The sequence below is a fragment of the Zalophus californianus genome, chromosome 9 (genome assembly GCF_009762305.2).
Source record: "Zalophus californianus isolate mZalCal1 chromosome 9, mZalCal1.pri.v2, whole genome shotgun sequence".
Lineage (NCBI taxonomy): Eukaryota > Metazoa > Chordata > Mammalia > Carnivora > Otariidae > Zalophus > Zalophus californianus.
The window spans coordinates 137,301,118-137,362,065 of NC_045603.1; the positions used below are offsets into that span (position 1 = coordinate 137,301,118).

The 60,948-nt window shown below is 45.4% G+C and overlaps 1 protein-coding gene across 2 annotated transcripts; it reads left to right on the forward strand.

Moving 5' to 3' along the window:
* Positions 1-18,794: 18,794 nt before the first annotated feature.
* Positions 18,795-60,633, forward strand: PITRM1 (pitrilysin metallopeptidase 1). Of its 2 annotated transcripts, none has more exons than XM_027595413.2 (27): positions 18,795-18,910; positions 21,213-21,312; positions 23,216-23,322; positions 23,631-23,782; positions 24,348-24,462; positions 24,537-24,633; positions 25,771-25,931; positions 32,879-33,005; positions 33,402-33,490; positions 34,292-34,420; positions 35,026-35,139; positions 35,875-35,971; positions 36,582-36,716; positions 46,112-46,250; positions 50,972-51,088; positions 52,166-52,298; positions 53,531-53,651; positions 53,754-53,830; positions 54,066-54,231; positions 54,476-54,576; positions 55,956-56,076; positions 56,786-56,857; positions 57,391-57,503; positions 58,645-58,770; positions 59,528-59,673; positions 60,018-60,120; positions 60,218-60,633. In XM_027595413.2, exons 1-27 carry the CDS (start codon positions 18,858-18,860, stop codon positions 60,309-60,311), a joined length of 3,105 nt encoding a protein of 1,034 aa, XP_027451214.2. In that variant the 5' UTR covers positions 18,795-18,857; the 3' UTR covers positions 60,312-60,633. The 2 variants fall into 2 exon arrangements, with proteins under 2 accessions (XP_027451214.2, XP_035577777.1); XM_035721884.1 differs by having other exon boundaries at positions 34,349-34,420.
* The last annotated feature ends 315 nt before the right edge of the window (positions 60,634-60,948 follow it).

Sequence of the window (60,948 nt, forward strand, 5' to 3'; positions counted from 1 at the left end):
AGGGATGGCATCGCAAGTGAGTCAAGTCCTGTAAGTGGGGCAGGGAGCATGTTTGTCTGGGACAAGGTCATCCCGGGTAAAGAGAACAGCAAGCATACGGCCCTGAGTGTGGCCTGCACTTGGCATAAGACAACGACCTACCTGTAAAGTTCTCTGGGGGACCCCAGGCTGTTACTAAGAAGTCAGAACACAGACGGGGGCTTTCAGTTTGTCAACCAGCCGACAAAAACCATGAGCTCGTTCAATAAAGAGATGGGACCCCAGAAAACAAGCTCCCCACATGGAAAAGACACACCTTCAGCTTCTCCTCCCATTTCCCGGATTTCCCTGCACTTCCAGGGTGTCAGGCTGTTAGGCTGATGTGCATGGGTAAACCTGAGTCACATCTCACCTTGGGTTGGAAAGATGGACATGCTCATTACTGTGAGGCTGATGGAGCCACGGCAATGAAGTCGGCTACGAAATTCTCAAGCCAACAAGTGGGTGTCCCGATCAATTACCCATGGCACACACGGGGGACCGCAGAGATGCAACGCAAGCCAGGGCAGAGAAGGGGAAGTGTTTCCAGGAATAAGGCCGTTTGTCCAAAATTACAGCAAGAAAGCAGCCAGGTCAGAAAATCGACAAATAGACTTCGACTTTGTATCTCCGGGAGTTTGGGTTGTCAGACTCAACGCTGCAAAGACCCCAGAGTAGAGGGAGCCTCAGCCAGACTAATCGCGGGGTGCAGAGAATGCAGGAGTTCTGCTCTGTCCCCTCCCTGCGTCATCTGGGGGGCCGAAGCCAAGGATGGAGTATCTTTCCCTAGAGTCTCCAAAAAAAGTTCTAGAAAAAGGAGTTTCTAGGGACGTGGCTCGAGTGGCTCGTTTATTGCTTCTCCTCATTCCTGTGGCTGCAGGGATAAAATGCTGGGGTGCAGGCCTGGAGCGAGGCGACATTGAACTCCACGGACACCAGGACCGGGGGCCACACGGGCGGGGGCTCACAACCAGAGCGTGGGGAAGAGGGGAAGTTAACAAGCTCAAGGAGCAGGACAGCCCACGCGCACTTGGGGCGCCAAGTGCAGGGCCTCTCCATCAGGACACCCGGGCTCTGGGCATGTATCTGTAGATTGTCCAGCATCAGAGCTCCTAGTCTTTGGGAAACTCCCGTTTGCAGCTCATTTTTTTACAGCAACAATTGCTTGCCTCACGTGTCCTTTTGACAATGCCACCGAGGCAGCATGAAGTGGCTGTGTGCTGGAATTACTGTCATGAAAGCAATTTCTGTAAAAATAAATAAACCCTGTAAAGGACGCGCGTACTCAAAAGCAGACCCCTTGCCAAGGAGAGGGTGGAAGTTAAAGGCAAGAGCCCCATCTAGTGGCTGCAGAACTCACATGGTCGCTGGACGTCTGACCCCAGGATTTGGGGATGCAGCCCTATTTGGGGGAACACTACTTTATCACCAGAGGAAATAGGGTGACCGAAGAGCGGACGTTATTCGGTACCTTCAAATATCAGCAGAGACCGAACCGCAAACAATGAGAGAATTCATCGAAGGGATAGATGTACAGAAATGACTTTTCACTGTGTCTGTGATAGATGGAACCCTGCTCCTGGCTTGCTGTGGGAAGCTAAAATCTCCCGCACATGCCTGCTGACGTCTGCACTGCCATGTTCCGGCGATTCCAGCAGGGGCTTTGCATTCACGGTCACAGGCCCCAACACCTGCCCCCCCCACACCGGTTTGGCTCTAACAGCCAACCACGGAAGTCTTGGTAACACAAGAGTAAGTAGAAAGGGCAAGTCCCCCAAATTTGTCATTTTATGGTTTGATATATGACATAACCTCGTTTTAGAAGGTTAAAATCCACTACCCTGGGGCGCCTGGGTGGCTCAGTCGGTTAAGCGTCTGCCTTCGGCTCAGGTCACGATCCCCGGGTCCCGGGATCGAGTCCCATGTCGGCTCCCTGCTCGGCGGGGAGTCTGCTTCTCCCTCTGACCCTCCCCCCAACTCGTGCTCTTTCTCTCTCTCTCTCTCTGTGTCAAATAAATAAATAAAATATTTTTAAAAAATCTACCACCCTGAGAAAGACGTGTATTTTAGGACGACGTAGCGCTGTAATCAAAATGGGTGGGAAGGAAAGCAAGGGAATCGTTTTCTGGGGCTGGAGGGGAAAGGATACTCTCTAGGTACAAAATTGTTCTGGTCACACTTTAAAATACTACAAAACACACGAGTATACGTTATGATGGGTATTTGTACAATAGAGGTCTGTCCATTCCTTAGCAGAATTTTTGTTGTGTCTGATGTGAAACCAGGTCTGAGCTCCTTCAGGAGACAAGCGGACGTAGGCCTGTTTTCTCTGATGTGGTACTTGTTTAAAAGTTGGAGTTCTCCCTAGTGTCATCATTGCTGCCCAGTGAATTCCTCGAATAACAGAAGGTTAGAACAGAAAGAGGCCTTGGAGGTCGGCTGGAACCCCTTTATGTTGTAGAAAATGAATCTGAAGCTCAGAGAGGTTATGTGCATTTCCCAAAGCCACACAGCTAAGCAGGACGCAGGCCTCAACTCCCAGCCCGGTGCCTGTTGAGGCACACTTAGCTGCCACCTTCCAAATACGATTCAAGATCAGAATCATGTCCATGGCCTTGTTCTGCGTGACCTTGTCGGCCTCCAATTGACACTTGCAAAATGCCTTTCCAAAAGCCTGGGAAAGAGCAGTTTACCTGTGAAATCAGAGACAGGACAGATGCTATTCGTGGAACAACTTTATTTTGTCCAGGAACCGAACAGAGTTGATGGTACACAGAAAAGACTTCTTCTCCTTGTGAAATGTTTCATTAAATTATTTCCACCCCACAGATTCATTGAAGTCAGATCACGTATATTAGAGTTTTATGTAAACTGTTGTCTATCAACAATCACAAGATAAATTTCAATATTCATTATTGAACCGTGATGAAAATACGACTTCGGGAAAGAGGAAATACAGGCTGTCGTAATTAATATTCATGGAAAGTAAAATAAAATGATACTGAATGTGAAGAACCAGGTAATAGGTGGTACATCTAGACCTGCCATCTACATTTTTAAAAACGTTAGGCAAAATATTTTGTTATTAAAGGCACACAAAGGTTTCCTCAAGGAGAAAGCATTAGTGATTCGCCTCGCCTGTATTTTGAAAAACCTTCAACTTTAATTCAAAGTGAGGATGATCTAAGCTCCTTGTGCCCTTGACTGACTCAGCATTGACCTTTGATAATTGCTTCAACTTGCCTCTGTCGATCGTAAGCAATAGATGCACTCAGGCTTGATTATGAGTATGCGAGAGAGGCAATGAAGAGATTGAATCTCAGAGGAATTTTTTTTAATTTAAAGATTTTATTTATTTATCTGACAGAGAGAGAGAGAGAGAGAGAGAGCACACAAGCAAGGGGAGAAGCAGACTCCCCTGCTGAGCAGGGAGCCTGACGTGGGACTCGATCCCGGGACTCTGAGATCATGACCTGAGCCGAAGGCAGATGCTTAACAAACTGAGCCACCCAGGCGCCCCTCTCAGAGGAATTTTTAAAAACCCTAAGAGGGCCAGTTCGCGTGGGAGTCAACGGCATTATCATCCAAGGCCGCTCCAAGATCCCACAAGGAGGGACCTTGGGAACCCACTCCCCATCAACATAATTCAACTACTCTGTGTTCTACACGCTCCCCTCACTTCCTACTGGACTGGCCGTTCCTTGATTTCCAATACAATCATTAGGAGAGGGCTTCCGGTAGGCTCAGCTGACAATGTCAGTTAATCACATCTAAGTGGAGACTGGCACTGAATCATGCCACAGCCCCGAGGCCAGCCTGTGAGCGGACCGTCATTGGCTGAGGGGCCCATTTCTAAATCAGGCTGGGCCGAAGGATCTGGTCTTGGGACTCATACTGTCACTGACAAACACTGGCTTTTTGGGGAATGGTGGCCGTTTTCTTGAGGGGCTGTGGACACTGTGACTGATTTGTCTCACATGTATGCTAATTTAAGGAAATACGTTGCTCATTCTTTCTGCAAATGCAAAAATAAGCCTCGTCGAACAGCATTTTGTAAAGGGTATGGCTTACCTGGTCTGTTCGCTGAGCATCCAGTTGGGGACCTGTGTTGCTCAACCAGTATCTCTTAAATTCAAAAGTATTTTTGTAGTAATACGTTAAAGTATGTGTAGTCAAGAACTAACCATACCCAGAGAGCAATGGCCTTTCCCTCTGCCTCCTGGAAGGTCATGTCGAGGCCCCTGGAAGGTGCTGCCTGATGGGAGTGTCTCTGTTTACCTGGAGCCTGGGGCTACACTGATCGTCTACAGTGTAATTTCTGGTGGGGGCTGTGGGATACATGGTATCAGCTCAAGCTCAAGAAGGTCTGGAGACTAAAGGTCAGACCCGTGGGCAGTCAATTATGACAGAATCCTAATAAAAACTCTGAACACCAAGGCTCTGGAATCTTCCCTGGTTGGCAAAACTCCATGCGTATTGCCACACATCATTGCCAGGAGAAGCCAGCGCTGCCCACCGTTGCACTGGACAGGACAACTGGAGGCTCTGTGCCTGGCGTGTCCTGGTCACTGCCCCCCGGCCCTCTTTCCCTGGCCGACTTTCATCTCTATCCCTCTGCTGTGACAAACCACAACTGTGAGTAAAACAGCTTTCCGTGATTCCTTGAGTCCTAGTGCATTATCAAATCTGAGAGTGTCTTGGGAACTCCCAAACTCTGCAAAGTATAATTATCATTTTTGAGCTATTATTTAAATGACTAAATAAAAGAATTTCAAGTACAATGTGTGTGCAATTTAGAAAAAGGAGACATACACACCTGTGCCAAATAAGCCATGACAGGTGCATCTCTGGAGTTCATGTTCAATCTTGCTGGGGGAAACGCCTTCATCAGATGTTGGCCAAGGGCTAACAGAAACATCCTTGGCCTCACCAGCTTTTCTCAGTGTCCTTGTTCTGGTTCACTGGGAGTCATTTTCTCTGATCCATGTTGTTCTGTGGGGACATTGTTCCTTCCTTTTATGCATCTGTCTGCAGTTGCCGGGATATTTAGCGTGGCTTTTGGGGATGTGCTGGAGCAGGCTTAGGCTGGTGGCAAAATGCAGTCTACCCCCAGACCCCCACATTGGTCCCTTGGAGTCACCCATGATGGGTGTATTTACAACCAGGGAATCTGTAGAAGCTACAGATCTGGTTTTCCTTCCCCTGCCCCCCAAAGCCATGGTTCAACATTGATCTGCAAAACACGAGGCTTTAACAACGCATTTCCACATCAATTTGCTGCATTTAACTACCAACTCTAAACCACCAGCTACGTCTCCCACCTAGCCTAGAATCCCAACCTCTGCCCAGCATAGCCCCTACCTGGGTGTTTGTACCTTTCTGCTCCAAGCTGCATCTCATAGATCACACCATAAGGAAGGCGGTCTGTAGGTCTTCCAGGTGGCTGAGAGACCCCAGGCTAAGCGTCTCATTGCAGTGAAAGTGCTCCTCCTCGTGAGTACTTCCCAAACTACCCTTGCTGCAGGACCGGTTCTGTGTTTCTTTAATTTCCAAATCTGATGGAATGGTTCTTCTTTAAAATACCAAATCCTTAGAAAGATTTAAAAAAACAATAGGAACCCTACATTTTTCATATGAGATTTAAAGAAGTAACATTTCTGTTAGAACTATAAAAGTATCTGAACTTTCTAAACTCAGTTTCTACACTCAAGTTTTTCAGTTTCTAACCTCCTAATTTCAGTACTTTACCCTCTAAATGCTCTGGTTTGGGACTTAACTTACTGTAGGCCAGAGACAGACTATTCATGGACCATACTGAGCAGCAGAGAATACCCCTCTTCACGACAGTCTGATTGTTGCCAGAGCAGGTGAGCATTCATCTGTTAAGCTCTATGTTCCCATTCGTGAAGGTTATGCGTTCATATAACCGTGTAAGGTTAGAGACCTGACCTAGTGAGTGAAAATAAATCACGATTTTGAAACTCAGTTTCATTTCACATAATAATTGATCGTGGTCAAGCAATTGAATCCTAACGAGGTTGTTCCAATTAAGAAAATTTTTCTATAAACCCAGTGCATCCTGATCTGGAGGCTGTGTCTTTATGATGCAATGAATTAACTCTATTGGAATTCATTGAGGTAATCATAGGGCAATTGATCAAATCACAAATTAGTTGGTCCAAATCATTTATAATGACAACCAAGACAGCTCGACAGGCCCACTGATTACATACCTATTTTCTCTGAAATTTAGCTTTATGTTCCTCTTACAATATTCTAAGCATATGAATGTGCAGAAGGTCTCCTAAAAGCCAGAATCTGTTTGAAATGGTTCGTACATAACTTACGTTGAAAAGAGAAAGCCCTACATGAGACATGTCAATTTGATGGTTAGATTACCTAATACAAATGCAGTGAATAAATGCACCACAGGGAGCGTTAGGATCCATTTAATGGAAATCAGTGGAGGGCGTGGCAGTGGACTCCATCTTTATTACTACTGGGGAAAAAATCATTAAATCAGGATGATTTCTCTCACTACACCCTTCCATAGTAGACAGTGCACGTTACCATCATAGCTAAAGTGTCAGGAAATAATTCAGAAGCCTTGAAGTGCGTCTGCTAAGTGGCCGCCCTCCAGAGCCACTGAAGCTCTGGGAGACAGGTGAGGACTCAAGACTCCAGACAGTGTTCCTCCTCTTGTTAGAGAGCAAATACAGTATTACTACAAGAGCGATTTGTGGGACAATGTGACTAGTACTTCAGATCCATTACTGCCTTAAATTTCAGCAAAATCCTATGAATTCTATTATGACTAGACCCATTTTATTTTACAGAGGAGGGTAGTTTTACACAATGAATCACATGTCTGGAAAAGTCTACCGTGCTCTGTTCCTTTGGGTTAATTGCAACTATCTCTCTCTAAAATACCAATTTCAAATTTAAATATTTTCAAGAGAGGAAAAATTTTTAGCATTTATCAAATTGTGAAGGAACAAAAAGTCATAAGCAGTTGTGTTCTATGTATACATATTTTAAAGTGACGTTTCTTAACTAAGGAGTGGATCCTGTAAGAAATCTGTTTGGGATAATTTAGATTACTAGATGGCCAGTTATCATTTTAGCAGTAGTAATTGGTGATAGCAGCTCTAAAGCTTTTATTTTATTTTTTGAAAGATTTTATTTATTTATTTTTCAGAGAGAAGGAGAGCGAGCACAAGCAGGGGGAGCGGCAGGCAGAGGGAGAAACAGGCTCCCCGCTGAGCAGGGAGCCTGATGTGGGACTCGATCCCAGGACCCTGGGATCATGACCTGAGCCGAAGGCAGACGCTTCACTGACTGAGCCACCCAGGCATCCCACTCTAAAGCTTTTAAAGTACTGTCTGTCCTTCTATGTAAAAGAAACTATGCCAAATACTTTATATTTTCTATGAGATAGGTACCAATGTCTCTATTGTCCAGGAAACTGAAATTTTAAGAACTTAGGTGATGTGGTGAAGGTCAAATCGTTCATAAGTGGTGGAACTTTTCCAACTGCAAACCTGTATTCCATATAACAGTTTCCTCTCAATGTAAAGGATAATCCTAGGAAATTGGATGGGAATTATATTTTATGCATTCTGATCAAAAATAGTAGAGCCAAATGAAGAAATGTTATAGGAATAAAGGCAGTGAAGCAATTGGGCATGAAGACACCAGGTATCCAAAAGCCTCTTCCCTTTCTCAAAGGAAACAAGAGAGGCTGTCTTGTTTCAAGACAAGAAGAGAAAGGAGAGAGACGGAAAAGTCATCATCTTTTCTTTTTTTTTAAGATTTTATTTATTTATTTGAGAAAAAGAATGAGAGAGAGAGAGCATGAGAAGGGGGAGGGTCAGAGGGAGAAGCCGACTCTCCGCTGAGCAGGGAGCCTGATGCGGGACTCGATCCCGGGACTCCAGGATCATGACCTGAGCTGAAGGCAGTCGGTTAACCATCTGAGCCACCCAGGCGCCCCAAGTCATCATCTCTTCGAAAAGCAAAGGGTACGGAGACGGGGAATTGCTCTCAGCTTACGTTGGTATTTTCAGAGATGAGCAAAACTAGTCAACAACAACAGAAACCCCTGAGTGCTCTTTCCATACTAGAAATGGCTCTGGGAACTGGGGGCACAAATAAAAATTATGCCCAGTCCTGCCTTCAAGGGGCCCCCGGAAGAGCGGAGGAATATACTTGTTTCCCAGGAAAATTCATGCAGAAAAGCAAAAGCTGTGAGCAGCACACTTTACATTCATACAGGAAACGAGCAGCATAGAATCCGAGGCTTTTCTACGTAATGGTTTCTGTGTATCTGTTGGAGAGGGTATCTATAGACATGGTACACATTCCTCTTCGATGTAACTATTGAAGTCATAGATGCACATGAAAAAAGTTTCAGAAAGGTGTAAAGGGAAAGATAAATGTCCTCTATCCCTCACGTCCATTTCTACCCTCTACAACCATTCTTAACAGATTAGTATGTTTCTGGGTATTTTTTAATTGCTATAACATCTATGTCTCTGCCTACATTTCTATTTTAAAAAGTTTTATTTTAAAAAAGAATCATACTGGTGGTTCCTCGAAAAATTAAAAATAGAATGACTGCATGACCTCGCAATTCCACGTCTCGGTCTACACCCAAAGGAATTGAAAGCAGGGTCTCAAAGAGATATTTGCACGCCCGTGTTCACAGCAGCATTATTCACAACAACCGAAAAGTAGAAGCAACCCAAGTGTCCATTGACAGATAAATGGACAACTAAATGCCGTAAATACAGACAATGAGACACTTTCCAGGCTGTGAAAAGAAGGGTGTTCTGACACGGGCTACAGCATGGAGGAACCTTGAGGACAGTATGCCGAGTGCAATCAGCTGGATGCAAAAAAAGAAACAGCCATTGTATGATTGCGTTCACGTGAGGAGCTGAGGGCCGTCAAATCCATAGAGACAGAACAGAAGGAGGCTGCCAGGGGCCGGGAAGGTGAGACAATTACTCCTGAGTGCGTGCACGGTTTCAGTTTGGGAAGATGAGTGTTCTGTAGATGGATGGTGGCAGCGGTTACACAGCAATGAGCGTGCTTACTGCCACAGAGCTGTCGACGTGAAAATGGGTAAAATGGTAAATTTTCCATTACAGACATTTTACTAAAATTACTTTTTTTAAAGAAAGATTATACTTTTCTCAATTTGCTCTTTTTAGGCAACACTGTTGATGGGCCATCTCGTCGTAGGGGCACACGTAGCCCAGCTCCTTGTTAATATAGGAGAATATTGAATGGGTTGTCCCTCTTTTTTAAGAATCTATTAAAAGGGGGTGCCTGGGTGGCTCAGTTGGTTAAGCGACTGCCTTCGGCTCAGGTCATGATCCTGGAGTCCCGGGATCGAGTCCCACATCGGGCTCCCTGCTCAGCAGGGAGTCTGCTTCTCCCTCTGACCCTCCTCCCTCTCATGCTCTCTATCTCTCATTCTCTCTCTCTCAAATAAATAAATAAAATCTTAAAAAAAAAAAAAAGAATCTGTTAAAAGCAGGGGCAGGACCAGGGCCCAGCACACCAGAGTGCGCGTCCCACAACAGGGAGTTGAGGAGCCCTATGTTGGTAGAGATTGCTGGCGGCCACAGGCTCCTGACCCTGGGAGCTGGGCGAAGGCAGCCCAGCAGATAGGGGCATGTGCAGGGGAAGGCCAGGGATTTGGGTCATAACCTGGAGCAATGGGATGAACATGCAGGAGGCTGGGAGGACGGCCTCTCTGTGAGATGGGGTCAGCGAGCAGGGAGAAAGATAGAGAAATAACACCTCTTGCCTGGGCTCCAGCTGCATCATCAACAGGGCATGCTCTTAAGGATGGCAGGCACTTCCAGCACATTCCATGAAATGAATGTATAATAGTCTGTTAGATGACACGTTGGTGAGTCTGCATGTACCATGACCCTGTACACACAGTTCTGCTGTCTTTCGTGTGTCTCTGACTCTGGTGAGCTCTGAAATGTGACTCTGCCTCTCTTGGGGAGCGTGCGCTATTTTACCTTTTATGCACACTGCCAGGTGGCATTCTAAAGTATCTGCAGCAATCAATGCTCCCACCGTGTGTGCAAGAGGGGGCTACTCTAGATACCGACAATTGTCAAACATTTAAACCTTTGCCAACGGGACTGGTTAAAAATGGTTTCACATTTTTATTTTAATTTTTATTTCCTTAGTTGTGAGATGGAGGGTCTTTTCTTTTTTTTAATTGGTCATTTGTAATTCTAGTTTGGAAACAACTTAACCTTTTTTTATGATCTGTATTTTTCTTAGAGATTTGTAAAAATTGCTTGTATGCTAAGACCTTTTCCTGCCATGTGATTTGGAATTCTTGGCGGGGGGGGGGGGGGGGTTGTTGATCTTTTGACTTTTTAACAATACTTTTGTTGTGCACATATTTTTAAATTTTATACTGACAAATGAACCAGGTTTTTTTTTAAGTTATTTATTTATTTATGTATTTATTTGAGAGAGAGTGCACGCCTCGCTGTGCACATGGGGCGGGGGGTGGGCAGAGGGAGAGGGACAAGCAGACTCCACAATGAGCGCAAAGCCCGACAGGCCTCCATCCCATGACCCTGAGCTAAATCAAGAGTCGGACACCCAACTGACCGAGCCACCCAGGTGCCCCAAATCAGTGTTGTTGTGTTTTTTTAATGGATTCTGGATTTTTATATCATACATAAAAATAATTCCTAAATTGTGTTTTAAATTTATCCATCTTGGGGCGCCTGGGTGGCTCAGTCATTAAGCGTCTGCCTTCGGCTCAGGTCATGATCCCAGGGTCCTGGGATCGAGCCCCGCATCGGGCTCCCTGCTCCGTGGGAACTGTTTCTCCTTCTCCCACTCCTGCTTGTGTTCCTGTTCTCGCTCGCTCTCTGTCAAATAAATAAACAAAATCTTTAAAAAAATAAATAAATTTATCCATCTTTCTTTTATGTTTTTATGAACTCATTTTATATTAAACTCATTGACCTATCTGGAATCTCTTTTAGTGTAAAAAATGGGTCCGTATGGAACTGATTTGTCGCAACATCATTTCTTAAATAATCATCATTTACTCGGTGATTTAAAATGCCTCCTTTATCATGGGTGAAAATTCCATATGTTCTGTTGTCTGTCTCTGGACACAGTATCTGGTGTCCCTGAGATCAGTCTGTCTGCTCCCTCTTAATAGTCAACTGTGCTGGTTTCCTGGGGCCACCAAAACAAGCACCGCAGACCTGGGCTCAAACAACAGACCTTTGTTGTCTCCAGTTCTGGAGGCCGGGAGTCTGAGGTCCAGGCGTGGGCAGGGCTGGTGTCTCCCGAGGCCTCTCTCCTGGGCGTGCGGACACCATCTTGTTATCCCGACCCTCCGTGTCCTCACATACTCTTCCCTCTCCGCAAGTCTGTGTCCACATCTCCTCCCCTTGTAGGGAAACCAGTCAGATTGGATCAGGAGCGGTCCCAGCGACCTCATTGTACCTTAATCACCTCCATAAAAAACCCATCCCTAATCTGAAGACCTTGAGGATTACTGGGAGTTAGGGCTTCAGCACAGGAGCTTGGTTGAGAAACAATTCAGCTCGTAACACCATCTTATAACCTGAGACAAAAGATGGTTTCAGGTGAAAGATAAAATCAGTAAGAAAATAAATGCCTATCTGTTTGAACCATGATGACTCAGGTTATCCACCGTCTGCCTTCAAAGGTTTGCTAATGATCATGAATGGACATCCCAACGTTTAATTTATCTGGAAATATATCAGACAGGTACACAAGTTTAGGAAGGAGTCTGTGAGTCAGGAGGTGCAGAATGCAGACATCTGCTTCCGGCTTGTCCATTAGGCCCAGAGCTCTACCTACACACCGCACGTGTGTGGGGGTGCCGAGGGTGGGGGCAGGATAGAAATGAGTACTAACCGCGCACCAACATGTGATGTGCCGGGTCCCTCAGGAGCCCATGCCTTTCTCTCCTCCAATTCCTGATTCTTAGTTCTCTCTCCCCCTGGATTCAGATTTAATAATCGAGTTGAGACCTTCCCAACTTTGTGTTTTCAAACTCAGTTCCCCTAAAGACACTTTCGTTAGAAATGGGACCAGTCCTGCGCTTCCCACTGCACACTAGCCATGGGGATGACAGGGCCAGTTCTCACCCATCATGTCCACTCTGGCACAAATTTATTTGGCTCCTGACCCAAAAAGATCCTCATTGTTTTCCCAAGAAGTATATTTCAACAAGGAGATGATGCCTTTATTATAAATGTTATCAATAAAAGAGTAATTTTCAAGATCGATATGTCAAAAGGTGTGTTGAAATGAACCTATTTAAAGATATGGTCTCTGAATTTATAAAAGAACCAGTTCAGAAGTAACAAAAACAGCTTTTCTCCCGTTGAGCTTTATGCTGTATAAATATGCTCTTGCTCTCGCCTCTGGCTTGTTTCCACTAAAAGACATTTCATTAATGAATATCTATTTCGCTGCCACAGATAATAATGCATAAGAATACTAAATAAATGTCCTCATGGGCATTCTTTCCCCTCTTCCCACCTCTGATATATACCCATTTGTTCTTTCTCTAACTAACAGGTATTTGTTTCAAAGCTCCAAAAAGTGATGTCTGGAAATCCAATTATAGTATTCATTTTCTTCTCTTTCTGGCACATCAAAATTCCTTTTTCAAACAAATAAGCTAGAATATGGTAGCGTGTTTTGCTGAAAAGACCAACAATTTGCCATAAAACTTCACATTTGAATCAAGAACTAATGATGTAACGTATGGTGATTAACATAACAATAAAAAATTTAAAACAAAAACTTCACATTTGTTCTGTGAAATAGTGGTTTTGATCAGTAAGTGGAACTCAAGGAAGAAGCTCAGGGGGAAAGCCCAAGGGGTGTAGGTGGGGAAGACAATGGATATCCATAGACTTCCTCTTTTTAGGATATAAACCTGACAATTGTATTCTAAAGTATCAACAGCAGATTAGTAAGATGCTAATTTTAACAGTATAGCACAAACATAAATATTTTATTTTGAAAGCTCCTTCTAGCATTCATAATACAGGAAGTTGACTTATTTTAACATGGCGGTGGGGCAACATAATGGCCCCCAAGTATGTCCACATCCTAAACCCTGGAACCTGTGAATATGTTAGGGTACATGGCAAAGAGGATGTAAGGTAGCAGATGGAAATAAGGTTGCCAATCAGATGATCTTAAAATAAAGAAATTACCTTGGATGATCTGGATGGGACCAGCATAATTACAAGGGTCCCTAACTAGGGCAGTGGAAGGCAGAAGCATCAGATATAGAGAAATGGCATCGGGAGAAAGACTGGACCAGCCATTGCTGGCTCCGAAGTTGGAAGAAGGGGCCATGAGCCAAGGAATGTGGGCAGCCTCCCGAAGCTGGAAAAGGCAAGAAAACATATTCTTCCCGGAGTCTCCAGGGGAAGGGCAGCCCTTTGCTCTTCTTTTAGCCCAGGGAGACCTGTACTTCTGACCTCCGGAACTGTGAGATAATTAACTCATGTGGTTTTAAGTCAGAAAATGTGTGGTAATTTGTTGTAGCATCAATGGGAAATAAATACAAACATGTCACATTATTTATTAATTCCGCGTTTGGGGAAAGTCCGATGTGTCCCCTTCTCCAGTAAGGCTTCTCTGAGCCATCATTAGCCGGTAAAATCGTTGCCTGTGCCTTCCCAGAGGGCACTGCTTGCAACAACACGGTTATTTCCTACTTATTTTTCTGCAACCTATGCTAGACCAAAAGTTCCATAAAAGTGGGGACTATGTCTTTAATCTCGGCCTGAAAAGCTAGTTTCTAAACTTTTACCCAAATTTTGGCCACAGCTAGGTAGCTTATCCTAAGAGTCCAATAAATATTTATTCAACCAGAGTGATTATGGACCCCCTTGTACTTCTACCTGGAAACCAGTTACAAACGTATTATAAAGTGTTTTCAGTTTTATAACGTAACCCATGACCACAGAGCAGATAAAGGGTCACACAGAGCCTGGACCTGAATATTGTAACCAGACAACTGAGCTGCGGGTTAGTTACACCAGGAACCAAGTCATTCACAAGGAAACAGTAGCATTTGGGTTGCAGATAAAACATCGGAAACAGACAAAACAATTAGAATGCGAGCAATGGCTAGCCTTGGAGAAGAAACATTTGAAGAAAATGAACTTTGGCTTTGGAAGTCCCCAGAGTTTTGTTTTCCCTCTTCATTTTATCTTTCCCACCTGGTGATGACACCCTGTCCTCATAGCCTTCCACGCACTACTCAATAAAGGTCATTCCGTCTCTGTGTGAATTTAGGTGAATGAGTATTTGCATTTTTAAGCATTTTGCTCAATTTGGAACACAAGTCTGTCTCCTGCTAAAGTATTTCAGGCAGCAGTAATAGGTGCTAAGGACAAGATGCAGGTGGAGTCCTTTCTTGGCCTGGACACCCAACTCTAAATTTGCACCTTGAGGGGGGTCCAGTCTAACGGTTTTTTCTGCTGTCATTTTAATCTTGAGGATTTCTCTGCTACAGGAAGCAGACACAAAATTCAAATCATGTGTATTAAAAGCAGAAGTGAGAAAGCCCTTTGAAGAAATATAATATCACTATGGCCTTGGGGTAGGTGCAGACTGATTTGAGCCAGCAATTCAATTTTTCCCATATAAATTACAAGATTCATTGAGTCTGTTCTCCAGACCTACTTCTAGGTGCTTATTCCTGGCTTTCTTTATATTCCTTTAGACTCTTTGACTCTCTCAGTGCTAATATTAACACACTGTCTTATTTCTTATAGCTTTTTATAGACTTATAAAAGTCCTTAATAATAGGACTTGTCTTAATATCTGCTAAAATAAGTTTCCCACATTGTCCTTCTTCAAAATTTCTTTGCCTGTTCTTGAATCTTTTATCCTTCATCTGTATTTTAAGATCATTTTGTGCTCCTAACCTGTTGGGATTATTATTGGAATTGCATTGCATTTTTTTTTTTGCAAAGAAATGACATCTTCATCATACTGTTTCCTATCTATGAATATAGACTGTCTTGCCATCTATTTGGACTTCATAAATTCCTTTCATTAAAATGTTATGTTAGGTCCATAATTAAAATCTCCTTTTGACTTGTTCCACTCAAATGGGAGTATATTTTTCCCACTCAATTAGAGTTTCAGCCCACATCTAGCTTTTTTCTTCTCACTGATTTGTGCTATATATGTATGAAAAATAATGCATACCACTATTTTTACTATCTGTGTAGTATTTATTTATATGAATGTGTTATATTTTATTTAATAAAACTCTTCTTGGTAGACTTTAATGTTTTTCAATATTTGCTACAGTCAAAAATGCTGCAAAGAACATTGTTACTTATACATCATTGTGCCCTGTGAGAATAGAGCTGTAGGGTAATTCTCACAAAGTGAAATTTCTGCTAAAGAGTACACTCACTTAAAATTTGTATAAATAGTGCCAAAGTGCTTTCCAAAAGGTAAATATAGAGAGTAGCTCATAGTCCTCAGAGCATAAAAGTACCTGATCTCCGTAACTTCACTGGCCTCACTGGTCTTAGATTTTATCAAACCATTATATCTGATAGATAATGTAATATCCCATTGTTATTTTAATGTATTTTTTCTTCAGTTATGGTTAATGCTGGATTTTTTTCACATATGTATATACAAATTTGTAAGGTCTTTAAAAATTATTATTATCAGTATTATTAAAGGCTCATTAACAAGAGGAATCTCAACATGTTACATTTTCCGAAACAACTGTTCAAAACATCTGAAGTCAAAGTACATTCAAGTGAAGAGCTTCTCTCCATCAAAGGTGGATATCAGACAACATACCTAGAAGCAGAAATGAAACCAAAATCTGTCAAATTAATGTGAATTTTTTAATGGGTCATTTTAGGCAGACAGATAAAAGAAAGCTGAAGGCTGGAGTTGATGCTGTACCAATGTCACAATTAAGACCCGAGATAACACAACTACAGAATCTTAGGGTTGAAAGACGACTTGCAGAAAATCACGGGCCTGTTTTTCTGAGTTCAACAGAAGATGAAAGGCTCTTATTCAAACTCCAGGTGGCAGAGTTCAGGTTGGCACGTAGGTGACCCACAATATATTTTTGTTGAATGAAAAACAATGAAGGAGCACTAGCACTAGAGTCTAGGCTTTAGGATGGGGATTTCTCCTTATTCCATGTTATTTGCAGTGTTTGTTGATCTTTTATACATTTCTATAATTTTATAACTTCAACTTTGGAGGCACTGAGCTAATCCGTCACCTTGCATTTCCAACAGTCATCACTTGTGGTTTATGATAGACTCGGGAATAAAGGATTTCCAAAAAGTATGCGTCATGTCAATGACGTGCAATCCTGGGAAACAACGCACTTTGTATTTTTCTTTGAGAGGTAAAAGAACCTTGACTTTTCTGTATTCATTGTCTGGGTGGCCATCAAGAAGTACCACAACAGAATCTGTGGGGAATTTGTGGTTTAGAACAACAGAAATTCATTGTCTCGTAGTTCTGGAAGCCAGAAGTCCAAGATCGAGGTGTGGGCAGATGGTTCGTTCTGAGGCTGTGACAGGGAATCTGCTCCATGCTTCTGGTGTACCAGCGATCCTCAGTGCTCTTTGATGTATAGAAGTACCACCCTGATCTTTGCCTTCATCGTCACATGGCCTCCTGTATGTGCCAGAGGGCCCAAATATCCCCTTTCGATAAGGACACTGCTCATATCCTAATGACTTCATTCTAATTTCATTTCCTTTATAAAGACCCTACTTTCAAATGAGGTCACAACATATCTTTCTGGGGAGATGTAATCCAATCCGTAACCCTCAAATATTCAGTCGGTTGCTTTTCTACATCCCAGACAGCACCTATTCTGATCGATGCTCATCTTACTAAAACAGTGTTTCCATTATGACATTGGATGTGTTTTTGAAACTTGGGATATTTCATAGACAATTTTTAATTTTTAACTTCTACATTGCAATGATTTTTTAATACACTTTGAGATTACATACAAGTGTTAAATTTATATTGGGTGCTGTTCAAAATAGTTATTTATAAATTTTTAGTGTGTGTGTTTGTGTTTGTGTGTGTGTGTAGGTAGCCATCAGTGAGGTTGTATGCTGTGGGAACACATGAGTAAGTGACAATTACTGGATTTATATATAGCATCTATCCTTTATAGAGATCAAAATACTCTAACTTCCGGTGCTCGTTTCCCTAAATACTCTCAGTAGGGTTAATAATACCCAACTGTCTCTTCACGATCACAGAGATGCTGTGGTGACTCAGTAGCATTTATCACAGATTCCCCAAGGAAGAAAGGTTTATACAGGGAGCGTGTTTGTGTTAGTGGCTTCTTATCATCACCTCTGTCCTGGTTCAGCTGGTTTCTCCTCTGGATAAAGAGGTACTCGATTACCTGCAGAATCTATGGCACCGTGGAGAGTTTTTTGGAGACTTTTCAATGTAATATTACCTTCTCCATCGCTGCCACAGCATTTATATTTTCAGACAGATGGCACCCGTCTACTTAGAAGCCTTTCTTAGAGTCCAGAAGCAGGGGCAGGGAGATTTGAGTCCATCTGCACAAGAGTTCCAGGGGGAAGGAATGACGGAGAAAAAGAGAGGAGGCCATGGCTCTGAGGATCTGCAGACAGACATAGGGCCGGACTTCCCGCCCCACCCCCACCGCTGCAGTGCCCAGGTGTGGTTAATCCCAGATGCCCTTCCACCCCACAGGCGCAGTGCGACCCACCCGCATGATTTGCCCTCCTGGAGCCTCTCTGTGCGTTTCAAGAAGGGCACGTGGGTACTTTGGACAACTTAGAAGTGCGGAGTCTTCCCAGACATGAGATGCAGGTAGGGAAAGCGGTGAGTCAAAACACCCTTGCAGGCGCTTTGAGCTGTCCTGAGGTTCCCTGGGGACATTCTGAGCGGGACTATTCATAAGGAGGGTGACATCATGGCATCCTGACCCTGGAAACCATCTGGTGCAGTCCTCGGACCATTTCCCAAAGCCCCGTAGCCAGGGGCTGAGGCACCTAGCGGGCCCCCGGCTGGACGTCCTTTACTCTCGCTTAACTACCGGAGATCTGCAGACAGAGCTGTGAGTACGCACAGGTACAGGCTCACGGCTTCCTTCAGGAGACCAATGACCCCACAAAGCCCTGAGAAACAGGTAGGTCACCTGGCCAGCCTGAGTCCGCCCCACACCTGTGCAACCCACCTCACCTGCACAGGCCCGCCCCTTGTCTTCATACTCCCGCCCTCCCCTCGCAGTCCCCGCCCCTCGCCTGAGCAGGGCCGCCCCTCGCTCCAACAGTCCCCGCCCCTTGCCTTCACAGTCTCGGTCCCTCGCCTTCACAGTCCCCGCCCCTCGCCCGCACAGTCCCCGCCCCTCTCTTGCGCAGGCCCGCCCCCTATCGCTCACGCCCCTCCCCATGCACGCCCCGGACTCGGCCCTCCCCGGCGCCCCCGCCGGGCTCCGCCCCTCTCCGTTCCTGCCTCGGGCTCCGCACGCAAGCCCCGCCCCCGCCATGCTCCTAGGCTCCGAGGCCCGCGACACCCCTCGGCCTATCGCCCCGCCCACCCCGCGCCCCGCGGCCTTCGAGTCCCGCCCCGCCGCCTCAGGAGCCCACCCTTTTCCTCGCCAGCCTATTGGAGAGAGCGTCACCGTGCACTCTGACCAATGAGAGTCGCGGCCGGTGCGTCACGCCCCCGCGCCGTGCGTCTGGGCAAGTAAAGCTGCGACAGGGGCCCGGTGCGGGTCACTGGCCATGTGGCGCTGCGGCGGAAGGGTACCTCGCTTCCTGAGGCGGCTGAGCGGCGGGTGAGACGCGGGCAGGAGCGAGGGGAGGCGGAGAGGAAGCAGGCGAGAGCGAAAGGCGGCGGGGGCGGTCCCGGCGTGGGGGAGAGCCCGGGGGCCCCCAGGGTCTTGTCCCGGCCCGGCGGCGCCGCACCACGGCTCCCTGCTCTGGGGTCCCGGACCCCGACGCCCCTCGCCCGGGGAGCCTTGCAGAGCCTGGGTGAGCGCCGGTGCGGTGGGCCCCCGCGCATCGCCAGAGGAGAGGCGTTCCGGGCCGGTTGTCAGGGTTGCGAGCCGCGCCGGGAAAGCGTGCGGGTAAAGCGCGTCGAGGCCCGAGGAGCCCCCGTGGCCCTGGGGCCTCGCGCCGTCCCGGAGTGGGTGGCCTTGTGTGCGGATCGTCGGGGCTCCTGAAGTGAAAACGGTCACTGGTGTGGATTTTAATCCGTGTAGTTAAGCTAGTCGCCAGCTTGCGGTTCTCGTTGACGTGATTGCTCCCGTGCCTTCTCCTTGTGAGCAGGGAGCCCTCAAGACACCTGAGGCTTCCCCTCGAAGTGCTTTTAAACTGCGGTGTTCTTAATGAAATTGGAGCTTCAGGAAATGGAAGTGTTCTTAAATGACCAGATTTATGGAAAAAAGATACAGTCGCGCCTTGAATGATCGCGCTCTCTGAGTTGGTAGATAAGTCTGGGGTCATGCTAATCCTCGGAACCGTGTTTAGTTTCTGGGGCAGTGTAGCTGTTCGCCCCCATGAAGAAGCCCGGGTGTTCGTTTTTGGGTTCGCTGGTGGGGTGTCTGGATTCGGCAGCGGGGGCATTATTCGTGTGTGCGGTTGGCTACCGGGAAGTGTACGGGGGAAAGCCCATGTCGCCTCAGACTTTTTCTGCATTTTCAGCGTGAGCGTTTGTTTTTGGGGATTGTGCTCTAGACGGTAAAAAAACATCTTAAAATCCTCTATTCCATAATTATAGAAGTAGCAAAGTCAGTAAGGAAAGTGTTGGCTGATGGCACATCATCATGTTGTTACCCGAGAACGACTGAATCAGTGTTTTTTTTTCTGTATCTTCAAAAGAAATATTTTTTGTGAGATATAATAATGTAGAAAATTCTTTAAAGCATATAATACAGTCGAGAGGGAAAATATTTAAAAATAGTGTCACCGTTACCCAGATTAAGGTCACCCCTAGATGCCCGACCCTCCCTCCCTCTTAGATGTGATCTCTCTCCTGGTTTATTTCCTTGCTTTGTAGATCTCTGTACATATGTAAGAGTAAGCTCCAGAGATAACAGCAGCCGCAGGAGTCAGTGGATCAGGTTTCTTTCCCCCCATCTTCCCACCCACCTCCTCTCTGGTAACATCAGTTTGCTCTCCCTAGCTAAGAGTCTGTTTCTTGATTCGCCTCTCTTTTTTTCCCCTTTGCTCGTTTGTTTCTTATTACACATATGAGTGACATCATATGGTCTTTTTCTTTTCTGACTCATTTCACTTAGCGTAATACTGTCTAGCTCCATCCGTATTGCTGGTTTTTCTTTATATTTTTACCGTCTATATGTATTCCTACAACACAGTAGGATGATACTGTGTCTTGCCTTTGTTGTGTGTTTGTTTTTTTGGTTTAGCATTATGTGACCCACATTTTTGTTAGTGTGGTTGTAGTCCATCCATATTCATGGCTAAGCTTATTTCATGTATGGAAATAGTCCCCAATGTATCCATTCTGATGATGGATGTCCTGGTTGGTAGAGTTTGGAACTCTTAGGAATGGTGCCAACATAAAGGGTGTGTGCCGGTACATGATGAGTACATGTTCTCCCGGACACACAGATGAATAGTTGCTAATTTAAATGATGCCGAATGTTTTTCGAGAATTGTTACTATTTGCACACCTAGTTGCAGTTTAGGCAGTCCTGACAATGATAGATTTCTTACTTTTTACCAGTTTGGTAGATGCGTAATGGGAGTTATTGCCATACTGTGTACTGAGATGGAAAAAGTCACTTTAACATGAGAGTTGTTGTTTATACGGGTAAGGAAAATCGGTTACATAATTATAGTTATTCATGAGCATTTACATATAAAAGGCTTGGAACATGTAATTATTAGTTGATATGAAGCTTTAGCCAAGTAGAGATAAAGCTAATAAAATTGAAAGAACTAAAGATTCCAGAAATCAATTTTCCGGAATCTGTTTGTGAGATGTAAGGTTTAATGTTTATTTGAAATGTCTTGATGACGAGAAAATGTTTTCGTGATGTTGCTGAATTACGGTAGCTGCACAGTTGTCCTGCAGGAGCAGCTAACCTTGGTTCCTTTCCTCCCGTGGATCAGTGGCGGCCCCCGAGCATGGAGGAGGACAGGCACCAGCGCTTGTGAGAGAGCTCGGCAGCACGAGGTGGGAGAGCGGATCCACGGGTTCACCGTAAGCCAGGTGTGCATGGCCCAGCTTGTTGCACAGCCCAGACCCCAGGGGAGCTGGCGTCTCTGTCCCTGCCCCTGGTTCGTCCGTGTTTCACAGTGGGCTCTACTGAGCGGAGTTTGCAGGTGAAAGGATTTCCTGATTCTTAAATAAGGGATCCCCAGTCCCTTTCCTGAACCCAGCCCCTTGAAGCCTAATGTCTCTAGATTTTAAGTCACACACACACTGGTGTTTGTGCATCCACACGCGCGACTGTTCGCTTTGCTCAGACTGCCCCACGTCTGTGCGGGTCACATTTTCCTAGCACGTGAGTTTGCTCCCCACACAAAATGGTTTTTGAGCCATCTGAGTAAAGAGATTGTGGGCCTGTACATTCAGTGTTTTTTTCTTTTAATGCAGTAACTGAAAAATACACATTTCACATCACTGACTGGCTGCTGGCTTCATGCTGTGGGTAACACTTGTTCCAGACTCAAAAGGCAGGCAGCTCACAGTCCAGAAGGATACAAGTGTGGCTGCAGTATGAGGGGGAACGTGATGAGACCAAGAGGAAGACGGGAGGCGAGGGTGCTCTGCTGGGGGGGGCATGGGGACAGCTTCACGGAGAACGGGGGGGAATATAAGTGGAAGACGGAGGGCTGGATGTGCCCGTGGTGGTAGTTCCAGGCAGGGCTCCAGGGGGCCGGTTAGCTTGAGGGAGGGGCTCATGGCCCTGGGTGAGAGCATGTGTGAGGTCCCTAAAGGCCATGCAGAGGAGCTTGGATGTAGAATAGTGACTGTTAAGGAGGACCTCAGAGTTTTGTTTCTGTATTTTTTAAGTGTTACAGAAACTTCTGATAAAACATGATCCTTGTTTGAGGAGTATTTCCCGTGAAAGAGGTTCGGAGGCAGACAGTTCACTGTTTGAACTAATTTTAAATACGTTGATCATCTGTTACAAAGTAAATTTTTAGATATAGATAATTTAATACTTGTAAACTAAGCTGGCATCACAGCCCTCTTTAAGTAATGTCGTTTGCGTGGAAGGCCCCCACAGCACATTCAGGGCACCTGAGTTCTAATCTCTGCCCTGCTGGTAGCTTGCTGTGTAAGCACAGACAGTTTCCCTTCACAGCCTCTGAAAAGTGGGGGTGATAAATGGTGTGGCTGTCATAGTGATGTGCTGTTGTGATTGAAGTGGAGAGGCCCCTGGCATGGTTGGACAATATAGCACTTTTTAAGGTGCCAACAACTTTTGGGAGGCTTACATGGCTACATGTACTCTCCTACATGGCTAGGAGACTACTGTCCTCGGGGTCAGGATGTGTTTGTTTTTATCAGAGGTGATCTGGACCCTCCCACTAGGAGCAGGTAACTGGTAGATACCCCAGCACACCCCTGGGAATTCCTCAGAACCGCATAAACCAGATGAGGCACAGTTTAGTCCCAGGCTATGGCCCATTCCAGCATTTACCTCCCAGCGGGGCCATTCTGAGCCTTCCTGCCATGATGTGTATAAAAAGAAGCCAGCTGCAGGCATCGCAGGCGAGAGCAGGACTCCTTCAGTGTAGCCTGGTGTGAGAGATGGGGTCTGCGTCCCTGTCTGACCATTCCTCTGAGCCTCAGCGTTTTCCATCCGCAGGTGGGGGTGAGGATCCCTTCCTCACAGGGCTCCCTGGGAACTATTCAGAAAAGTCTAGCAGATGGTAAGCATGCAAAAAGAAAAGGCACCTAGGATGGTCAAGTACATAGGTCTTACCTCGCTCGTTTGTGAGATTCAGGGTTTGAACAAGGTGGTTTCTGATGAGCCTCCAGTCCCAACGTGCCCGCTTCCAACTGTTGCCCAATGACACAGGCCAGGTCTGCGGTGTAACCATACCTGTGCCGAACGCCTTCCCATCTGAGTTTACCTGTTCAATATTTCTTGTTCATTCAGGTAACAGCCATCCCTGAACTGTCCCTGACCGCAGTGAAGCTCAGCCATGATGGCACAGGAGCACAATACTTGCACTTGGCCAGAGAAGACACCAACAACTTGTTCAGGTGCGTGGGGGCATACTGAGAGCACGTTCCACCGAGAACGTCTGCCATACGTTACATAGTTTAAAATCCTCGTTCACTCACGTTTTATTTTTATTGACCGTATCCTGAAAACCGAAGGAGAAGGTGAAATGAGTTTATGTCGTCAGCTGCCTAGAGTAAAAGCTCAGAGTCTGAATTAGTGATTTTCTAGGTTGTTGTCGGAGACGGTGTTGGCGCGCAGTTGGGTGGTCGTGCGGTCGTATGTGCGGTCATGGCCGTAGCTGCGCCCTCTGCCTGAGCCTTGGGCTTGCTTCTCTTGTCTCGCGCAGCGTGCAGTTCCGCACCACGCCCATGGACAGCACCGGTGTCCCGCACGTGCTGGAGCACACCGTCCTGTGCGGCTCTCACAAATACCCGTGCAGAGATCCCTTCTTCAAGATGCTCAACCGCTCGCTGTCCACGTTCATGAACGCTTTCACAGGTGAGCAGGTGTCCACGGCAGAACCGTGCGGGGTCCCCTCCTTGGGGCAGGGCGGGGGAGGCTGGCAGCCTGTAGACAAGAGCACACACACCGTCCTCTGGTCTGCAAAGCTGCTGGAAGCGGAATCCTTTAGGAAAGCCACATTGTGGTCGCATTATAAAAACTGTAGTTTTAGGGAAAAGGCATATCTGACATTTTTCTGGAAAAGGTCAAAATACTATTCTTTTGGAGATGTTGCTATAAAATTTGAGCTCGGTGGCATATGTGAATATGGCAGTGGTGGTGTTTGAGCTGATTTCTAGGAACTCAAGCAGCACGTGGGCTTCTGCTGGGCGCAGAGAAGTGCCCAGGCCTTGAGGTAACGGGTGCGCTGTGTCCTCATCCTGCGGGTCAGGCCTCTGTGCAGACGTGTGAGGTCATGGCTGGCTGTGCCCCTTCTGCCCGCCCCCAGCCAGGCCTGCCCGGGACAGTAAGGGCTCAGTGTAGGGGGCTGGAGGTGGGGCTGGAAGTGGCTCATTCCTGTGGGAATTTGTTGAATTTTTAAAATCTTTTCATTTATACCTAGCTAGCGACTATACTCTGTACCCATTTTCCACACAAAATCCCAAGGACTTCCAGAATCTCCTATCTGTGTATTTGGACGCCGCCTTTTTCCCATGCTTGCGGGAACTAGATTTCTGGTACGTAATGAGTAATTGATTTAGACTTTAGTATTAGAGTCATTATCATTGTGTAATTACTTACCGTTATTTAGGCAGGAAGGATGGCGACTAGAACATGAGAATCCGAAGGACCCCCAGACACCCTTGACCTTTAAAGGAGTCGTCTTTAATGAAATGAAGGGAGTATTTGTGAGTTTTTATTTTTCCTTTTTAAAACTTTTCCAGTGATCTTTCTGTGTAAAATATCGGGATGTAAATGGGTCTGGAGGACCGTGGACATTCTCTTATATCATTTGATGCACTTCTCATGTGGGACTTGTTGAACTAGCCGGGGGACAGTAGAGGGCCACGCTCCCGATTTTCTAGGGCCCTTGGGGCAGCGAGCAGCTCTCGAGCTGTGGGGTGGGGCCCCTGGTTTGTGGTCTGCAGGAGGTCTGTCAGATGAAAACTGCATGACAGTGTTAAGAACTTGTCTTTTTTTCTCATTCTGGAGTTTCCCCAAGCCTGCATTACATGTTTTGTAATAGTTTATAGGATACAGAAGCAGATAGGAGAGTCTAGATGTCTCTCATTAAGCCAGACATTAAGGACATTTGCAAAATGTGCAAAACAGTGCTATTCTTCTCAGTAATATTTCTGTTTTCTGACAAAGTTTCCAAAAAAATATTTGATAACATGTACTGATGGGTTAAGATAATGAGTGAATAAATAACCTTTTAAAATGTCTCAGCTTTAATTTCTAACACAGAAAAATTATGTGTACACGTACACTCTTGTGTAATCAAGAAACCCACATCATCAAAAGGTCTTTGGGGGCCTCATTGATTCTTAGGAGTATGAAGGATCTTGAGACTGGGCAGTTTGAGAACCTCTCCGCTGGGCCCATCCTCCCAGCCCCTCTGACATTGGAGTCCTGCTCTGACAAATGGGGCTACTCAATTCGGGCCTCGTTTCTTTCCAGTACCTTCTGGAAATTCAAGTCACAGCTCTTCAGAAGCCAATGGGACCCCTTCCTGCAGCTCATGGGCAGGGACCCTTGTGCATCTTTCCTTGGTTCGCATGTCCCTCCCTTGGCCTTCAGCTGTGCCTTTGCTGGTGGCCCATGCACACTGCAAAGTGTTTTTCCTTTTCTTGCAAGACCCCTGATCTTTGGGTCCTGTGTGGAGATTGTGAATGAGTTGCTTGCTTTGTTAGGATCTGCCTGGACCTCCTTGTTTACCACTGCGACAGTTTGAATTGCTCCCAGAATGTGATTAATTTGCTGCATTGTAACATAACACTGGGTGTTATTTTTCACACACATATATATACTTTTTAAATTTGAAGACAGACAATGAGAGGATATTCTCGCAGCACCTTCAGAACCGACTCCTGCCTGACCACACGTACTCGGTGATCTCCGGGGGCCATCCATTGTGCATCCCAGACCTCACGTGGGAGCAGCTGAAACAGTTCCATGCTACTCATTACCACCCCAGTAATGCTAGGTAATTTCATTTTTATAGTTTAATTAATGGTGGGTTGATTAAGAGTGGACTCATTTACATACACTAAATGACATGGCTTCTCTCACATTTGGCAAAGAATTGTTTGCGAAGAACTGTATAAATTTAGAGGATTCTTTGCTTAATGGGTTGCCTCTCTCTTATGTGGATGCTCATTCTGAACGTCTGCAGCAAGAATTTACATGCCCGGCATGATGGTGACAGCACCTCATGAAGGAGGAGCCGTATGCTTTCACTCTCCCTCTGTGCGCCTCAGCTTTCTGATGTTTAACACGGGAGTGCGGGCTACTGTCCCCTCCTGAGGCTGACCCAGGACCCAGAGAGCTTGCAGCCCCTGCCAGGAAAGTGCTCCCAGAATGGTGGTTGCCCTTCACTAAACCTGGGATACTTGCTTTGTGACCAATTGCTTGTTTCAGATGCTAATAGTAATGAAACACCAGTATGTGTATTTATAAATCAAACACTGATGGAAAATCAAATTTTCAAGATTACTTTAAATGTAAAAGAATTTAAATTTTGGTTATGAAAACTTTCAAGCATACAGAAAAATATAGAGCCGAGAATAATGAACTTTATACACATACTACATAATATTCTTTGTCAACATATTTTAAAGGAGATTACAGTCATCATGATGGTTTACCTCTAATATTTAAATTTATGACCCTGAAACATAAAGATATTTTGGGACATAATACTATGTTCACATTTAACAAACACTTGCGTGAAAGCACCTACTACTTATTCCAAATCCAGATTTTCCACTGGTACCCAAAATATATTTTTGAGCCAAATGAGGCCCATATAGTCTGTAAAGCTCTGTTTTTCTCCCTGTAGACACAGGCCATCTGCTGGGTTGGTTTGCTAGCAACTTGATTTATTTACTTATTTTTTTATGCTCAAATTGTTTCAGCGGTATCCCAAGGGAATTCCTTTAAGCTCCTCTTATGTCTTCTTTGCTTTCAGTAACTAGTTTCTGTGCCCCCCAAATCCAGGCTCCTCCTCCAGAGGAGATGTCATTTACAAATATCTTCTCCCATTCTTTTTCCCCATTGAGTATGATGTTAGCTCCGGGTTTTTCATATATGGCTTTTATTAGGTTGAGGTGTCTTAGTTTTTGTTTTTTGTTTTTTAATTTTTTTTCGATTTTATTTATTTGAGAGAGAGAGACAGAGATAGAGAGCGCAAGTGGGGAGGAGAGGGAGAAGCAGGCTCCCCACAGAGCAGGGAGCCCGATGCGGGACTCGATCCCAGGACCCTGGGATCATGACCTGAGCCGCCCAGGCGCCCGAGGTGTCTTAGTTTTGTTGACTGTTTTACTTTACTGTGCAGAAGTTTTTTATTTTGGTGTAGTCCCAGGAGTTTAATTTTCCTTTTATTTCTGTTGCCTCAGGTGACCTATCTAGAAAGAAGTTGTTACAGCCAATGTCAGATGGATTTCTGCCTGTGCTCTCTTCTAGGATTTTTATATTTCAGGCCTGACATTTCAATCCTAAGTCCAATTTATTTTTGTGTATGGTTTTTTTTTTAAAGATTTTATTTATTTATTTGAGAGAGAGAGAATGAGAGATAGAGAGCATGAGAGGGAAGAGGGTCAGAGGGAGAAGCAGACTCCCTGATCAGCAGGGAGCCCGATGTGGGACTCGATCCCGCGACTCCAGGATCATGACCTGAGCCGAAGGCAGTGGCTTAACCAACTGAGCCACCCAGGCGCCCTATTTTTGTGTATGGTTTAGGAAAGTGGTCCACTGTCATTCTTTTGCATGTTGCTGTTCACTTTTCCCAACACTATTTATTGAAGATACTGTCTTTTTCCCGTTGCATATTCTTTCCTGCTGTGTTGAAGATTAATTGACCATATGATCATGGGTTCATTTCTGGGTTTTCTATTTTGTTCCATTGATTTATATGTCTTTTTGTACCAGTACCATACTATTTTGATTACTAAAGCTTTGTAGTATATCTTGAAATAGTAGTTTTAACAATATTGGTTCTTCCAACCTATGAGCATAGAATATCTTTCCATTTGTGTCATCTTCGATTTCTTTCATCAGTGTTTTATAGTTTTCAGAGTACAGGTCTTTCATCTCTTTGATTAAGTATATTCCAAGGTATTTTTTTTTTTTATTTTTGGTGCATTTGTGAATGGGATTGTTTTCTTAATTTCTCTTTCAGCTACTTCATTATTAGTGTATAGAAATGCAACGGATTTCTGTATGTTTATTTGTATCCTGCAATCTTAACTGAATTAATTCAGTTCTAGTAATTTTTTGGTGGAGTCTTTAGGGTTTTCTATTATATAATGTCATCTACAGATAGTGAAAGTTTTAGTTCTTCCTTACCAACTTGGATGCCCTTTATTCCTTTTTCTTGTCTGAGTGCTGTGGCCAGGACTTCCAGTACTGTGTTGAATAAAAGTGGTAAGAGTGGACATTCCTGTTGTGTTCCTGACCAATGGGAAAAGCTCTCAGTTTTTCCCCTTTGAGTATGATGTTAGCTGTGGGTTTTTCATATATGGCTTTTATTATGTTGAGGTGTTTCCTTTAAACCTACTTTGTTGAGGGTTTTTATCATGAATGGATGTTACACTTTGTGAGATGCTTTTTATGCATCTTTTGAAATGATCATAAGGTTTTTATCCTTTCTCTTATTGATGCAGTGTAGCATGTTGATTCACTTGTGCATATTGAACCATCTTTGCATCCTGGGAATAAATCCCACTTGATGGCGGTGAATGATTTTTTAAGTATATTGTTAGATTCAGATTGTTAATATTTTGTTGAGGATTTTTGTATCTATGTTCATCAGAGATGATGGCTGTAGTTCTCTTTGTGTGGGGGGGGGGTCTTTATCTGGCTATGGTATCAGGGTAATGCTGGCCTCATAGAATGAATTTGGAAGTTTCCCTTTCTCTTCTATTTTTTGGAAAAGTTTGAGAAGAATAGGTATTAACTCTGCTTTAAATGTTTCATAGAATTCACCTGGGAGGCCGATTGGACTTTTGTTTATTGGGAGTTTTTTGATTACTGATTGAATTTTGTTCCTGCTTATGGGTCTATTCAAATGTTCTTTCTTCCTGATTCAGTTTTGGTGGTTTATATGATTCTAGGAATGTATCCATTTCTTCTAGGTTGTCCAGTTTGTTGGCATATAGTTTTTCATGATATCCTTTTATAAATGTTTGTATTTCTGTGGTGTTGGTGGTTATTTCTCCTCTTTCATTAGTGTTTTTGTTTATTTGGGTCCTCTCCCCCCCTCCTTTTTTCCCCATGAGGCTAGAGGTTTATCAATTTTGTTGATCTTTTCAAAGAACCAGCTCCTGGTTTCATCTGTTCTATTTTTTTTTTTTTATTTGTATATCACTTGTGCTCTCATCTTAATTATTTCCTTCCTTCTGCGGGTTTGGGGTTTTCCTTACTATTTTTCTAGCTTCTTTTAGGTGTAAGGTTAGGTTGCTTAAGGTTTATCTTCTTGAGGTAGGCCTGTATTGCCAAGTAAACTTCCCTCAAAAACATTTGCTGAATCCCAAAGATACTGGACTGTTGTGTTTTTATTTTCATTTGTTTCCATGTATTTTTTAATTTCCTCTTTGATTTCTTGGTTGACCCATTCATTGTGTAGTAGCGTGTTATTTGATCTCCAGGTATTTGTGGTCTTTACAGATTTTTTCTTATAATTGATTTCTAGTTTCCTAGGGTTGTGGTCAGAAAAGATGCATGGTATGACTTTGATCTTTTTGTATTTGTGGAGACTTGTTTTGTGGCCTAACATGTAATCTATTCTGGAGAATGTTCTACATGCACTTGAAAAGAATGTGTATTCTGTTTTAGGGTGGAATGTTCTGAATGTATCTGTTAAGTCCATCTGGTCCATGTGTCATTCAAAGCCATTGTTTCTTTGTTGATTTCCTGTTTAGATGATCTGTCCAATGATGTAAATGGGGTGTTAAAATCCCCTATTATTATTGTATTATTGATTAGTTCCTTTATATTTGTTATTAACTGTTTTATATATTTGGGTGCTTCTATGTTGAGTTCATAAGTATTTGTAATTGTTGTATCTTCCTGTTGGATTGTTCCCTTTATGATTATATAGTGTCCTTTGTCTCTTGTTGCAGTCTTTGTTTTAAAGTTTATTTCATCCAATGTAAATATTGCTAAGCCAGCTTTCTTTTCACTTCTGTTTGCATGAGAAATGTTTTCCATCCCTTCCTTTTCAATCTGCAGGTGTCTTTAGGTCTGAGGCGAGTCTCTTGTAGGCAGCGTATGGATAGGTTTTGTGTTTTGTTTGTTTTTTTTTATCAGTCACCCTGTGTGTTTTGATTGGAGTCCATTTACATTCAAAGTAGTTATTGATACGTATGTGCTTACTGCCATTTTGTTATTTGTTTTAGGGTTATTTTTCTGGTTTTTCTCTCTTCCTTGCTCTCTTCTTTTGCCATATATTTTTTTAGTGCCATACTTAAATTCTTTTCTCTGTTTTTTTTTTTTTTTCTTCATATCTGTTACTGGGTTTTGATACGTGGTTACCATTAGGTCTTCTGCACATAGTGGTCTCTATTTAGTCGATCGTTGCTTAAATTTGACCCCATTCTTTACTCCCTCCTGCGCATGTTTTAGGTTATAGTGTCGTACTTTACATCCTTTTATGTTGGGAGACCCTTGATTGATTTTTACAGCTACACTTATTTTTATTGCTTTTGTGTGTCCTCCTTTTTTTACTCTTTACTATTGGTCTCCCCTTTCCACTTAGAGTCCCCATTAACATTTCTTGTAGGGCTTTTTTACTGGTCATGAACTTCTTTAACTTTTGTTTGTCTGAGAGGCTCTTCATCTCGCCTTCTCTTCTGAATGACAGCCTTCTGGATACAGTGTTCTTGGCTGCAGATGTTTCCCATTCAGCACTTTGATCGGTCATTCCACACCTTCAGGCCTGCAGTGTTTCTGTTAAAAAAACCCACTAATAGCCTCCTTGGGTTTCCCTTTTACATAACTTTCTTCTTTTTCTGCTTTTATAATTCTCTTTATCACTGCTTTTTGCCATTTTAATTACTATGTGTCTTGACGTAGACCTCACTGGGCTGATTTTTTTGTGGGGCATTGGACTCTCTTTGCCTCCTGAATCTGGATGTCTGTTAAGTTGCCCGGATTAGGGAAGTTTTCAGCTGTTATTTCTTCACATAAATTTTCTACCATCTTTTCTCTGGAATCCATAGAATGCTAATGTTATTATGCAAGTCTTGTTATTTTGCATAATTTTTTTTCTGTCACCTGCTCAGCTTGATTAATTTCCATTGTTCTGTCGTCCAGGTCGCTGATTCGTTCTGCTTCCTGCAGTCTGCAATTTGTTCTGTCTGGTGTATCTTTAATTTCAGTTTCTGTGTTCTTCATCTCTCATTGGTTCTGTTTTATCTCTTTATGGGTCCTCTGCTCTTTTCTCGAGTCCAGTGAGTATCTTTATGACCATCACTTTAAATTCTCTATCAGTCGTAGGACTCATCTCTGTTGTGCTTAGGTCTCTTGCTGTGGTTTTGTCCTGTTTCCATTCGGACCTTATTCCCTGTCCCCTCATTCGTCTGGCTCCCAGCATCTCTTTCTGTGCGTCAGGAGTCAGCCATTTCCCCTGCTCTTGAGCGTAGTGGGCAGTGTGCAGTTTTTACAGGGTGGCGCTGGTCCTCTGCCAGAGGAGAAACACTGCCACCGGGGAGACTGGAGTCCGGTGGGCGATGGGCAAAGTGCTTGTGCTCATGGCATGCCGTTTTAACAAGAGGTGTGTGTGTGTGTGTGTGTGTGTGCGTGCGTGCGTGCGTGCGTGCGTGTGTGTGTGTGTGTGTGTGTGTGTGTGTGTGTCCGTCCTCAGCTGGAGGTGACCGGCTGCCCCCACCACCGGGACCAAGGCCCTGCAGAATGTGTGTTTCGGGAGAGACACGGTTTTGGCCAGGGGTGCGCTGGTCCTCTGTGGGAGGGGACCCGCAGCCCTGGGACTGAGGCAGGCCTGGCTGCAGTGGGGAGGCACGGAAGCAGGTGAGGTCGTGAATGCTGGTTGGTTCCCGCAGGGGGCTGCCTTTCTGCTGAGGGGCAGGGTTGGGAAGTGGTGCCTGCCAGCTCCTCTGTTCCTGGAGGAGTCTCCCATGACTTTGTCCCTCTGGGACACACTCTGAGATAGTAAACCACTCTCCTTCCTTTATGCCCCTGCCTTTTTCACACTGCTGCTTCTGTGGTGTATCTCCACTGGCTGTTCGCTGTGCTCTTTCAGGGCAGGGGCTCAGTTTCTCATCACCCTCCAGGTTCTCCAAGAACGGAGTCTGCTGAATTTTTTTTTTTTTAAGATTTTATTTATTTATTCATGAGAGACAGAGGGAGTCCAAGGCAGAGGGAGAAGCAGGCTCCCCACAGAGCAGGGAGCCCGATGTGGGGCTCGATCCCAGGGATCATGACCTGAGCCGAAGGCAGTCTCTTAACCAACTGAGCCACCCAGGTGCCTGAGCCTGCTGATTTTTAAAGTTGCAGGTTTAAATCCCACTGGTTGTAAGAACTCAAGAAATTCATCCCCTCTGGTCTTCAAAGCCAAATGTTAAGGGGATTCATGTTCCTGTGTGGGCTCCCGGTGTGACCCTCTGCTTCCCGCCCATGGGTCCCTTCCTCCAGCAGACAGTCCCATGGTCTCTTTAGCCCCTTCAGCAACTCTGCCCTTCCCGCCCTCTCCAGTGTGGTCTCTTCTCTACATTTAGTTGTGGAGTTTGTTCTGCTGGTGTTTGGGTTGTTTTCCGGATTATTTACCCTGATGGAACTTTTACCTAGTTGTATCTGTGGGACGAGGTAAGTTTAGTTTCCTACTCTGTGTACCTTCCATTTTCTACAAAAAGCCATCTCTGTTGATTTCTCATCTTTTAAACTAAGATGGACTAATATATTCTCTGAACGTTTCAGGTTCTTCACTTATGGCAATTTTCCATTAGAACAGCATCTGAAACAAATTCACGAAGAAGCCCTGAGTAAATTTGAGAAAATTGAGCCAAACACTGCAGTGCCACCTCAGAAGCCTTGGGATAAGCCAGTAAGTGCCCCATCCGGAGAGTAGGCAGTGTTTTTACCTACTAAATACACTGACGTGAAGAGTGTAAGATAAGAGTGTAAAATAAAATTTTTGAATGTTGTGGCCCCTGACTTGAATGTAAGAGCTTCTTTTCTTTTTTTTAAATTTTATTTATTTATTTATTTGAGAGAGCGAGAATGAGAGAGAGAGCACATGAGAGGGGGGAGGGTCAGAGGGAAAAGCAGACTCCCCGCTGAGCAGGGAGCTTCTTAACCCTAAGGCATGGTTACTTGTTTGAAAAGAAAATTTAGTGACGAGCATCTCTTGGACCCTTTTGTACCTATATGGGTAACTTACTCTATTTAAACCCAGTCGTTCGTACTCTGCACCTACTTAAAGCATCACATCGTTTTACAGAGAGAATTCCATATAACATGTGGCCCAGACTCACTGGCTGCAGGTTCCTCTAAACAAACAACCGTCGGGGTCAGCTTCCTCTTACCAGAGTAAGTGTCCATTGTGAAGTGGGGCAAGCGCAGCTTAGCCAGGTGGAGGCGAACTCTCCACATTTAATGGTTCGATGGTGAGGATTTAGGAGTTGAGCAGCTGTTGGATGGCAGGGAAGGTGCTAACAACATCTGGGGTGGTTTGGGGGTAATTGCCTTTAGTAGCTACCCAGAAAAAAAAGTAACTTCTTACCTCATTTTAAAGCTTATTTCTGGGGAGAAAACAGGTTCGGACATCAGTTATTAACATTTCTGGGGGTGGGATGCCATTGAGCGTGAGGAGAGCACAGTGAACACTGGCTTCAAAACAATGTACGACCCATGGAGCTCTGTCATAGTAGAGATGTGGTTGGCTGCGGGCACATGGGCGGGCAGGTGTCCTCAGCTGTGCAGCGGCAGGCTTGGCTGCCCTTGGTGGCCGTGCTGCTCGACCAACTGCCCCATCTCCTCACTGCTCTTGTCTGTGTGTGGACATGCACTTGTAATTGAGATGACACAGGTCAGAGCCCTTGGTGCGCTGTGATGGGATGACATTTGATATGCAGCCAAGTCAACTTGATGGTTCGGGACTCCAAAATGGTCTAGTTTATGAGAGCTTTACAAACTAAAAAAACAGTTCACTCTCTTTTTTCCATATAACTTAAAAGTTAAAATGCAAGCATTTGTAGAACATCTGCTTCTTTGGAAATAAAAGTGTTGATTTAGTAGTGATTTTAATGATTTTGAAAACATTTACGAGGGCCAACGGTTTCCCTTTTTCTCTCCCCCTCTACCCCCCACCCTCCCCGTTTTTAAATGAAGCATCACTGATACGTTTGAAGCATTCACGTTAAACCTTCTGTCTTCACTCTTGATCAGTGGACCCAACTCCCCTTTCTACAAAGCATTAATTGAATCTGGACTTGGCACAGACTTCTCTCCTGATGTTGGGTAAGTTTCATTATCTGAGCAGATCAGTGGTGTTTGCATTTGGGGGCCAGTTTTGACATTTGACAGTATCTGGACACATTTTTGGTGCTCACAACCCTGGGGGGGTGGGGGAGGTTATTGGTATCTGCTGGGAGGAGCGAGGGATGGAGAATGTTGATATCCCCCCGTCATAGGATGGTTCCGCTGCTGCCCCAGCACAGAACTGTGCATGAGAACACTAGTCCAGTACAGCTGTTTTCTATGCCCTGGAGGGCACATTTGGGAAGAGAAAAAAGAAAGATAGCTTGACCAAGATCTCAGAATGGTGTCTGCTGCCCGCTTTCAATGCCAGGTTGAAATATTTTTTCAAATCTTAAGATTTTATAAAGCTCAGCCGTTTCACTCCTAGATTTAATTTTGCCGTAACTCTAAAGTTTAATTGCATTGATTTTTAGAAATGTGAAAAGGGCATGAATGTAATTGTGACCGGTTCTGTCTGAGGGCTGCTTCAGTGGGCTTATTCTTGGAAGACTTGGGAGGTTGGAGGGTCCGCAGTTCTGTTCTCCAGAGTACTGGATCTCTTACGTTGTCGGAATTCTGCCATGTGACCCACTTGTGTATTGTAGATACAGCGGCTACACGCGGGAGGCCTACTTCAGCGTGGGCCTGCAGGGCATCGCCACGCAGGACACCCACGCCGTTCGGGACATAATTGACAGGACAATCGAGGAAGTCATCGAGTGCGTTTGGCTTGCAGTCTGCAGTCCCGACACTGTCCTCACACCGTCCTCACACTGTCTTCACTCCTCACAATCCCCTCACTCTCCTCACAGTGTCCTCACACCGTCCTCACACCGTCCTCACACCGTCCTCACAGTGTCCTTCCACCATCCTTCCACCATCCTCACACCTTCCTCACACCTTCCTCACACCTTCCTCATACCTTTCTCACACCATCCTCAGTGTCCTCACACCGTCCTCACACTGTCTTCACACTCCTTACAATCCCCTCACACTCCTCACAGTGTCCTCACACCGTCCTCACACTCTCCTCACTGTCCTGTGTCCACACACCATCCTCACAGTGTCCTCACACCATCTACACACTCCTCACACTCTCCTCACAGTGTCCTCACACCGTCCTCACACCATCTTCACACCTTCCTCATATCTTCCTCACACTGTCCTCACACCATCCTCACACCTTCCTCACAGTGTCCACACACCATCCTCACACCGTCCTCACACTGTCTTCACACTCCTCACACTTCTCAGAGTGTCCTCACACCATCCTCACACCATCCTCACACTCTTCTCACACTGTCCAGTGAGGGAGCCTGCCTCCCCCTGTGTTTGGCTTTTCTTTACCTCATAAAATACACATTGGTTCACTTAGAATAGTTTAAAGACTCTCTGCTGCCTTGTTGCACGGGTATTGATTGTCTTTTTAACATCTCTCTTCTGTATTTCTTTAGAAAAGGATTTGAAGAGGACCGAATTGAGGCTCTCCTTCATAAAATTGAAATACAAATGAAGCATCAGTCTGTCAGCTTTGGACTCACCCTGACGTCTGTATGTAATTTCTCCTCTAACCTTCTTCTGTTTGTACTTTGTTTTTACTGTTGTGATCAGTGGGTACTTGACAGCGCTGGGAACAGGTGAATATTCATTGCACCGTTCTTTTGAACCGTGAAAGTTGTGCTGTTTTGGATATGATACAAATTTAATTTAGTTTTATAATACACTATGTCTTTTTACAAGCATAATTGACTTTCTGATATCTTTTTTTTTTTTTTAAGTCATTTGTTTTAGAGAGCGAGAAAGAGCATACGTGGGAAGGATGGACAGTTAGAGGGAGAGAGAGAATTCTAAGCAGGCTCCACACCCAGGGCGGAATGCGATGTAGGGCTCGATCTCACGACCCTGAGATCATGACCTGAGTCAAAACCGAGAGTCGGACGCTCAACTGACTGAGCCACCTAGGCGCCCCTCCTGAAAATTTTAGAACTTGTCCTTCACTTTATTAGAGAAAAAACAGATTTAAAATTTTCCTAACCAAAAAATGACTTAATTTTTCTTACAATCGTGGTATTTTTAAATACAGAACCTGAGATCTTAATAAAATGTTTAATGTAGCGTTTGTAGTGTAATGTGCATCTGGATGTTACGTTCTTGATTGTAGTACATTGCCTCCTGCTGGAATCATGACGGGGACCCTGTGGAGCTCCTGAAGCTGGGGAGTCAGGTGGCTCGATTCAGGCAGTGCCTCAAGGAAAATCCACAGTTTTTGCAAGAAAAAGTAAAACAGTATTTTAAAGTAAGGAAATTGGAGAATTTATGTTATGAATAAGTAACAATTTCTTAATTATTAATTAGTGCTCATATTAAGAAATTTAGTCCATTCTGATGCGATTTGGCTTTTTATATGAATACGTGAGTTTGTCTTTCATATATGAGGATATTATGCACGTGTATTAATTAACAAAAACATCTGTAGGCATTTTTGTTCTGTTTTGTTGAAAGATTATACTATCCACTCCTTAATTTTTTGGAAGGTTTTGATAAGAATTGTTCACTTGTCATTAAAAGATTAGTGGAAAAATACATTCCTGGGATTTCTTCATTGGGAGTGTTTTGCTTTTTTTTTTCTCTTTTTGTCTTAATTACTGATTCAGTGTGTTCATGAGTTCCTGATCTCTTCAGAGTTTTCTGTTTCTTCACCCTTCAGTCTTGGAAGGTGCTGTGGTTTGAGGAGTTTGTTCATTTAGGTTGTGCAGGTTGCCGGATGGTTCTTCTGAATATTCCTTTGTGCTGATTTCTGTACTGTCCATGCTATTGTGCCTTTTTCCACGTCTGAGTTTAGTCGAGTCTCCCTGTTTTCTTAGTGTATCTGAAGGTTTGGTGCTTTTGTTGATCTGTTTGAAAAAGTCTGATCTGTGATCTAATTTTTATGGTTTTCTTTGTTCTGCTAGCTTTGGCTTGATCTCACTTTTCTCTTTAGTGAGGGTGTGAAGATAGGTTACTCCTGGGTCTTTGTTTTTAATGTCTGAAACTGTACGTGTCACTCTTCACGCTGGTTTTGTGGGGTCCTGCAGTTTTCAGTGTGTTCCGTTTATAGCTTCATTGGTCTCATGGTATTTTCTAAGATCCCCTATTACTTACTCTTTAACCTACTGGTTTTTTAAGAATGTGTTGTGTCACTTGCATGTATTTGTTGGTTTTCCAGCTTTCCTTCTAAGGGCATTCCTTGGAGACAGCACATGTGTGGTTCCTGAGCACGGCCATAAAGCGAATATTGCAATAAAGCGAGTCAAATGAATGTTTTGGTTTCCCTTTGTAGAGGAAAGTTGTGTTTACACTACATTGTAGTCTGTGAATTGTGCAATAGCATTATGTCTAAAAAAAGTAACATATACATCTTAGTTAAAAAATACTGCTAAAAAATGCTAATCATCTGAGCTTTCAGTGAGTCATAATCTTTGCTGGTGGGGGGGTCTTGCCTTAATGTTGATGGCTGCTGACTGATGGGGGTGGTGGCTGCTGAAGCTGGGGGTGGCTGTGGCAATTCCATAAAATAAAACACCGATGAAGTTTGCCCCAGGGACTGACTCTTCTTTCATGAACAATTTCTCTAGCAGGCGGTGCTGTTTGATAGCATTTTACCCACAGTAGAGCTTCGTTCAAAATTTGAGTCAGTCCTCTCAAACCCTGCCACTGCTTTATCAACTGAGTTCATGTAATATTTTAAAGAATTTTTATTTATTTTAGAGAGAGCAGGAGGGAGAGGCAGGAGGAGAGTGAGAGAGAATCCCAAGCAGACTCACTGCTGAGCATGGAGCCCAACGTGGGGTTCGATCCCACAACCCTGAGACCACAGCCCAATTACTGGATCGTAAATAAGGTGGTTCCATTTTTTTTTTTAAAGATTTTATTTAATAGAGCACAAGCAGGGGGAAGGGCAGGAGAGGGAGAAGCAGACTCCCCGCTGAGTGGGAGCCCGATATGGGGCTTGATATCCCAGGACCCCGAGATCATGACCTGAGTTCAGGGCAGACACTTCACTGACTGAGCCACCCAGGCACCCCTATTTTAATTTTTGAGGAACCTCCATACTGTTTTTCAGAGTGGCTGCACCAGTTTGCATTCCCACCAACAGCGTAAGACAGTTTCCCTTTCTCCACATCCTTGTCAACACTTGTTACTTGTGTTGTAAATTTTAGCCATTCTGACAGGTGTGAGGTGGTATCTCTTGGTTTTGATTTGTTTTTCCCTGATGATGGGTGATGTTGAGCATCTTTTCATGTGTCTGTTGGCCATGTGTATGTCTTTGGAGAAATGTCTGTTCATGGTTATTATGCCAGTACCATACTGTTTTAATTATTACACCTTTGTAATATAGCTTGAAGTCTGGAGTTGTGATGCCTCCTGTTTTGTTTTTCAAGATTGCTTTGGCTACTCAGTCTTTTCTGGCTCTATACAAATTTTTGTATTGTTTGTTCTACTTCTCTGAAAAATGCTTTTGGTATTTTGACAGGGATTGTATTAAATAAACAGATTACTTTCGTTAGTATTGACATTTTAACAATATTAATTCTTCCAATCCATGACCATGGAATGTCTTCCCATTTCTTGCATCATCTTGAATTTTTTTTTTTTTTTATCCATGTTTATAGTTTTCAGACTATAGGTCTTTCACCTCTTAAGTTTATTTCTGGATATTTTACTGTTTTGGGTGCATTTGTAGAGGGGACAGTTTTCTTAATTTCTGTTTCTGTGGCTTCATTATAAGTGTAAAGGAATGCAGTAGATTTCTGTACATTGATTTTGTATCCTGCAACTTTGCTGAATTCATTTATCAGTTCTAGGGTTTTTTTTGGGTAGTCTTTAGGCTTCTCTGTACATGGTATCATGTTATCTGCAAATAGAATTTCACTTCCTCCTTACCAATTTGGATACCTTTTATTTCTTTTTGTTGTCTAATTGCCATGGCTAGGAGTTCCAGTACTATGTTGAATAAAAGTAGTGAGAGCAGACCTCTTTGACCTTAGGGGAAAAGCTCTCAATTTTTCACCATTGAGTATGATGTTGGCTGTAGGTTTTTCATATAAAGCCTTTATTATGTTGAGATATGTTCCTTCCAAGTCTACTCTGCAGAGAGTTTTATCATGAATGGATGTTGTGCTTTGTCAAGCGCTTTTTTTTTTTTTTACATCTACTGAAATGATCGTGAGGTTTTTATCTTTTTTTTTTTTTTTACTGATGTGACATATCATGTTGATAGTTTTGCAAATGTTGAACCACCCTTGCATCTCGGGAATAAATTCCACTTGCTTGTGTTGTATGATGTTTTTAATGTGTTGTTGGACTTGGTTTGCTAATAATTTGTTGAGAATTTGTGCATCTAAATTCATCAGATACTGGCCTGTAGTTCTCTTTTGATGTGGTGTCTTTATAAGGTTTTGGTATCAGGGTGATACTGGCTTTCTGAAATGAATTTGGAAGTTTTCATTCCCCATCTATTTGTTGAAATAGTTTGAGAAGAACAGGTACTTACTGTTCCTTAAATGTTTGGTAGAATTGGCCTGTGAAGCCATCTGGTCCTGGACTTTTGCTTGTTGGGAGATTGTTGATTACTGATTCCATTTCATTGCTAGTAATTGGTCTGTTAAAATTTTCTAATTCTTTCTGCTTTAATTTTTGGGAGGTTATATGCTTCTAGGAATGCATCCATTTCTTCTAAGTTGTTGAATTTGTTGGCATGTAGGTATTCCTAATATTCTGTGACAATTGTATTTCTGTGGTGGTGGTGTTATTTCTCATCTCTCATTAGTGATTTTGTTTATTTGGGTCCTCTTTCTCTTTTTTGATGAGCCTGGCAAGAGGTTTACCAATTTTGCTGATCTTTTCAAAGAACTAGCTCCTGGTTTCATTGATCTTTTTAAGTTTCTGTATCATTTATTTCTGGTCTAATCTTCATTATTTCCTTCCATCTGCTGAATTTGGGTTTTGTTCTTTTTCTGGCTCCTTGAGGTTTAAGGTTGGGTTGTTTATTTGAGAATTTTCTTACTTGAGATAGGCCTGTATTGTTAGAAACTTCCCTCTTAGGATTGCTTTTGCTGCCTCCCAGTGATTTTGAACTATTGTGTTTTCATTTTCATTTGTTTCCATGCATTTTTTTATTCCTTTATTTCCTGGTTGACCTATTTATTGTGGAGTTGCATGTTACCTAACCTCCATGTGTTTGTGCCCTTTCCGGATTTTTTTCTTGTGATTGAGTTCTAGTGTCAGTATTATGATCAGAAAAGATTCACGTCAGATGCTTTTTCTGCATCCCTTGAATTGATCATATGATTTTTATCCTTTGTTGATGTGATGTATCATGTTGATTGCTTTGCAAATACTGAGCCACCCTTGCATTCCTGGAGTAAATCTCACTTGATTGTGGTGTATGATTTTTTTTTTTTTTTTTTTTTTTAGCTTGTTGATACTTGTTTTATGCCCTAATATGTGATCTGTTCTGGAGAATGTTCCTTGTGCACTTGAAAAGAATGTGTGTGCTGCTGTTTGAGGATGGAGTGTCCGAATGTGTTAAATCGTCTGGTCCAGTGAGTCATTCAGAACCACTATTTCCTTGCTGATTCCCTGTTTTGATGATCTGTTCATGGACGTTGTGGGATGTTAACATCCCCTGCTATTATTGTATTACTATCAGTTCTTTTATATTATTTTTTTAAATTTATTTATTTGTCAGATTGAGAAAGAGAGAGAGAGCACAAGCAGGGGGAGCAGCAGAGGCAGAGGGAGAAGCAGGCTCCCCACTGAGGAGGGAGCCCGATGTGGGTCTAGATCCCAGGTCCCTGGGATCATGACCTGAGCCAGAGGCAGACGTTTAACCAACTGAACTACCCAGGCGCCCCTTTTCCTTTATATTATTAACTGTATTATGTATGGATTTGGGTGCTCCCATGTTGGGTGCATAAATATTTACAATGTTATAACTTCTTGTTGGATTGTACCCTTTATTATGATATAGTGCCCTTCTTTGCCTCTTGTTACAGTCTTTGTTTTAAAATATGTTTTATATAATGTAAGTATTGCTTACCCTGGCTTTATTTTCACTCCATTTACATGGTAAATGTTTTTTCTATCCCTTCACTTTGAATTTGCAGGTGTCTTTAAGTCTGAAACGGGTCTCTTGTAGGTAGCATATAGGTGGGTCTTGTTTCTTTATCCATTCCATCACCCCATGTCTTTTGATTGGAGCATTTAGTCCATTTATATTCAAAGTAATTATTGATAGGTATGTACTTATTGCCATTTTGTTTCTTGTTTCGTGGTTGTTTAGATTTTCTCTGATCCTTTCTTCTTGCTCTCATACTTTGTTGGCTTTCTTTAGTGATATACTTGAATTCCTTTCTCTTTATTTTTTGCATATCTGTTCCTGGTTTTTGATTTGTGGTTACCCTTAGGTTTGTATATAACATCTGCATATAGCAGTCTATATTAAGTTGCTGGCCACTTAAATTTGAACACATTCTTTACCTCTCTCTCCCTCACTAAGTATGTGGTGTCATATTTTACATCCTTTTATTTTATGAATCCCTTGACTGATTTTTGCAGAAATACTTATTTTTATTGCATTTGTGTTTTTTACTTTTCATAATCTCACTTATGGTCTTTCCTTTCCACTCAGGATCCTTTTTAATATTTCTTGTAGGGCTAGTTTAATGGTCATGAACTCTTACAGTTTTTGTTTCAGAAACTCTTTAAGTCTCCTATTCTGAATGATAGCTTTGCTGGATAGTGTATTCTTGGCTGCACGTTTTTCCCTTTCAGCACTTTGAATATGTCATACCACTTCCTTTAGGCCTGTTCCTGCTAAAATATTCACTCATAGCCTTAAGGGGTTCCCTTGTATGTAATGTCTTCTTTTCTCTTGCTGCTTTTGAGATTTTTTTCTTTATCAGTACTGCCATTTTAATTACTGTTTGTCTTGGTGTGGACCTCCTCGGGTTGAACTTTTGGGGTGATCTCTGTGCCTCCTGGATCTGTCATCTGTTTTTTCCACCCCCCACCAGATTAGGAAAGTTTTTAGCTATTAGTTCTTCAAATAAATATTCTATCCCCTTTTCTGTCTCTCCTTTTAGGATCCCTGTAATGCAAATGTTATTCTGCTTGATGAGAATCACTGAGTTCGCTAAGACTTTTCTCAATTTGCATAATTTTTTCCCTCTCATACGTTCAGCTTGGTTACTTTCCATTTCTCTGTCTTCCAGGTCACTAATTCGTTCCTCTGCTTCATCTAGCCTATTTATTCCATCAGTTGTATTTTTTATTTTATTTATTGTGTTCTTCATTTCTGATTGGTTCTTTTTTATCTCTCTGTTAAGGGTCTCACTGAGGTCCTCCACTCTTTTCTCTAGTCCAGTGAGTATTTTTATGATCATTACTTTAAATTCTCAGTCTGGCATATTACTTAAATCTTTTCACTTTAGGTCTCTTGGTGTGGTTTGGTCCTTTCATTTGGGACATAATCCTCCATCTCCTCATTTTGTCAACTCTCTGTGTGTTTCTTTGTGTTAAGAAAGCTATTTCTCTTGCTCTTAACCATAGTGGCCTTATGAAGAAGAGGTCCTGGCGTGCCCTGCAGTGCAGTGTCCCCTGGGTTCCCCAGGGCCTGGAGCTTCAGGGAATGTCCTATGTGTGTTGCATGTGCCTTGCTGTTGAGTCCTGGCCTCTTTTCTTCCTTGAGTCCATTTCTCTCTCGAGGCTCTCTTTGCCTGTTGTGGGCAGTGTTTGTTTCCCAGCAGGGGTGTGGTGCGTTTTAACTAGGTGTCCACTGGTTTGTTTGTGAAGTGAGCCCTGCCCCCCACTGCCACTACAACTGAGTTCCCTCAAAACATGTGCATCAGAGATGTGGTGTTGGCAGGGTTTGTGCCAGGCTTCTGGGGGAGGGAGCCCGCAGTGCCAGGACTGAGATGAGTGCTACTGGGAAGGACAGATCCACCGAAGCATGGTGGAGGTGAGGCTTGGTGCCAGTTAAGGAAGGAGTGTCAGTGTGGTCCTGGTTCCCACAGATGGCCATTGTTTATGTGGGGGATGGGAGAGGAAAGTGGTGCTGACCGGCTCCCTTGTTCCTGCAGGGAACTCTCCTTGATCTCTGTCTCTCTGGGCCACGCTCTGAGATGAGCACAGCACTGTCCCTCCGGTCTGCCCCTGGCGGTTCTCGTACTGCTGGTTCCATGCTAGATCTGCACAGCTGTTTGAAGTGCTGTCTCTTTAAGGGCGGGATTCCGCTTCCTAACACCCTCTGATGCTAATGTTTTAGATTCCAGACTCTGTGTCGCACTGGGTGCAAGAACTCAATGTTGAGCGCCTCTCGTTTTTACAGGCAGATGTTATGGTGATTCATTTTCCCCATTGGTGGGCTCCCCAGTGTGAAAGTCTGTGTTTCCCCCTTCTCTGCATCACCTGCTCCCTCTCTGCCGTGGACAGCCATGGTTTGTTTCTCCCCTAAACTGCATCTTTGCCCTTCTTACCTTCTCTGCTGTGACCTCTTCTCTGTTTAGAGAGGAGTTTGTTCTGCCAGTCTTCAGGTTCTTCTCTGGGTTATTTCCGTTGATGGGAGTGTTTCTAGTTGTATCTGTGGGATGCGGTGAGCTGAGGGTCCCTCCACCACCGTCTTTCCAGCCGACCTAAGTGTCTGTTTTTATGTCAGTACCATACTGTTCTGATGACTACGACTTTGTAGTACCGTTCGAGATCTGGGATTATGATACGTCCAGCTTTGTCCTTCCTTTTCAAGATTGCTTTGGGCATTCTAGGTGTTTTATGATTCCTTATAAATGTTGGGATGATTTGTTTCTGTTCTGAGAAAAATGCTGTTGGTATTTTGATAGGGATTGCATTGAATCTGTGGATTGCTTTGTAGTATAGGCTTTTAACAGTATGAATTCTTCCAGTCCATGAACGTGGTAGATCCTTCCATTTATGTCGTCTTCAATTTCCTTCATCAGTGTTCCATAGTTTTCAGAGCACAGGTCTTTTGCCTTCTTGGTTAAGTTTATTCCTGGGTATTTTATTCTTTTTGGTGCAGTTGTATATGAAACTGTTCTCTTAATTTTTCTTTCTGCTACTTTTTTATTGGTGTATAGAAACACAGCCAATTTCTGTGTATTAATTTTACTGAATTCATTTATTCTAGTAGTTGTTTTGGTGGAGCCTAGGGTTTTGTATGTTTAGTATCATGTCATCTACAAATAGTGAAGTTTTACTTCTTCCTTACCAAGTTAGATGCCTTTTTATTTCTTGTCTGGTGGCTGCGACAAGGACTTCCAGTACTGTGTTGAATAAAAGTGGTGAGATCGGACATCCTTGTCTCATTCTTGATCTTAGAGCAAAAGCTCTCAGGTTTTCACCATTGAATATGCTGTCAACTATTGGTTTGCCATATGTGGCCTTTGTATGTTCAGATATGTTCCCTCTAATCCCACTTTGTTGACAGTTTTTATCATGAACAGATGTTGAATTTTGTCAAATGCTTTTTCTGCATCTATTGGGAAATGATCGTGTTAATGTTTTGCTGAATGTGGTTTGCTGATGATAATTTGTTGAAGATTTTTATCAGGGATATAGGCCTTTCGTTTGTTTTTTTTTTGTAGTGTCTTCAGTTTTGGTATCAGGGTAATGCTGACCTCATAGAATGTATTTGGAAGCTTTCCTTACTTTCTGGGGTTTTTTTGTTTTTTGTTTTTTGTTTGGAGTAGTTTGAGGAACTTTGGTGTTAACTCTTTAAATGTTTGGTAGAATTCACCTGAGAAGCCATCTGGTACCTTGACTTTTGTTTCTTGAGAATATAAGAACAATCACCTGAGTGTGTGGGATATTTTGGTTATTTTTATGATGGATTCTTTTGACGTTTGCTCATTTGTTTACATTTGCTTTAGGGCATTTGTACTTGGTGTATATGCCCTGGTAGACTTACAAGGCTTTACCACAGGGGCTGGACTGTAGTGTCTATGAAGAGCAGCTCTGTTGTGCTGTATGCCATTATGGACATGGGGCATAGGTTTGGCACTTGACCTGCCGTCTCTGTTACTCCAAGGTACTTAGTATAAAGTTTGTACTGTAGTCTGGTTCTCTTTCCTCCCTGTAGTATTACAAATAGATGAGCAGAGCGTGTGTGTGTGCACACACGCTCGTACACATGTTGAAATGAATGAGAGAAGCACATTAAATCTAACATTTTTACATTAGGTGGACATTTAATTCGTCATAATTTACGAAATGCTGAATGAAGAATTTAGTTCTAATCTTTGAGAAGTTAATACTCTAAAGACAATTAGATAAAGATTACATTATTTTATTCTGTTATTTTTGACTTAGACTAAAGTCAAAGATTTATAATGTAAAACATGTACAAGTAAGGTATAAAGAAAATGTGGAATGTCGATACATTTCGGGTTTAGGCATAGTACCCGTAACAGTAAGCATCCTAATAGTGAGAACCCCAGCATGTGTGCATGACAGTTACTTTGTGGTGGCCGGGGTGTCCCGTGCCTCACGGGCTTTTCTTTGAGGGATGCTCTGTCATCGCTATTCAAAACGTGTGGGCCCCTCCTGCCCCAGAGTGTGGTACTGGAGGCTGGTCAGCGTGCTGGGCTCCAGTGAGATCTTGCTTCAGCTTGTCCTTTGTTGCTGTACCTGTTGCAGAATAATCCACACAAGCTGACTTTGTCAATGACACCCGATGACAAGTATCCCGAGAAGCAAGCACGGATGGAGACAGAAAAACTAAAGCAAAAGGTCGACTGTCTTTCCCCAAAAGACAAGCAGCAGATCTATGAAAAAGGTCAGATGTTTCATTTTGTCCTATGTCCCTAGCCTTCACCCGAACCCAGTGAACTTTGTAAAATGAGTGGATAGTTGGAGGCAAGTATCATTTCAACTAACAAATATTTATTGGGCACAACGAAGGTCAACATTGGATGTGATGGCTTTATTCCCAGTAGGATTGCCCTTATTCTAAGGAGATCGATCCTGTAGTTCAGCAGGAAAGGCAAGAATCGTAGGAAAGAGGCACACTAGTTCCCCCCCCGCCCCGATCCGCACCTTCTCGGTCCCCAGTTTCAGTTACCTGTGGTCACCCGCGGTCTGCAAGCAGATGGCACTCCTGATCTGTCATCAGAAGGTCAGTCGTATCTCCTGTTGTGCCGCAGTGCCTGCGTCCCCACCTCACTGCACCTCCCCACGGAGGCATTATGTCACCTCTGTTCGTCACAACAAGAGACTTTTTGAAAGATTCTATTTATCAGAGAGAGAGAGAAAGAAAGAGAGCGCGCGCGAGCTGGGGGAGGGACAGAGGGAGAAGCAGACTCCCCGCCGAGCAGGGAGCCCGATGCGGGACTCGATCCCAGGACCCCGAGATCATGACCTGAGCCGAAGGCAGACGCTCACCCGACTGAGCTACCTAGGCGCCCCACAACAAGAGATGTTGAGAGCGAGACAGAGACCATGTTCATGTAACTTTATGACAATTTATTGTTGTCAGTGTTCTGTGTTATCATTAGTTGTTACTCTTGCTGTGCCAAATTTTTAAGTTGAACTCGATTATAGGTAAGTATGTGTAGGGTTTGGTACTATCCATGTGGTTTCAGGCATTCACTGGGGTGTTGGGAACATGCTCCCCACAGATAAGGGGGGGATTACTATAGCTGCATAAAGTTTATCCAATTACAAATTTTATAAGTACTTGCTATTTACCAGGGGCTCTAGTATGCCACTAAAATATATGTTATGTTGTGATCCATAGTTAATTGCCAAGTGAGCACTGCATACAGTATGATTTTGAGTTCAGAAGAGGCAGGTCTCGGTGAAGGACAAAGGCCTTGTGCTGGTCATGAGGCCCTGCTCAGGTCCGGGTGGTGCAGGCATGGGTGAAAACCAAGTCAGTTACATAATTCCTTATTGTCTAAACACACGGACTGTTAGGCCCAGTGGTCTGCTCCAGAGTATTTGCCCAAGAGAAATGAAAGTGTATGTCCACACAAACTTGAAAGAACCCACATTTCCATCAACATGGTATATCCATACTGTGAAATACTACTCAGCCACAAAGAGGGGCAAAATACTGATAACACTCAAGATTGATGAATCTCAAAAGCATTGTGCTAAGTGAAATTAGCAGGCACAAAAAATACCTACTCGGTGAGTCCATTTATATGAAACTGTAGAAATGATAAAACTCTACTAAGAGAAGGCAAGTGAGCGCAGAGGATCGCCTGCAGGGAGCCAGGAAGGAACTTTCTAGGGGATGGAAATGTTCTATATCATGATGTGATGATTACATTACTTTTTGTGTTTGTCAGAACTCATTGAATTATATCTTTAGAACTGTGGATTTTGTCATATATAAATTACATATTAACAAAATCTGCCAAAATAGGTATACAGGACACACAGACACCACCTACCCCACCAAAGTGGTAGTTGGCTGGGATATTACGTGAGGGATTTACCAGGTTTGTCAGGCGGTAGAGTTGGCTTTAGATAGGAAGTAAGTAATGCTAAGTTTCAGATGATTTAATCTCTTCAAGGCAGAGTTAATTTCACCGTGTAACCTCTTACTCTCTATCTCAGAGTTCCTGTTTTGCATACAGCTATTCTAAGCTCTTCATACATTTAATAGCTAATCATGAGTAACGTAATTGCATAATAATCACTTCTGTTGCGGGAGTGCCAGTGGACAAGTCCCATCTTCCTTTTTTAAATTGAGATATTGATTGCTTCTTGGTATTTTGGCCAAGATCAACTGTAGTGTCTGTTCTGATACGTTTACCATCTGATGTGTGCTCTGTTGGACACAGTCTACCAAGTGGATTTAAGTAAATAAGCAAGTAGAGGTATCAGTGGTACCTTACATGAGGTTCAGGTGTGTAGTGCCATGAGTGGACATCTGTGCAGAGTGCAGTGGTCACAACGCACCTTGTTGACATCTGTCACCAGTCACAATTTATTTTTCTTGTGCTGGGAACTCATGCGATCTACTCTCTTAGCAACTTTCAAATATGCAACAGGGCACTATTACCCAGAGTCACCAATGCTGTGCGTTGCACCCCATGACTTATGTAAGTTTGTACCTTTTGACCCCCTTCACCCATTCCTCCCACCCCAACCACCAGCCTCTGGCACCCACCAATCTGTTGTCCATGTCTGTGAGCTTGGTATTTGGTTTTTCAGGTACCACATATGAGTGAGATCATACAGTATTTGTCTTTCTCCGTCTGACTCATTTCTCTTAGCGTAATGCCCTCTATGTTGCCATAAATGGCAAGATTTCATTCCTTTTCTATGGCTGAATAATAATCCATTGTATATATACACCTTTATCCATCGGTGGACACTTAGGTTGTTCCCACAGTGAGCAACACTGTAATGAACATGGAGGTACAGATACCTTTTCAAGTTAGAGTTTTTGTTTTCTTTGGATAAACGCACAGAGGCAGAATTGCTAGATCATGTAGTAGTTCTTTGTTTGATTTTTTTTTGCGGGGGGGATCCTCCCTACTGTTCTCCAGAGTGGCTACACCAGTTGGAATTCCCACCAGAATGCAAGAGGGTTCCCCTTTCTCCACATCCTCACCAACACTTATTTCTTATCTTTTTGACTTAAGCCGTTCTGAGGGGTGGGAGGTGATAGCTCATCGTGGTTTTGATTTGCATTTCCCTATGGATGAGAGATTCCAAGTACTTTTTCATATTTTTCTTGTCCATCTGTATGTCTTCTCTAGGAAAATGAGTTATTCAAGTCCTCTGCCCATTTTTAATCAGAGTATTTGGGCTTTTTTTTTTGGTGTTGAATTGTATAAGTCCTTTTATATCTTTGGATATCAGCCCCTTATCAGATACGGCCTGCCGGTATTTTCTCCCATTCTGTAGATTGACTTTCATTTTGTTGATGGTTCCCTTTGCTGTGCAGAAGCTTTTAGTTTGATGTAGTCCCACCCATTTTCTGTTTTTGATTAAAGCCCTTTATAGCACGGAACATAATTCCAGGCCTAAGCAACAGACCGTACATTCCCTGAGTTGTCAGATTCTTGGCCTGGCCATGGAGGTGGGCTTGGTTCTAAGAAAGCCCATGTACTCTGGTCCACACCCACGTGTGAGTGGATGGAGGCCTGTGTTACAAAAACGTGTTTTTATTTTACAGACCAACACAGAGTTCCATTAGGTAGGAGACCCTGCTAGTGCATTTAAGGGGTATTTCAGGGCAGTAAGTCTCAGTCATGGACTTCCCGTGTGAGCAATCTGCAATCAAAGTTTAATCTGTAGCTAACCACCAGTGAAAACAGTGGGAATGGGAAATTAATTTATGAAGACCTTGAAACGATCCTCCAGTTTGGGGTATGTCTGTGTAAGCGGTCATGCGCTGTCATGAAGGGCTGTAGCGCCTGCCATGGGGAGCTTGTTGCCTGGCCGAGGAGAAGCTGCTAGGGATGGCTGTGCCAACCCGGGGCTCTGGAGAGGAGCTGTTGGGGGGCAGGGTGCTGCTCAGGATGACGGGTGGGCCTGGGGCCAGTCTCGGATCGGGACGCGGGGGCAGCAGGAGGCAGGCTCCTGCGCACAGACCCCGGAGGTGTCGAGGGGCAGGGGTCCACCAGTAGTTGATGGAGGAAACACCCAGGTGTTGGAGAGCCTGGGAAGTCTGCAGTAACTCACGGAGCCCGCTCCTTAGTGCCTCTCGGCGGGGCCCCCCAAGGGGCTGGAGGGAGGGCGGCTGAGCCCTTTGAGGCAGCAGTCCCTGTTCCTATGCAGGGCTGCCCTGCAGGTCCCCTGAGGGGACAGGTGCTTGGGCACCTCAAGGAGGCAGACTTGGAGGCCAACTCAGCCTAGCTCCTCAGATTGCCGTGGGAAATGAAGCTCCCGTCTGTTTGTTTGACAGAGCTCTGTAAACTGGGGGGTCTTCACTCGCGTACCTTCGCTGCTGTCACTGGGCGCATGTGCCAAGCCTTTGGGGTTCCCTCCCTGATGGGCTGAATGGTTCTGTGACTCCAGGAAGGAGGGTTCTCTCCCCTCTTATCAGATTGGTGAGGGCTCAGGCCCAGAAAAGCTGTGCTTGAGCGTTTCTAGAATTTGTGAAATTTATGTGATGACACAAGCATGGTGCTGAGATTAGTGCAGATGAAATCGGAATAGAGAAGTATAAAAGTACCTGAATTTCAGTCCAGCAGGAAATGGGTTGAAAACCCTGGAAACAGTGGGTTGAACGTTCAACGATTCAGTATAAAATGTGGGGGTGGAGGGGAAACTGCTCGAGCAAAGCCCCACTCCCCCGGCAAAGTAGTTCTGCGTCCAGGGAGGACAGGAGAAGAGTTCAGGAAAGCACAGTCTCCGCGGCAGGTTCCCACTTTTGGGAAGGGGTTTGCCGGGCGCCAGCAGTGGGAGCTGAAAGCACGCTGCTGGCTGCTCGGGCCGGCTGGTTGTCCATGGGAGCCGCTGCGAGCAGATACGGACGCACGCAGCAGCGGACCTTCCCAGACCTTTCCGTGCGCTCTTCCCCCCGCTTGTCTCTAGGCTTAGAGTTACAGACTCAGCAGAGCCAACCTCAGGACGCCTCCTGTCTGCCGGCCCTGAAGGTGTCGGACATCGAGCCCAGCATGCCACTCACGGAGTTGGAGGTGGCCCTGGCAGGTCGGTCCACAGGAGAAGGCGCCACGGGGGGACGTGTTCCATGAGGCAGCTCTTCGCGCTCCTTAGAGGCTTGCTCTTCACGGGGTGTGTGGGTGGGTTTTCCCACGCGGTGCCCACAGACTTCATGCACTGGGACCTCTGTGCTTCCCTGGCGGGGGCGCTGCTTCCTCAACCACAGGGGGATCTTGCTCAGGTGGGGGTTGCACGGGGACGGGCTCCTTCCGGCCTGGCCTGCTTCGCGGCTCTGGGGGTGGGGGGGCGGGTGCATGTGACACGCTGGGGAGCAGCATCAGCCCGTCAGGGCCGGTGTCCATCCTGGGAAAGCTTCGCCCGGGGCAGGGGGCGGGGGGGGGGGCGTCTAGACCGCCTGCCGCACTCCTCCGGGGCGTCTCGCTCCCGCTTTCCCACGGCTCCTCTATTCACCATGGCTGGCGCATGGGGGTGCCTGCGCGGATGACATCTCTGTTTCTGGACCAGGCCTCGGGAGGGTGGGGGTGGCATCCCACTGTGTTTTAGTCTCCTCCAGCTTTGGTTTATCAGTGAAGCGATGAAGAGAGCGAGTGAGGGTGAGTGACAGGTTGTGAGTCAGTGCCCCGCCCCCTCTGCTGGTTTGCGGCGCCATGCTGGTGCTGGAAGGACTGGAGCACGCAGCACGTGCCCCTGAGGGAGTCGGGACCCTGGAGGCCATGGGGTGCCAGGTGCCCAGCGGATCATCAGACCTGGGTGGGGGGCAGCATTTGAGATGGGTGAGAGAGTGGGTTCAGGTGTTGCAGGCGGGAGCTCTCAGTCCCGTGTGAGCGTGGAGGGCTGCACAAAGTGGGTGTGGAGGTGGGGCGAGGCGGGCCTGGGCCAGCTCAAGCGCCAGGGCAGCCTCAGAGCCCAAAGAACACTGCTCCTGTTCCAGCCCTTCCAAAGGCGTGCGTTACTTTAGTGTTGAAGACTGTCTCAGTGTTTACCGTGAACGGGTTGTAGTCTTTGCTGATAGAAAGTTTAAACACTCTTGAAAGGCACCAGCATTTTAAAAATACTAAACAGTGATTTCATGATTCAAAAGTTAGCTGCCTTTTGCTTCTTCAGCTGGCAAGACCCCCGTGCAGTACTGTGCTCAGCCCACCAATGGCGTAGTGTACTTCAGAGCGTTCGCCAGCCTCCACACCCTCCCCGAGGAGCTCAGGCCCTATGTCCCGCTCTTCTGCAGCGTCCTCACCAAGTAAGACACACACATTATGGAATCAGGGCATCTTGGCATATTTTGTCCTTGGATTTTTCTGTATATGCAGTTATTTTGTTTTAGTGCATCAGCAATCACTTTTCAGCATACGGTTTTAATTTAAAAAACCTATAGTATTATTAAACTGTGTAAGTAAAATGTTTAATATATTTGTTGAGAATTTTTCTACAAAAGCCATATTTTCATTTTAAAATGTAGAACTTTAAACCATTTATAAACCTAGAGTATAAGGTAATAGTTACATCTATCTCAGCAACTTAGTTCCTTTTAAGATTGAGAATGATTGTTTTTTAATCAGAAAAGTAAGTAATTAAATCTGACGTGTAGGCACGTGGTAACCTTGAGAGGCCGGGTCGTGTGCTCTCCTCCACCAAGCTAACTGTAATCGCTACTGCTCTTGTAAAGCTGGCGTCTGGGTCGGTGTGAGAACATGGGCAAGTACACGCGGCTGCACCTCGCTGTTCTGCTGCTGCGTCCCGAGTGCCGGGCTGAGGGGCAGGCAGTCAGAGCCCGGACAGCGAGGGGGATGGCAAGGGGCAGGAGACTCTGTAGTGGGTAGGCCGGCCGCCCCTCGTACCACAGGCACAGCCTCCACAGGGTGGGAGCCAGAGGGTGTGGGTCCTGTGCACCCTGGCAGGTGTCCGGGGAAGACCCCTCAATGGGACCTTCCCCATGTTCTCTGCCCTCCAGGGCTCCCCCTGCTGGTCCTTCTGTGGCACAGCCGTTTCAGGGGGACCTCATGAGTGTCGCTGTGGCCTGAGTTACTTATGTTGGGCACAGGATTTTTCTTGGAAAAGCATCACCCACCTGAGACAACTTCTCTTTTTCCTAAAAGCTCAAAAAGATCTCCTTTGTGAGCATGAACATTTGGGCAGATGCCATCCGTGCCAGGCTGTTTTAGAGGCGAGGAGAGTATAGGGAGCATTAGGGAGCATTAGGAAGCCCGGCAAGCTCAGCCTTGCCAGAGCAGAGCATAGAAAATAGTGTTCTGTTAGCTCTGGGCAGCGGCTGCCCCTGCGCACACAGCCTGGAAGCCGCCCGGTGACCTCCCCAAATGCGTCGGCGTCTGCGGGGAGCAGCGCACGGCTGCCCTCCGTAGTGCGGGGTGTGGAGGCTGCGGCCCTGGCCGTAACTAGCAGTGGCAGCTCGGGCTGCCGGGGGTGCGGCCAAGACCACACTGCCAGCCGGGGACCCTCCGTTGCTGTTGACAGGCTGGGCTGTGGCCTTCTGGACTACAGGAGGCAGGCGCAGCAGATAGAGCTGAAGACAGGGGGGATGGCCGCCTCGCCCCATGTGCTGCCCGATGACGCGCATCTGGACACCTACGAGCAGGTAGCATTGTGCTTCTGTGTCCCAGCGCGCTCCAGAGCGCGTTTCCAGCATCCCTTTTTTGCCTCTTAAATAATTTCTTCTTTTCTTTCTTTCGTGATTCAGGGTGTGCTTTTTTCATCTTTCTGCCTCGATAGGAACCTACCAGACATGATGCATCTGTGGAGTGAAATATTCAACAGGTAACTACTTATAAAGACCTAATCCTGGGGCTAGATCAGAGGACTGAGTCTGAAGTGTTGTAAAAGTAGGAGTTTTTACTCATTTCTTGGTTGTTTGGTTTCTGAGCTTGATTCTAGTTGTAACTCCTGCGGGTATTTACGTCATCTGAAAACTTACGTGTAATTAATTTTCCATGATATAGAAAGGGATATGGGTGGGTCTCCAGGAACTTAATACATTTTTCTTTTTACAAAGCCCGTGCTTTGAAGAGGAAGAACACTTCCGAGTGTTGGTTAAGATGTCCGCACAAGAGCTGTCCAATGGGATCCCGGACTCCGGGCATCTGTACGCGTCCGTCAGGGCGAGCAGGACCCTGACGCCCATGGGAGACCTGCAGGAGACCTTCAGTGGGATGGATCAGGTGATGAGCCCTGTCTTCTAGAGTTGGTGACAAACTGTTTATATCCCAGAAAAGCTAACTCTGACCAAATTTCATAGGGAAGGATTCTCTTAATTCACCCTCTCCTCGTCCCACCCCTCCCCATCCACCTGACCCCCAGCCGGACCCCCGAGTCGAGGCTGTGTGGTTTCCAGACCGGGCGGGGGTGTCTGAGGTCGCCCCCTGCCTGGGGGCCTGTCTGCACTTGCGGGTTTCTCTGGCTCAGGTGAGGCTGATGAAGAGGATTGCAGACGAGACAGACATGAGACCGGTGCTGAGAAAGCTCCCGCGCATCCAGAAACACGTGCTGCACTGTGACAGCATGAGGTAGCGCCCTCCCCCGCCCCGGGCTCCTTCTGCACAGACATCTTCTCATTCTTCCCGTTTCCCTGAGTGTAGTTTTCAGATTCTTCTCACTTAAAGCTGTGGTTACATACACTTTAGTTCAGAGAGAGCATTTGGGGTAGGTCATGGGATTCATTCTAGACCTCAGATGCTCTCATCATCAAGAAATAATTTTTTATGAGAAAAAATATTTTAAGTTTAGTTAATGTTGTGGAAGGTGGGAAGGAAAGCAAGCTAATTTAATGCTAGAACTGGAAAGTAGATTTCTTGCAAATGTTCAGTTATGTTAGTTCCAGAAGTTAATTGCAAGACAGGAAAGGTGAGCTTGCTTAAAAGCAGAGTAAAAATGCCGAGTTTCTCATGAGAACAGTTCCCTGATGGTAAGAAAACATCTGACATCGGTCACACACAGTCAGCCTTAAGTCCTCAGGGCTGTGAGTTCGAATGAAATGTTCAGGTGATGGACGGTGTATTTTCAGCATCTCACTATCAAGGACACAAGTTTAGATTAGCTTGTAGTACCTTGTCAAGATCCCCAGTATCTTCCCGGGTCAGTTCTCAGGAATCCACGACCATCCGGGACGGCAGCACTGGCGTGTCCACTGCCTGGGGCACTGCCCACCCTGCACCCATGGTGTCCTGAGCAGCGTAACCCCTCGGACCCTCTGCTTCCTTCTCCATATAACACTACTGTGTAGACTTATGCAAGGAATAAACGAGTTTCCAAAGCAGTTGGTGTAGTGCCTGGAATGTAGTTAGCATTAATATGGTGGTACCTGCTATTAATTAAAGTAAATTCAGGAGTGAGGGCCAAAAAGGAAAAGAGAGACACTGTCCGTAGTCTGTATCTAACTTGCACTTGACAGCAGGATTTGTGATTCTGTGGGATTTAGAAGAATTACATATGTTTTTGAGAGCACAGGAATTTTTTGGCAACTTAAACTTTTCCACTTTAATGACCAGTTCACATGTTCAAATTGCTGATTCCTCTTTTAGACAGTCATGTAGGGTTTCTGCCTTCCGATAATGTAAGTCCGAAGGCATGGTAGGCAGATCTGTGTTCTGTGTTCTTCACGGGGCCGGACGTCAGAAGTGTGCTCTTGGCGTCCCCGACGGCCCTGCCCCGGCTCTGGCCCGGACCTGATGGCAAAGCCTTTTTGGTAACTTGAAAGCGCAGTGGAGACGGTTGTATTACTTCTGTATTGGGCTCCTGTTTCTTCTTAGTACTTTTGGAACATGATTTGATACCAGATGGATGTAGTGGTCCCTTTTTTGTGTTATTCGTGGAGAATGCCTAATGAGTAAAACAGTGTTTTCTTTTTATAATGATGGTTTCTTAGATATTTGTAATTTTTGAATAGGTGCTCCATGAATGCTACACCTCAGCAGATGTCTCTGGCAGAAAAAGCGGTAGAAAAGTTTGTTAGAAACGTTGGTTGGAGTAAAACAGAACGGAAGCCGGTGCGCCTGTACGTGGTTGAGGTGAGCCTGTGCTCATGGGGTGGCGGCCGCGGTGCTCAGTCCCAGGGTCTCTGGCGGCCCCTTTCATTCCCGCTACTGTCCCGTGCGTGGGTGCGATGCCCCTGATGCCCTCGTGGCACTGAGGAACCAGAGTACGGCAGGGGGGGCTTGCCCAGTGTTAGCTAACCCAGGTGAGAGGTGAATTCACAGCCTTCGGTCCCGTGTTCCCTTGTCACTGGAGCCTTGCAGTGAACACTCTCCTGCTGGGGAAGAGTGGTGGGTTTGAGATCCGCGACGCTCGCGTGAGAATGGCCCGAAACTGACCCAAGAAGGCCAGGACCGGGACGCCCAGCGTGTGGGCTCGTTCTCCAGGCCCGTGACCACACAGAGCGGCTCTCGTGTAGATCACCAGGACAGTCCAGAAACCTTCTCCCCGGGAGGGCGCACAGTCCATAGACTGTGAGAGGGACCATTCCCGCTCTCTCCTCCTGCTCTTCGTGCGCCCATGACCTGTCGGGCAGCCCAGGCCTGTCTTCCAGGGGGCAGAGCCCCTGAGAAGGTGGCCCGCTCATGCTTCTCCCTGACCGTCTGGAAATCCGCGCAGGAATCCCCTTTGTTTCAGATAGTGTTACTGAAAACACGTAAGCATGTGTGTCCCGACACTTGTTACTAGCCGTGTAAGGTGAGTTTGGGATTTTTCTCATTTCTCTTGGAAACATTTTATTTTCAGAAACCTGTACCCAGTGGATCCAATGGAAGCACCCTTGTTAGCTGCCCCCAAGTCATAAGGAAGCTGATCGTGGTAAGTAAGCATAGTCCCTGTCCCCTTGGAAGGAGCGGTTTCCCATCTTATCTGTGCCCTGTCACGTGTGGGGTGGCCAGTGCCTCAACCATGGGGGCCTCTGTCCTGCAGGCAGGGGTGCAGGCCCCGGGCCTGTCCGGGGCCCTTGTGCTCCCCATGCCTTCACCCTGCACGGCGGACTGCCGAGTCGGGGGTGTCACCATCAGCTAGGCACCGTGCGCCCTTCTCCCTGCTCTGCTTTGGTGGTGATGGCTCTTGGTTTGGTTCATCAGAGGATGGCGATTTAACATATCTCGGGGGGAAAATGCAAAGATGAGGTCACACCGTCACTTATGGATGGAAACCATGTAGGAAGAAAGGTTTCTAATTGAGGAACTATATTTTGAAGTATTCCATCGTAAAGTGAGCACTTGTGTGGAACGACAGGATCGCCAGTGCTTTGCCCTTAGCCAGGAGCACCTGATGACAGTGGGGGCGAGTGGGGGGGGGGCAGCCCGTGGGAGGAGCCAATACAGCCGGCCTGTCCTCCTCAGGACCCCACCTTCAAACCGTGCCAGATGAAGACGCACTTCCTGCTTCCGTTCCCAGTGAACTACGTGGGCGAATGCATCAGGACTGCCCCCTATGCAGACCCGGACCACGCCAGGTACGGGGCCAGGGGCGGGCAGGGGCTTCCCAGGAAGGGGACGGAGGGCAGGGATGGCCGGTGGGTACACAGGGCCCAGACACGCAAGGCTGCTGCTGGGTTCAAGGGAAAGGACGTTTCCATGAGGGAAATAGACTCACAGGATGGTGTTCAGCAGTGTGGCCAGTTTGTGACCATGTTCCTGGGAAACGAACATGGGTTCTGTTATGCGGAGCCCTGCAGACTACGGATATGTATTCCATTAAACAGATTTAAAGCATGGAGAGGTTATAAGAAGGACCCTGGGTAGTAAGAGTATTGATTTTTTTTTCCCCCTTTCTTTGTATTTTATAATTTTCCAGCAGTGACCTTATGTTCCTTATGTAATTCAGAATGTTCAGAAGTATGTGGCAGGTAAGCCCCTCAGTCCCTGTTTGGGAGTGGGGCGCCGGTCTGCACGGGTCCGGCACCGCAAACCCACGATATGAGCAGCTCCCCCACCACCGTCTTCCGGGGACACCTGTGTGCGCCTCCAGTTAGTGTCTGGACTTAGACCAGTCAGTGGAGAGCGAGCAGGGCCCCACTCTCTGTCCTGTGAAGGTACTTGCTAGAATATTCCGTTTCTCTTCCAGGGCAACCGCCATAACTGCACTTCCATCGTTGAGTGTAGGACTCAGAAGGTCATTCTGTTGGAGTGTGTTTTCTTAGGGCGGATACCTACAGAAATCTGGTTAAGAGCTCTCCGTGTTTCGATAGAGACACCCGTGCGCACACCAGTGGGGGGATTTAGAGAAGGGATGGTTTGTACGTTTGCCTTGAGCGATAAAATTTAGTAATGTGTTCCTTGATCAGGTTGTCAGTAGTGTCCCTGTGTGCTGTAGACAGGAAGGGCCTAAACGTGTCTGAGGGACCTTCGTGTCCCTCACCACCTTTCTCCACAACCCTCGTTTGAAAATTCATCTCACGTTTTTTTCCTCATGTTTGTTCTCGTTCATTAGGAAAGGGAAAACCAGAGTGTATCTTACTGTATTTTTGTTTTCACCTAATGTAAGACAGCAAATTTTCACCTAAGAAAGACAGCAAGTACGTGATTATGTTACATCCGATACTTCCCTGCCAGGCCTGTGGTTTTTAACTTGTGTTTTTTAATCATTCATTTCAGTCTTAAGATCCTTGCACGCTTGATGACTGCCAAATTCTTGCATACAGAAATTCGAGAAAAGGGTGGTGCTTATGGTGGGGGCGCCAGACTCAGCCGTGACGGGGTGTTTACACTTTACTCATACCGGTGAGTCTGAGCGCCGCATGTCCCCGGCTCCGCTAAGCATCCTCGGGTCACTGTCTTACATGTTGGGACCAGCCTTTGAAGAAGTGTTTCCCCTTGTTTCTCGTTTCCTCAGCGCGTCACCACACCCAGCAGCATCCTCTCGGTTGTCCGTGTCTAGGAGCAGTAATACATAATGAGAGACTTTGGCTTAAATACGCCCTCTACCAAACACCCAGATTCAGTTACAGAGGAGACAGGCCGAGAGCTTTCTGGGCTCATGTCCAGCACAGGGGCGCAGTGTGGGAGACGCGTGCTTCGTGGTCACGGCCCTGACGCTTCTCGCCCCTTTTCTTTAGAAGGTTTCCGAGGACATAGACTATTTAGGATACTCTGCGGGCAGGATGAGTTTGCTGCCCCTCTGATGCAGTCTCTCCCTGCTCCCGCCTCACCACGTCCCTGGGCGCTGGGAGGACGTGCGTGTGCTCGTAGAGAAGGACGGGAGCGCGGCTGTGACCCCGCCCTCGGTGTCCGCTGCGGGGCGCGTGCTGCTAGGCACAGAGCAGGAACCGAGGGCGTCGAGCTCTCCAGACCCTTTACGGGGGGTTATTCGTCTAGTCCGGGTGTGTCTTAAGGACGTGAGGGGTTTTACTCAGCCATTCTTAGCGTCTCTCCATGAGTCATCTTCCCTGTCCACCTGATCTCTCTTCGCAAAATCAGAGAGGTGTATTTAATAATCTGGTGGTGAAGTAGGTCAGCATGGGTCTCTTTGGTCTCCTAGGGATCCACGTTCCACAGAGACGCTGCAGTCTTTCTCGAAGGCTGTGGACTGGGCTAAGGCTGGGAGGTTCACACAGCAGGACATTGACGAAGCAAAGCTTTCCGTTTTCTCCGTCGTGGACGCCCCCGTGGCTCCTTCCGACAGAGGTATTTGGAGTGAACAACACAGTGCACCTGATAACCTGGTGTTGCCACGGTACCCCTCTTCCATCCTCCTTTATGATGCACAGATGTCCCCCTTGAGCCAGAGCTTCTCGGTGTTGGCCACTCGCAGAGGGCGGCATTCTGTCCTCTCAGACTCTTGAGTGATCTGAGGCCCGAGCCTGGGGGAGGGAGCCACTCTGACTTGGCCTCCACCCCTGAGGGGAGCGGCTTGGTGGGCATGTGAAGGTCAACAGTGTGACCTCTGGTGGAAGTGTGTCCCTCGGGTGCCCTTAGAACAGGATTCGTCGCCCTGGTCAGCTGGCCTGAGTTAGCGTGTTCATGGTCAGGGCTGGACCACTTCCTGTGTGGCCTCTCGGATGAGATGAAGCAGGTGCACCGGGAGCAGCTATTCGCCGTCAGCCACAAGGATCTCATCGACGTGAGCAACAAGTACGTACCCCGTGGCCTAGTGTTCAGAGCCCTCCCGTGGCTGCCCCAGTCTCCTAATGTGGGAAGCAGTCCTGATGTCTCCCTGCCTGCTTTCCAGGTACCTTGGCATTGGCAAGAGCACACACGGGTTGGCTCTGCTTGGACCAGAGAACGCAAAAATCGCTAAGGACCCATCGTGGATAATAAAATAGCGAGTAATTCTGACGCGCTCAGGAGTTCAACCGAACCTACAGGCATGTGGGGCTCCTCAACATGAAGCCTGAGCTAATTTACTTTGAAAGGAAAGAAAAGTTACTGTTTCCCCCCACATTTTGCTCGTACCTCATTCTTGTGTGACCTCATTCTTGGTCAGACCAAGCTCTTCTGTCTTAGAAGAAATTGAAATAATCATGCGTTAAATGCTAGAGTTGCACAGATTATAATTTTAAAATATTGATATAAACGCTTATTCTACCTTACTAATTCTGGAGCATTTATTTTAAAAACTTAAAAATAAAAACCGCTCTGCCCTGACCTACCTGTGCTTTAGTCATTTTAAGTGACATTTTGCTAGAGTAATTCTTGGGGCCTTTATTAAAAAATAAGTGAACAAAGGTACCTGAGGTGCCTTGATTTATAAAACCAGTGCACTCACACCACGGAGGTGTGGAACAGTCTGGAACAGATGGGCAGCCTGACGGATTATAAGTGCATTATGCTTCTGCCATGGTTTCTATGGGAGGGAGCTTCTGTGACCTTACGGATCTCCCACAGAAAGCACCGTCTGCACTGGTTCTTCCTTGACCGTGCCATTCTCGGTTTCTGAACAGATCTTGGCTGTGACCCTCC

What these genes read in the sequence shown, in the direction of transcription:
- PITRM1 (XM_027595413.2), top strand. Translation starts at nt 18,858, where the DNA reads ATGTGGCGCTGCGGCGGAAGGGTACCTCGCTTCCTGAGGCGGCTGAGC. An exon ending in GACACCAACAACTTGTTCAG is followed by an intron (nt 23,323 to 23,630) that starts GTGCGTGGGGGC and finishes TGTCTCGCGCAG; the next exon opens with CGTGCAGTTCCGCACCACGC. An exon ending in TTGCGGGAACTAGATTTCTG is followed by an intron (nt 24,463 to 24,536) that starts GTACGTAATGAG and finishes ACCGTTATTTAG; the next exon opens with GCAGGAAGGATGGCGACTAG.